This window comes from Triturus cristatus, chromosome 9, assembly GCF_964204655.1.
Source record: "Triturus cristatus chromosome 9, aTriCri1.1, whole genome shotgun sequence".
Classification (NCBI taxonomy): Eukaryota; Metazoa; Chordata; class Amphibia; order Caudata; family Salamandridae; genus Triturus; species Triturus cristatus.
Window position 1 is genome coordinate 752,487,113 of NC_140592.1, and position 72,089 is coordinate 752,559,201.

Below are 72,089 nucleotides of genomic sequence, written 5' to 3' on the forward strand. Positions count from 1 at the left end.
TAGTTCCTTAAATATACAGCAATGTGACAATTATTCACAATCACTAAATCTCCAAAATGTCGAAGTCACACATTCACCAACGTAACACTATGTTACACTCTCTCTCCGCACCCACTGAGACACCCAACGATCACAAATAACAACCGCTGTAAATCCATGTTAAATGAAGGAAATCTGAGACAGGTCGAGGAAAACCTTGTTACTCTACAAGACGTAAGGCTCACCACACTTCATGTGAAACCAGTGGCGGCTACCATGTACGGAGAGTTGGGGGGGAAGGTGACAAACAATAAAGGAATAAAACAAACTTACCTTACTCCGCGACTCGACGCAAGGTCCTCCTTCGGTCTTCCGGTAGGCTCCAACGTAGGACCAAGCAGCAAACTCCCCTAACCAATCCTGGCGCTGCTCTCACCAGCATGAGAGCTGCACCAGGATTGGAGGTAGCAGCCTCACTCAGCGCTCCTAAGAGCACTGGAGGCCTGCACTTTCTCTAACCCAGTTGTCTAAGACAGCTAGGTTACAGAAGTTTAAAATGCGCATGTCTGGTGGCCGTCACAAGACGGACGGCCAAACAGACATGCGCTTTTTAAAGTGCACAGCTCCCTGCACTGTCACTCGGCATGGCAGCACTGACCCCGCCACGTTCTGTCACTCAGTTCAGGCAGGGTCGGTTGCTGAAAAATAAATTAGTGATAAATAAACCTTATTATGGTTTCATTTTTGAGCTCTGGCCTGGTGCTTTTCTTAGTGGGTAACACTCCTCCGCTCAAACAGAGTAACCACCCCTGTAAAAATGACAAGACAACTAGTTTGCGAAAAACCTTTGAGCTATCTTCACCATGAGGCCCTACCACCACATGTATACACACTCACAATCATGCCATACAACATTTGTACAAGCAGAACATAGATTCACGGGCTTCCAGTCGCACGACAGCCACATTACATGCCCCTCAGCCCCTACAACAATGGATTTCCCGTTCCTCTGCAGTCAGCACATTTAGAGCACAAAACAATGACAACGTAGACAGCAATCTTACTTCAACTCAACCCATATGTCTATACGTCTAGACCACTATCAAACCTACCCACACACACATGCTACTAATCACCAAACAACCTCATCATAAGTACCCACATGCCACATAATGACACAAACTCGCCTCACAGTCGTTTGTAATCTCCATACATACACAAATCTAGAAACTGTACGCAATCTCATGCATACACAAAATATAAATTGACGCATACTCCATATGTCCCAATGCACCACTCATGGAACATATATGCAACTACCTTGTATGCACATAAACAATGATGCCATCTCCATATGCCAATAGAAACAAACCTGCTAACTCAACACCATGATGCTCTACACGTGTTTCTGTACTTAATGTTTGAAATGCAGCAAAACATCTTATAGCGCCTTAACCACAGTGAAAAATATACTCTGCAACAAACATGCACAAACCTCACATGCACCAGAACACGCTCACGTACAGCAGATGAACGACACATTCTACAGGAGGCTGCAAATCTAACACCTGGAATATGCATTGCAGTCAGAAACAAGCACATTCATGCTTGAACTCAGAAAATATTTCTCACGTCACCAGAACTCAAGTAGCCCTTTTTCAGCATTCTACAATTCCTCAAAGTTAACATTTCTACATTAAATGAAGAACCTCAGTGACCACAAACCTAAAACAATATTGTACATTCACAGAGGATATACCAGCCTCTTTCATGTGAAACAATATAATTTCACAAAACATAAAATTCAAGTAAAATAGTTTTTCAAAATTCCAGACAAAAGTATTTCCCAATGTTTTCTTCCAAGACCGTTTGCATGTGTCATTTGCATTTCCAAAAGAGTACATTATCCACTTAAGAAACTCCGAACAGTATATCTACGTGTTTTCCTAAATGCTTCAGGCTCATTTTTTATATGCATTGTACAGTTGCACGCCAAGGTTTAAATTATACTGTAACCCAGCCAACATCACCAGACGTTAGTTCAGCTCATTTTCTCATAAAGACTCCCTTGCTCACAATGAAACTGTCAGCATTCAGTATTAGTGAAAGTACATCTGGTCCGTCATCTATTTCAGTGGCCTTCTGATTTGATTTGATTAGTGCATTTGTAAAACGCACGAATGCCCGGAGACGTCTTGGCGCTAGGAACGATGGATAGGAAGGATGCTGGACTGCTGTACTAAGCGAGTTAGTTGGAAAAGAGCCAGGTTTTCAGCGCCTTTCTGAAAGAGAGAAGGGACTCGCTGCTCTTTATGGCAATCTGGAGTATGTTTCAAGTCTTGACTGTTACTAGCAGGAAGCTTCTTCCGCCCCAGCGAGCCTTCTTGAACCTGGGTGTTTGCAAAAGTTTAGTGTGTGCGGATCTTAGACTTCTAGAGGGCACATACCATTTCAAAGGAGTCCTCAGAAATTGAGGCCCTACGCCATGAAGTGCTTTAAAGGCCAGGCTTTGGGATTTAAACTTAATCCTCTTGTCCACCAGGAGCCAGTGGAGGGCTCCTAAACCTTGGGAGACTGGCTCAAACCTAGGGATATCCAGTACTAATCTGGCTGCCGCATTTTGAAGGCGCTGCAGTCTTCGCAGATACTGAGATTGGACCCCCATGAGCATTACCATAATCCAATCTGGACAGTGCTAATGCTGTAACCAATGTTTTTAGGGCATCGGGGGGGAATGAAGAAATTAATTTTCCTAATCATTTTTAAGATGAACCAAAATAAATGAGGAGAGGGTGTTAATCTGACTATTACATGTCAATTTATCATCAAAGATGAATCCTAGGATTTTGACCTTAGGCAATCGTTAAGCAGTAGCATGCATTTCCAAAGATGCACCGTAGCACAGTGCTCTAAACCTCCATGAAGCCCTACCTCTATTACTTTATGTGGAAGCATTGTAGCTTATAGATCTCTGGATACTCCCAAAGGCTAAATGCCTTGCTTTTCAGCAAAGCAGACAGTTGATAGCTTCAATGAAAAATCTAGCAATACCACTAGGCCTACCGTTAGATGCCAGACTTTTGGCTTTGCCACTGCTTGTTTTGTTTTGTTTTGTTATGGTTTGTGCAAAACTTTGTTGTTGAAAAAGCTACGTAGACCTCAGCAATCTAAAACAAAAAGCATTGCCTGCAAGCAAAAATATGTTTTGTCCTCAAAAAGTACACATTGTCAGCGAAGTCTCTGGTACTCAAGGGAACTACTTTATGTGTTAATGTGCTCCTTGAGAAAGAGGCGAATGCTGTCACTCATAGTGAATTTAGCCAATGGTTGCCGTATATTGACCATTGCTGTATGGTGCAGTGGGTGGGAATACATTGTGAATGACACAATAACAAACCAAAGGATAACGAGGCTGGCAGAAAGCCCTTATATGTAAGTCTTATATACATTTTAATAAAATCAAAAGGTCTTAACTAACACCAGACCTAAAAAGATGAGCAATAGATTCTTTGCCACCAGCAAAGCCACCAAAGTGATCATAGTTCTTCAGACACAAAGGGGCATATTTATGTAGCTTTCGCGCAGCGCAGTAAGCCACCTTGCTGCACTGTGCTGCGTGAAATGGAAAGAGCAGGAATGCGCTGTATTTAACATAATACAACATATTCCTGTCCTTTCCTTGCGCTGGCGTCATTTTGGCTGCCTAGCACCAACGCAGGCACCATTTCACTATAGTGCAAGGGTGCCTGCTTTGTTAGAAGGATTGGAAACAATCCTCAAAGACTTCTTCCCCTTTCTATGTGTGCTGCACAATGTGGCACATATAGAAGGAGGAAAGAACGGGGAGAAGTAAACATATTTCTCCTTGTTGCGCATCCCCTGGGGAGGCATAGCATTTTGACGCATTCCCAGCTTTACCATTAGTAGTAAATCTGGGAATGGGTCAAAATCCATGGGTGGATGCATGGGAGCACTTGCGCTCCACCCCGAACACCTCCTTCGGCAGTGTACTGCAATGCAGTGATTTGCACTGCGTTGCATTACTCTGGATTTATTAAGCTATGCAGGGCAACGCAAGGTTTTGCATCACCCTTGCACCTCCTTGGTTGGCACAAGGGCGATGCGAAACCTTCATAAATATGTCTCAATGTCCATATTACAATCTTTGAGTCTTCAAAAGCAGTCCACCAGCCAAAGCACAAGCGCTCACCACTATGCACCCGTAGCTATCTCAACCATTTTTTTGTACAGTGGCGCTTAACCATACATTTGTGGGTGTTGCACTTTTTGTCAGGCACTGACAGCTCAGCGCACTACAAAAGGTCGCACACCGCTTTTGCAAACATATAAATAAAGTTTCTTAACCGTTAACATGCACTATTTCCACATCTCTCTTGATTCCTGGTGCTGCGCCGCTCCAATTTTGTGCGTCAATTGGCTGCACACAAATACGCCATCACCGTGCGTTGGCTCACAGGTGTTAGCTCACCACAGCACATTGAAAACTACCTGAAGACAAATGACTGCCGCTCACGCTGCATAGCGTCCAAACTCTGGAAAGCCCAGTTGGGCCGTTACAACTGTTCAGGCCTTTAAAATGTGCCCAAATGCGAAGATATAAAACAACACTAATGATTGTTCGCAAACCAGTAATGACAGAAATCACAAAACCTTGTATTTTGCCAAGAACCACACCATGTAGCCGTACACAACTTTTATGGCTCCAAAACGTAACTAAATAAATCTCTTCAAGGCTGTACTGTATTGATTCCACTTCCAGCGCCTTCTCTCCTTCGGGGACTGAAGGCCTAACTTTCCAGCTCCTCTTACTGAGTCTTTGTCCTCCTTACTACTCTGATTTTTTACAGCAACTGTTCTCTCAGGTGTCCAGCAAACATCTGCCTTTGCCCACCGACTGCCACTTCTCTTTGTAGCTCCTCTAGATAGCTTGGCAGACAGGGCTGGGATGAAAGGGGACCTGTGCAATTCACGAAGCTGCATTGAGGTCATAACCACTTCAAAGGCACATTTGGGTATAAGTACTGGAGCTCTGACCCTACCAAGTCAGCACAATACTGTAAAGAACTCTGCCAGGAGTAAGGACTGCTGTGCTGCAAGGATTGTCCCTCTGCTTGACTGACTGTTATAAGGAACTGTTTCACTGATGTACTGAGCTGCCCTGTTGCCTGCTGATCTCTGCCCTGCTGAGGACAAGGACTGGACCCATCTCAATTGAACCCAGAGTGACTTAAAGGGCTTACCTCCTGTTTCTGAAGTCTCAGGGCCATCAAGGACTTCTTGCAACTCTGCTGCTGGACTCTGCCATCTGTGGGTCTTCCCTTGCCTGGGATGCCTCTCCAGTCCTGTGCCTCAGAAGCGGGTTCTTCAGCTACTTTGCTACAAAGTCGATGCATCATCTCCACTGCACCGATCGGAACCGGCACAGTGCTCTTCAACGCCGACGCAGTACCAATCCGAAGACATCCCTGCATTGTTTGATGACAATGTGGGACTCGACTGTGAGGTTCGATGACAACGCAGTGCTGATCCGAGGTCCCGACTGCGAGGCTCGACTTCGACGCATTAACCCAACTGGATGAATCGGAACTGACGCATCATACTCTCGACAATGACCCTTTGCTCCATCCAAGGTACTTTGTCAGCGGAACCAGTTTGAGTCCTGTAGATGGCCTGCCCTCCATCACGGTCTGCCTGAACTTTGGATTTACCTGAGCTAGCACTACCTCAAGTAACCTTTTAGCAGTATTGACTTCTAAGCACTATCTTTTATTTATTCTTTAAAAATGAATAACATAAATTCTACTAATTGTATCTGTCATTTTGGTCTTGTTTTATTCATAAAAATATTCTCTTTATATAGTCTTTTTGTGGTGTTTCCATTGTGTGTGTGTGTGTGCTGCAAAATACTTTACACATTTCTTCTTTAGATAAGCCTGCCTGCTCTGTGCCAACCTACCAGAGGGTGAGCATAGGTTACCTTTTAGTTTGTATCTAGCTTACACTGACCAGAGTGATGGTTCCTGCTAGGACCAGGTGCATACTGTGGTGATCTCATGCTTACTGTACTCCAGTGATGCAATGCTGGAATGTAGAATGTCGTATGTGTATTCTGTGTTCAGAGATTCCTGGCCAGTCAGTTACTTGGGGACGGATGCTACTTTTACTTTGTTACTTGGTGAACAATTTTATTGTAAAGAAGGGAGATATTGTGGTGATCTCATGCTTACTATACTCCAGTGATGCAATGCTGGAATGTAGAATGTCCTATGTGTATTCTGTGTTCAGAGATTCCTGGACAGTCAGTTACTTGGGGACGGCTGAAGCTGTGGCTAATAAATAGATGACATGAAGTATCCCTGTTTCCTGATCTTCATTATATGATACTTCACCACACATACCTCTGCCAACCAGAAACCCCAGTTCTAACAATTGCCAAGTGAAGATCTTAAGGATATCCTCTGCCTGCTCATGTCCCGCTGCATGGGCAAAAGTACTGATGGGCCGGAGGTTGGGTTGGGTTGGTTTGCCTTGGTCTATTGTACTGCTGGCATAAGCCCCCAAACTTCTTAGACTGTTGGTGGACTCTTTTCCAGTGCCCGGGCAGTACCACTGCTCTATTGATAGGTTTCCAAATAATTCTCAACTTTTAAATTTAATAATCTATTATTTTTTTTAAACATAATTTTATTGTTTTCCAAACATACATCTTATCATTATGCCAGGACACTGATTCCGGTCGTATTTCAACCACATTTGGCATAGACCTATGCATATCAAGTTGTGATATCCCAGACATATTTCAAATACTAGTTGAGTTGTAGGGAATAAGACAGTTATATAAATGCACTTTTGTAATTGCTAGCATAGACAGTAAACTAAACCTTTCATCAACACTCCCCACCCTCCAGTCCATTGCATGGTCAGGTATACAGTAAAATCATCATATCTAACATTTGAGGCTCTTGAGAAAGCTATACACTTTTGAATAAAAACAAAAACACATATCCCGGGACGTGTTGTTTGGGAGATGATCCTCTCATTGTGCGTTCTATTTATTTAGGTTTCTTATAGAGCGCTAACAATCATCCCAAAGGGATATCACGGCGCTGTGATTGCTAAAGTTTGGGTGCAGTGGGCATAGTTGGGTGGTTTAGTCGGAGTGGGGAAAAAGGAAGGTTTTTAGTTGTTTCCTAAATGCCAGGTGGCATTCTGTGAGTCGGAGGGCCACGGGAAGTTCGTTCCACTTCCTTGCAGCGACGTGGGAAAAGGCTCGTTCACACATCCGGCTCTCTTTACCCGGGGGATGCTGGCTTGCGTCGAGATTTGTGAGCGGAGGTTTCTGGTGGGAGTGTAGAACTGAATCCTGTTTCTAAGGATGAGAGGGCCTGTCTTGTGCAGTGCTCTATGAGTGATGCACAACATTTTAAAAGTTGCTCTTTGCTTCATTGGCAACCAGTGTAGATCACGCAGACAATTTGTGGCCGAGTCGAATTTTCTTTTCATGCAGATAGCCTTGGCTGCTGCGTTCTGCACCATTTGAAGTTTGGTGAATAGGTACTCTGCCATGCCTACGAACAGGGAGTTTCCATAGTCCAGCCTACTCATCAGGAGAGACTGAACTAGGATCCTTCTGCACTCTATTGGAATCCATGGAAAGACTCTTTTAAGCATCTTCAGAGTTGCAAAGCCTTTACCGCATATAGCGGCTACATGAGTTTTCATGGAGAGGGAGGTGTCAATAGTTATTCCAAGATTCCTTGCTGTTGATGTCGGGGCAGGAGGGATACCCAGGGCTTCGGGCCACCAGGTGTCGTTCCACAGTTGAGTGTGGCCTCCGAACAGCAGTATCTCTGATTTGTCTGCATTTAGCTTAAGGTAGTGCTTGTGCATCCATTCAGCCAACTCAGAGAGACAGTTTAGAAGCCTGTCCTTGGGGTTGTTCTTCTCGTCCAAGATTACAGTGAGTTGGGTGTCATCCGCATAGGAACAGATTTCAACACCCCATTTTCTGCCGATTCCAGCCAGGGAAGACACGAAAACGTTGAACAGAGTAGGGCTTAGCGAGGCCCCCTGCGCGACCCCGTATTTGATGATCCGGCGAGGGGATGAGAACTATTGTGTGCAGTTAGGGGAGTTATACTGAGTTATGTTCACTGCTTTGAGAGCCTCTAACATAACATCCCACACCAATGCTATTGGAACTTTACGTAAGCCTCTAAGCTCTTCTCGGCGCAAGACGGCGCTCTCTGCACTTTCCTATTGGAGGAGTTCGCTATGCCAAGCGTGTTCTGTGGGTGGCGTTCTCGACTTCCAGCACATAGTGATAGCACGTACCACTAAAATGAGTGCCAAGTCAACAAAACGGTATTGTACTTTATGCTTGGACACGTGTGTGTGCAGGCCCAATATACATTCTTCCACGGTATTTTGTACCTTGCGATGTGGTGTCCTACTAACGATGTGCCTAACAGTGTCCCAAAACCCTCGCAGTTTTGGACATGCCCATATCATGTGTAGGAGGCCAGCCCCCTCCAATAGGCATCTCGGACAGCAGTGTTGCGTTTGTGGGTACATTTTGTCTAAGTTATGGGGGGTAAGATAAGCCCTATGAAGAATCATGATTTGAATGAATTTAAATTTTGCATTCCTTGATACCTTTTTGGGGCGTTTCACAATGACCACCCATTCCTTATCCATCAAAGCTCTCCCTGCGTCCCCTGCCCATGCCGCCCACAGTGGATGTAGACCAACCTCAGTATGGGAGCGTATCCCTGCGTATAGCCACTTAATAAGGTGTCTGCCTCTGCCCATATAATAAAGCATTTTGACCAGTTCATGCGTGGGGGGTTCTTGCCTCTGCGGAGCCCAGTGAATTTTTATATATTGGAACAGTGCGGCATGCAATAAATATGATTGCGTCGGCGCTCCCATTTCGTTAACAAAAGTATCGTGGTCCAGCAGCGTCCCATCTCCGAACAGATCAGCCACCGTACTGATCCCTACGTCCAGCCACAGTGTTATTCTACGCTTAGTGATTTGGCCGTCCGTCAACGGAATTCCCAATAATGGGTTATTACCTGCATAAGCAGGGGGGTGCCTGTAAAGTGCAGGGCTGCTCTCCAGCACTGAAGCGCAGGGTGCAGTAAAGGGGGGAGACATTTTGGGAGCTTGCTATTGGGCAACAACAGGGCCTGTAAGGCGCCGCAATCTATATCTCTTTCCGTAAACCCTATCGCTTGTAGATTACGCCCAGCAGTCCAAAAGGACATCCATTGTAACTGGCATGCGTAATAGTATGCTCGTAGGTCAAGAACACCCAATTCCCCCCCTACTTGTGCCCAGTTGCAGTTTCTTGAGACTGAGGCGCCGTCTACCAGATCCCCATGTGAGGTCAGTAAGCAAGGTATTCATCATCTTGAACGTATTATGTGGCATCAGAAGAGGTAAATTCGTGAAATAATAAATCAGACGTGGGAGTACCACCATTTTCGCTAAAGCCTCTCTACCCATAACTGACAGCGGTAAAGTAGTCCAGAAAGCCACACTGGAGCGCAAGGCTCTAAGCGCTCTATGCAAGTTACCATCCAGCATGTCCGTATGTGTCCGGTAGATCTGGTTACCCAAATATTTAAATGTATGCTGTGCAACCTGGAGGCTGGTATCTCCAAACTCAATGGCAGTGGGGCCTGCGTGTTCCGTAAACAAAAATACATGTGACTTTGCTGCGTTAATGGCAAGGCCTGAGATTGATTCAAAGTGATGAAACACCTCATATAGTGGGTCCAGGGGTAAGCGGAGATCACTAAGGTACAGAATAATATCATCTGCATACGCAGAAACAAGGTGTGTTGTGTTCCCTAATTCTATGACCATATCATGGAGGTCCTTATGCACTTTGAGTGCCAGGGGTTCCAGGGCCAATATAAATATAAGGGGCGATAGGGGGCATCCCTGCCTCGTCCCCCTGTATATCAGGTACTCCGTTGAGATATTACCATTGGTACGAGTACAGGCAGTAGGGGCATCATATAAAAGACGTAACCAGACAATGTAGCCTACCGGGATCCCAAATTTCTCCAGTGCACGGAACATATAGTCCCAATTAATAGAGTCAAACGCCTGGTGCAGGTCAAAGGATATGCAGCCTGCATGTTCATATCGACTCGGGCTTCCATCAAGAGATAGTGGAGCTTCCTAGTATTCAGTGATGTGCTGCGGGAAGGGAGAAAACCAGTCTGGTCTATATGAATCAATTTAGTCAAGAAGGGCAATAATCTATTGGCTAACACCTTACTTAATATTTTGTACTCTGTAGTCAGTAATGATAACGGGCGATAGCTGGCTATATCTGTGGGGTCTCTTCCTGCTTTCAGGAGTGATACCACTAATGCTTGTGCCGTAGTGAGGGGTAAAGAACCCTTTTCCAGCACTGTGTTGTATAATACTTCCAATTGGGGCACCAGGGAATCAGCATATGTAGTGTAAAATTCAACTGGTAGGCCATCCAGTCCAGGGGTTTTATTACGTGGGAGGCCCTTCATGGCAACCCTAATTTCAGACTGCGTTACAGGCCCTACCATAGCCTTCTGGGCCTCTGCCGTCAGCTGTGGGTATGTGAGGGTGGAAAAAAAGGCCTCCATATGGGACGCCGTGCTGCTACTAGGTTTACTATACAATGAGGCATAATATTGACGGAATGCAACTTTAATATCCACTTGGGTAGCGGCCCTGTCTCCTCCCAGGGTAGTGACCTCGTTTATGATAATCGTGGGGGGAGTGTCTCGAATTAATCTGGCAAGCAATGTCCCTGATTTATCTGCCTCGGTGTAGCGCAACTGTGTGTACTTTTGGTACTCTATTACCCGGAGAGTTTCGAGCAATTCCGTATGCCTGATTCTAGCCTCCTGTAATGCAGCATACTTATCAGTGTCAGTTATGGCGTCCTGTTCTAACCTACCCATTTTGTGTTCTATGTCTAAAAGGGACTTATGGAGTTCTTGTCGGGCGCCAACTGTCGTACTAATTGCCTGCCCCCTTATCACTGTCTTAAAGGCATCCCATTCGATCAGCCTATTCGAGGCAGTGTTAGTGTGTGACATATCCACTCTGAACACTGAATCCTCCAATAATTGCAGCCACAGATGCCAGGTGGGTACTGGGGTAGGTATTCTGCCCCAGTTAAGGACAATCTCCAGTGGGTTATGGTCGGAAAAGGTCTTTGTCAAGTATGTAGCCTGGGACACCTGCATTGCAATCCTGTTGGAACAATATATTCTGTCTATTCTCGTGTGCAGCACGTGAACAGAGGAATAGAAGGAATATTCCCTATGTGTAGGGTGTTGCATTCTCCAGACATCACACATCTCCCACCCCTCAGCCCATCTGCCTAATGCTTCTGATTGTTTAATCACTCCTGCTCCACGTATAGATGGGTGAGACCTGTCCAGGGTAACATCCATCACTGTATTACAATCGCCTCCTATAATCCATGGGTGGTGGAGCTCCCATCCCGTCAGTGCAATGTTTAACACACCCCAGTACTTATCTTGCTCGAAGTTAGGTGCATATATGTTACCCAGAACCACATGCTGGCCATCCAATGTCCCCCGCACAAATATATATCTCCCTTGCATATCTATCCGCTGCTCCATTGCTAGGAATGGCACTCTAGCGCGAATATGTAGTGGAGAAGATCTGACCTCTCCATTTCTTACGGAGCTTTGCCACTTCACTGCCCACCATATGGGACTCCTGCAGGTACACTATCTGCGCTTTATGGCGCTGCAGCTGCGTGTGTATTCTGTGGTGCTTCTGCACAGAGCCAAATCCCCGAACGTTCCACATCAATGTGGTGTACGCACGACATCAGACTTGAATTCTCCATACTCGAAAGTACCCGCTACAATTGCGCAGGCCGCTGAATAGGCATGCTTCGATTCCGTTGCCGGTTGCGCCGAACCATCAGTATAAATGACACAATGGTAATCTTCGAGCCGGCGCAAAGACAGAGGAGCCGGATGAACGAATTCATATTGCAAGTACTCCTGCGTCTGCAATGAGGCGTCAAAGATATAGGTGACATCTGGCGATGTCATAGAAGTGTCCCATTGTATCCAACGTGGATGCAAAGCTTTTGAATTGGGTACACTGGCTGTCGTCACTGCCTCTAGGGCAGCATACGGTGTGACCACCAACATGCGTTTTCCTTGCGATAGCGCTCATTCTTTAAGAATCGCCATCTGCACCGCAGTCAAAACTTTTTCGACTGAGGAAAAGCACAGTTCAGCCAAAGTAACAAGTGTGATTTGTAGGCAATGGGGACCGGGTCACCCTCATTGAACGTTAAGTACGTGAAACCCACTGCGTCTGGCACAATTCTTATCACTAGGTTAGTGTGGTTATCACGTGTCAGTAAGTATTTTGAAGCAAGAAGATCAGCCTGCAAAGATTGCAAAATAGCTGAATGCTCTGGCAGGCAGCTTGATTTGGAAAAATTAGGTTGTACCAAGGCATATAGTGGCTTGATACGCTGGGCATAATCGGGAATGTACGTACGACCGAAGTTCAGAAAGCCCAGCAAAGACTGTAATTTTTTCAATGTTGTAGGAGCACGCAGACATGCACACTTATCCAGAAAGTGGGGAGCTAATCCTCGACCCTCATTGTTGAGCTCGTAGCCGAAAAACAACACTGTATACTTTGCAATGTGAGACTTCGCAAAATTGAATTTGTAACCAAAGTCTGCAAACATAACAATAATGCGATCAACGCAACACAGATGCGGCCACAACTCGTCGTCCGTGAGATAGATATCATCAACATACGAATACGCATCTGGGTCAATGCTCTCTAACAGAGACTACACGTGCGGCAAAGACGCCAGGGCTGTTTTTATAGCCCATGGCCAATCTTTTAAATTGTTTTTGCTTGCCGCCAGAAGTAAACGCTGTCCACTGACTACTAATAGAGGACAGGATATGGCTGTAAAAGCCATTGGATATGTCAAGTGTGGTTTTAAACCTTTTACGCACAAGACTATCAACGAGGGCAGAACTGTGGGTATTCTGTACCGCGCACGTCCGGCAATGAGAGTTTAAATGCCGGTAATCCAAAACTAGGCAGTACGACCCATCAGGCTTCGTTACAGTGAATAAAGGATTATTCATTGGTGACACACGTTTCAATAACTCCCTGATATTCCAATTGCTCAAGGATGTCCGCGACGTGAGATCTAGCTTTGCGGCGCATGGGATATTGGGGTTGTGGTTGAGGCATAGACCGCAAGGGAATCTCATGGCTGGGAGACAATTTATCCCAGCCCACCTGAGTACGATACAAAGGCAGTGCAAGCACCTGAGCCCACTCTTAGGCAAACCTTTCAGCGTGCTCCCTTGGCACTGTGTGCGCAAAGGACGGGAGGATTACCTCGTCCTCTCTAGGAGCATCTAAAATGAAAGCCGGGGAGGAGGAGCCCAGCGCGCAACCAAGATGGCCGCGTAGGTGCGAGGCTCCCGAGGACCTCCGCGACCTCCTGCATAAATCCTGACAGAATCCTGTCCCAGATGAGGGGACTGTATTTGTGAGCCCGAGCAGAGGTGACGCCCGTTTTCCATTTTTAAATCGGACCTCGGACACCGGCAGGAGCATCGATTGAGGTTTGCGGCCTTCTCCACGCCGGCCCCCCGTATTGGAGTTGTGGGGCGATCCGGACAGAAAGTGAACAACAGCGGCGGGCGAGGCTGGGTGGCTCGCGTGCCCCGCACTTTCACTTTCGCTTTTGCGCCCTCCTCGCTGCCAGGCGAGGTTGGGTTGCGGGGCGGTGTGCGGTGCTGTGGCCTCGTTGGGCTGCCCTGCCGGCCCGCCGGCTGCGAACCGTCCTGAGGAGCGGTGGTCGCCCCCCCCCCGGCGCCCTTGAACGGGATTGTCTGCCCCCTTTTTGAGGAGATTGGCTCGATTCGGGGATTGCGACCATGGCCACAAAACAAGATGGCGACCGGGCCAAGGTGAAGTCGACCCGTCGTGGCACGGCCCAACAATCCAATAACATGGACCGCTACACCCTCCAGAAGGGATCTCCAGAGGTGCTGCGTAGGTCCCCCACGGGCCCGACTGACGCTCCTGTTCCGCCCACGGACCTGACCCTCCGGGACGTCATGGGCGCCATCGCCGAGATGAAGGCCTCGGTGGACCAGCGCTTTGACACTCTGGCGCAGAAGATCGACTCGGTCCTCGTGGACGTGGGCCTCGTGAGAGCCGATCTGTCTAAAACGAATGACCGGGTCGATTCTTTGGCCCACTCTACCTCGGGCCTCACAACTGACGTGGCGGCCCTCCAACAGGAGGTGCGCAGGCTTGGCCAGGCGAGCGCCCTGATGAATCGTCGACTGGAGGATTCCGAGGGTCGGGCCCGGAGAAACAACGTCCGCATTATCGGGGTGCCAGAGGGACGAGAGGCGGAGGCAGCGGATCTGTTCGTGGAGGACCTGGTCCTCACCCACCTACAGCCTCGGGGGCTGAGCAAATTCTTTGCAGTGGAGCGGGCCCATAGGGTCCCCGGGGGTAGGCCTAAGATCGGCGCCCCTCCGAGGCCTCTCATCGCCCGGATCTTCAATTTTAGGGACAGAGACGCTATCCTGCAGACTTCTAGGCTCCAAGGGCCAGTCAGACTTGACAACATGGATATTAATTTCTATCCTGACTTTACCCCGGCGGTCCAAAAGCAGAGACTAAGCTTTCTGGGTGTCAAACGTCGCCTACGAGACCTGAATCTCAAATATTCGATGCTTTTTCCAGCTAAGCTGAGGGTGGAGGTAGATGGCCGCACGCACTTTTTTGATCGTCCCGAGGCGGCCGGGGACTGGCTGGACACTTTGCCCGGGGATCGGGGCCGGGGGGGCGGGGGGGGTGCGGTTGGTGGGGAGGGCCCGCCGGGTCAGGCCTAAGGGACTAATGGTAGGCCTTGCTCCGGGCTGTGTTATTGTCACCATTGTCACCATTGACTATTAGGGTAAGTTCCCCTCCTGTGGAGGTCGTGCGGGGTCTGTTGGGGGATCTCCCTCCTCCTCTGGGGGACTAGTTAGTTTTCTTTCTATGGGGCGACAGGCACACTGCACTTTGGGGGGGCTGTTTGGGCTCATGCAGGGGTGCAGGGTGGGGGGAGTTCTGTTGGGATGGGTGGGTTGGGGTGGGGTGTGGTTCGTTTCTACCGCAAGGCAAGCCCTTTATTGTACTGGTGTTTTTGAGTTGCTCTCGGGGGGACAAATGATGGCATCTGTATGTGATGGGGGGTAGGGACCTGACTGTGTTGTCCTGGAACGTTAACGGGCTGGGGGATAGGATTAAGCGGGGTGTGGTCCTGCAATATCTGAAACGGATTTCGCCTGATGTGGTCTTTCTGCAGGAGACACACCTTATTGGTAATTCCTTTTGTGCCATGAATCGACGTGGTTATCGTTTGGTGGCCCACTCGGGCTTTACGTCAGGCTCACGAGGGGTGGGCATTATGGTCAAGACCTCGCTCCCGCTAGAAATAGATGAGGTGCGCCATGATGAGAGGGGACGCTACACTGTTTTGGTGGGGAGAATGGAGGGCAAAGTAGTCGTCTTTGTCTCAGTGTACGTCCCACCGGGGTTACAGTCCACCACCTTTGCGGACCTGGGACGCCTCCTTCTTGACCTTCCGGGGGGGCTTCTGGTGGTCGGGGGGGACTTCAACGCGGTGGTTTCTGGGACTATGGATCGTTATCCCCCTAGGGACCTCCCCCGGGCACAGGCGTGGCTGTCGGGCCTTTTGGACACACTGGGATTGGTGGACTGCTGGCGTTTAAAGCATCCCACTCAGCTGCAGTACAACTTCCATTCGGGTGCCCATGGTAGCCTTTCGCGGCTTGATCATATCCTTGTCCCTGCGGCCTATGCCGGGAGGGTGGGGGAGGTGCGCCATTTGGCGAGGGGCATTTCAGATCACTCCCCGCTCCTGTTGCACTTTGATGTCTTCCCGAGGGGGGAGGGCAGGGTAGCTCCAATCAACGCTTGGTACCTGCGCGACCCCACTATTCGCGCTGACTTGATTAAATCCTTGCAACGGTATTTCGAGGAGAATGTGGGGTCAGTCCTATCGGCTATCTCCCTGTGGGAGGCTTTCAAGACAGTGCTGAGAGGGGAGGCCCTCTCCTTCATTTCCCATGCCCGGAGGCGCGCACAGGAGGAGGTGACCCGGATGGAGGCCGAAATTACTGAATTGGAGGGTGATTTGGGGAGTGGGGTGACTGACGCTGCGCTCCACGTTCTGCACCTTAAGCAGGCGGCCTATAGGGCCCTCGTCACGGAGGCGGCCAGGGGCCTCAGCAGAGAGCAACAGGGGCGATTGTATGATGTGGGTGATAAGGCGGGCAAGTTGATTGCGTGGCTGGATAAGAAGGAGAGAGCGAGTCGTGTGGTCCCGCTGATTGAGAAGACGGATGGTGTGCGTGTCATTGAGCCGGAAGGCATTGTTTCTTGCTTCGCGGATTATTTTCGCGAGGTATATTCCCCGGTTTCTCCCTGCTCGGAGGAGGATTCCCATGCCCTGCTGCGTGACATCGCGCTCCCCTCCCTTTCTGTGGAGGACAGGGTGTTGCTGGATGCCGCCCCCACCTCGGACGAAATCGCCCTCGCCATCCGCTCGGTCGCTTCTGGCAAGGCCATGGGCCCGAACGGCATTCCCATCGAGTTATACAAGCTGCGACCGGATGTACTGGCACCCCACCTCCGCGCAATGTTCCTTGCGGCCCACTCGCGGGGCTCCCTCCCACCGGACCAGCGTCTGGCTACCATCGTGGTCATCCACAAGGAGGGGAGACCTCGAGATCGGGTCACATCCTATCGGCCTATCTCGCTCTTGAATGCGGAACCTAAAATCCTCGCCAAGGTGCTCGCCAACCGGCTGGTCGGCGTGGTGGGCGACCTGGTCCACCAAGACCAGTCCGGCTTTATCCCCCACCGCAATACGGCTCTTAATCTGCGACGCCTGCACGGCGTGCTAGCGCGTATTCCGTTCGTGCGGGAGCCGGCCATCTTGGCGTCTTTGGACGCCACTATGGCGTTCGACACACTCGAGTGGCCGTACATCTGGGCGATGCTGGCGAAATTTGGCTTTGGGCCGGGTTTCATCAGCTGGGTCAAATTGTTGTACTCGGACCCACTTGCACAGGTGGTGGTAAATGGTCGAGTCTCGGCCCCATTCGGGCTGGGACGGGGCACGCGACAGGGTTGCCCCCTGTCGCCGCTCCTGTTCGCACTAGCCTTGGAGCCCCTGGCGGAGTGGCTGCGGTGGCACCCTTCTATCCGAGGTCTCCGTTGGACCCCTGAGTATGAGGACCGAGTGTCTCTCTATGCAGACGACATCCTTTTGTACTTGGCCTCCCCGCGCAAATCACTGATTGTCCTGGTTGATGTTCTGCACTCTTTTGGCCGCAATTCAGGCCTTGTCATCAACTGGGCCAAATCCTGTGTCTATGTGCTTTCCGGGGAGGCTCCTGTCCTCCCGCGGGGCTGTCCGATCCAGATTGCCTCGGAGGGATTTCGATACTTGGGTGTCTACATTACGCTGGACCCGGTGGCCCGCTACGAGCGAAATTTGCTTCCCCCCCTCCGGCGCTTGAAGGAGGATGTCGCGCGCTGGAGGCGCTTGCCACTCTCGCCGCTCGGCCGGGCGGCGTTGTTCAAGATGATGTCACTGCCGCGCTTCCTGTACGCTCTCCAGAACACTATGGACTTGGTCCCAGCGCGCTACTTCCGTGAAGTGGAAGGTTTACAGCGCCGCCTGTTCTGGGATGGGAGGCCGCGTATAGCCTTGGCAAAGTTGACGCTCCCGTGGTACGACGGAGGGATTGCCCTCCCGGATATTAAACGGTATTACTGGGCCTCCCAGTTGGCTGCAATTAATCAGGGCCTCTATGGGCCCGCCCTAAACCCGGCATTTGAAATGGACAAGATGCTCCTACCCGGTGGCGACTACAATCGAGCGCTCTACGCTAGTGTGCCCGATTCCCGCTTGACGGGACCCACGCGGGTCATGGTGCGAGTATGGCACGCGGCTAATGCAGCTATGGGTTGGAAGGACCGTTTGACCCGGGCGTCACCGCTGTATGCGTCTGAGAGGTTGAGCTCTCTGTGGACCTCGAAGGGCTTTGAGCAGTGGGACACTATAGGCATCAGTACAGTGGGGGATCTCTGGACGAGGGGAGGATTTAAAACATTCGAGACGTTGCAGGCGGAGTTTCGGCTGCGGGGCAGTGAATACTTTCGGTACCTGCAGGTCCGTCACGCGCTGGGCTCCGTCTTCCCAGACGTGGCCTCCATCCCGGAGTCCTCCCCCCTGGAGGATCGAGTGCTGGATGGCCATGTTCCGGACAGCACGATCTCCCTCATTTACAAGAAATTGATAAATGATCGTTTGGGCTTACTGACTGGCCTCCGCGAGGCCTGGGTTGCCGATGGGCTGGAGTTGGACGACGAGGACTGGATTTCCGCGGTGGCCTCTCCGAAGGAGGTGGCCATCCCGGCTCGCCTTCGTTTCGTCCAGCTTAAGATACTCCACCGGGTGTACATGACGGGGCCAAGGCTTCTGCGTATGGGCTATGCCGAGGACGGATTGTGTAAGCGTGGGTGTGGTGCTTCAGCGACCTTTTTGCACATTTTGTGGGAATGCCCGAGGGTGGAGCGATTCTGGCGTGGTGTGCATGAGGTCCTGCGAGCGGTTACGCATGTCGCGCTGTTGCCTGAAGCGAGGAGATGTTTGCTGAATGTGTGGGAACCGACCGATTACTCGGTTCCGCAGACGCGATGGGTGACTCTGGGCTATATGGTGGCTAAACGGGACGTTGCACAGCTGTGGGGATCCCAGAGGTCCCCGGCGGTGTCGGCCTGGAAAGAACACATGGATTGGTGCATGTTCCGAGAAAAGGTGGTGTATGTGGCGCGGGGTAAGCCTGGGGCATGGGTGAAGATATGGGGCCCCTGGAACGCCTACCGCGGGGATATCTGCGAGCCGCCGTTGTTGCCTCCCGCTTCACCAGCTCCATCCCCCTAGTTTGCTCCCTCCCTCAGTTCCGAGCACAGTATTCTCCCGGTCCCAGACCTGTTTCCCTTCCCCTCTCGGGGGTTTTCAGTGGTTGGTTTGGGGTCCCCCATTTGAGGAGCACGTGCTGCCACTTTTGATCGTGGGTTGCCTTGCGGGTGTGTGTTTATTTATGTTGTTGTGTTGTATAAAATGAAACCGTATTGTGGGCTCAGAGCCACATGGCCCGCGTTGTGGATACCTCCTGCCTTAGTGTCTATGTAAAGCTAAGTGCCTCACTGTATGTATGTCATTTGTTATCGTCACTTTAGCGGCCGGCCAGAAGGTTGTAGGCCCCTACCTGTATATATTTGAGATTGCAATAAACGGTTTCAAAAAAAAAAAAAAAAAAAAATGAAAGCCGGGGGCCAGTCTGCCTCTGCCAAAAGAATGTCATAGGAAGAGGTCAGATTATCCCCAAAAATCCCTTGTATTGTGCATTCAATAAAGAGTACTATGTCATATAGTCTGTCAGGGGGAGCCACTCTAGTGTCAGCAGTTTCTACAGCAATGAACGTGTCAGTTGATGTCACCTTCAGAAATGGATGCAGTGCTTGCCGCACTACTGTAACCTCCGCTGCGCTGTCGAGCAGCGATAGTGCCCATGTCAGGTTCCGAAGCTGCGTCCGCACTATCTGTGGCATACCTCACTGTTAGCGCAGCAACCTTCTTCTTCTGAAACGTGGGACGTTGACGTGCAAACTCGTCTTACTTGCCTTTACCGTCAGCCTGACGGGGTTGCTCACGTCCTTGTTGGGCACCCCGACCCTTGCCACGTTCTCCGCCACCGGACTGTGAGGCCGATGTTTCCTGTGAAGAACGAGGAGAGCGTTGTTCAGTAAGCTGAAATCTATCGGGTGACCTAATTCTAGTGCGATCAAGCAAATCGTATGTGCGTTCACTAGTCGGCTGTACGGGAGATTCAGGACGAGACCCCTGTTTCTGTTGCTGCTTTCTCTTTTTCTTTGTTCACCAATTTTGCTTTGGAAAAGTTGGACGATCGTCTTTAACAGACGAACTCACCTTAGTGTGTTGTATTAAGTCAGGAATTACTATAGTTGGTTTAACCCCTAAACTACTGCGGCCAATAGTTCTATATGCTTCCGCAACAATTTTAGGTAACTCTTTGGGCTTATCAAGCTCATCGACGCGGGCTAAGCCATTAGCCACTTCGAACTGTACCGCATCTCCCTTGAGGTTACCAAGGACGAGAGAGGCAACTACGTCGAACACCCCGACAAGCCGCATTCCCAACTCAACAGCCGCCTCTGGACCGTGGTTATCTTGAACACGTTTCATGACGGAGGGAAGCACAGCCATAGACGCAGTGCCAAAGCACTTCGAGTACACCGCGGCAAACACCTTACCCCAGTTGTCACAATCGGACACTTCTGGGACCAAATCTTTCGGCAAACTAATGGTGAGGATCCTGTGTTTCTCAACAGGAGTAGAGTGCGGAAATACTGCTTCCAGTTGGGCAAATTTCTCGGCAAGACAATAAGGCAAATCGTCCTTATTCTGGGGGTGCTTGCCCATCACCGAATTAACTATGACAGGGCTAATAACAACCACAGGGTGACCAGCCGGACGTCCCGCAACAGCAGGTGCCCCCACCTGCACGTTGCATGAAACGTATTGCACTAAATCCCTATATACTGCAATAAGGGCCGTAAGGAGTGTACGCAATTCATCCACCGCAATAGTCAAATAGCGGGGGTGAGGCGTAAATCCGGCCAGCACCGGCCATGTGGCCCCTGGAATCGACAAAGGGCCAATTCTAACCAGTGCAACCGCATGGGGAAGGGCGCCATTTAACCAAATGCTATGCTGCCAGGCTGAAAGGGGAATCTCTTGCGTCCTATATGGTGTATAATTTGCTGGACCAGCGTGTGAGTATACGAGTGAAACGTTTTATCATCCGCATTCACAGCCGGCAGCGTCAACCAAGAGTAAAACAACTCATAGGGGTGTGACGCATCGGCACTCACCACAAAAATAACGGCCATCCCATCGTCCGGTACCCCATACTGCGTCAAATGACGCCGCAAAGACGAACGGCTATGCGCTGCAATTTCGATCGCCATAAGGACACAGAGAAGAACAACAATGGATTTTACAGTAGCACAAGGGTTCAGAAATAAAAAACCTTTTTAATTACCAAGCTTGAGGGAACCTATCGTACTAACAGGTAGGTTAAAACCGTCACTCCCGCTATCCGGAAACAAGAGTGAGGGTGTCGTGGACTAATATAAGCACTACTAAGGCGTTTCAAACAAAAGACCAAACGTTAAGTGCGCCATGTTGCAGGGATTCTGCTCATGCACAGAACTATGCACAAGAAACCAGGACCTCAGTGAATTGTGGTGTACCAAAAACTCACCTCAGTACCCAGAATCCCTATCCGACCAGCATCAGTGTCCCATTCGTTATCCGTATTTTCTCGGAGGTCCCAATGTATAGACAACCTAAAACAAGCGACTTAGAGTACTCTCAGGAATGGTGGGAATCAGACATACCTGTTCGCTATTATTCTCATATCAGTCCACAACATGAGTAATCAGAGACACGGTAAAGTTTAAAAGGTTTATTTTATAAACTACGTGTCCTAAGATGCAGTACTTTGGCTAACATAAGCAGACAAATGATTATAATTAAAACCATCAGCATTGTTACGATACCATAGAAAATGAAGGGAGAAATCATATTACAAATGACAGTGGAATACAGCCACCTTCCCTTCGCTAGTAGGCTAGTATTATTATACTAAGAGAAGGTCTCTAGGCTTGAATGGGGAACCCCATACCGTAAAGATCAGCTTAGGTGAATCACATCACAGGATCAGCTTTGCTCTGCGCCTGGAAATGTTCTTCTCCAGAATGTGTTTCTAACGCATGCAAACTGCAATATTAAAGGCTCTCGACATTCAGGTATTTGCAGCTGTGTGCATATTATGACTAGAGAGAGGGCCGATCAACCTGAACTCAAAAACATACATTGTCTGGCGGCTCAGAGTGTTTTGCACACAATGTTCAGACCAAGGTCGCAGTGCACGTCTAGGGATGTGAACAGCAGACAGTTCTGATGTGAAGAAAGGCAAGCAAGCAGTTCTCAAATAATAACATGTCTCTGCAGTGTTGTGTGCAAAAGCAGCAAAAGTGGCAAGATGGCTTTTCTAACATCTAACGCGCTTATGCTAACATAGCAATGTATGTATCTATATCGCTGCCTTCACTACAGGGTATGGGGGAAAGGTAGCATCTAGGAACCTAGCGACCATGCTATCGCTCCTTTCCATAATCTTTAACTTCCTCCTTGCAAGAAACAGTGTGTTTCTGCAGCTAGGGTTGATAGTGTGTTTCTGCAGCTAGGGTTGAGCTCTTCATGTAAGTCAGTTGTTCTTGGGTAAGTTGTGTGATTTGGGTGGTTCAATTTGTTGAGGTTGTAGCTTAAGTGGCACCCTGTGGTACCAATGAGAAGGCTTCAGGTCCTGGTGAGGTGGTCATTAACAGATCCAGAGGCAAGTATTCATATCCTGTTAAGCTGGAAGTGGGTTGATCCCGGTGTTGCAGGCGCATGAATAGTGAGATGTCTGGGGGTGACTACCTTGTCCCTGTGGATTTTAAAATGTGTTTTACCAGGAAGACAGCTATCTGCCTCGTTGATCTAAAGATGGTTTGTACCCAGCGCTGATGACCCGCGAGAGCCCAAGAAATGGGCTGAGCCTAGGAGTGCTACTCCTCTAAAGACCTCTAGGTGGAAAAAACAGATTCATCAACACCAGTAAAACATTGTAAATATGACGCATCATTGGTGTCGCATGGAGGGTGCACTGAGAAGTGGCGCATCGCTGCTTTCCCGCAGCGATGCGCCACTTCTCGTAAATGAGGCCCTTTGTCTTTTCGCAAACACCTTTTTCTTCTTTTTCTTGAAAAAAAGGCACAGACACTGCAATGAAGACTGAGTGTTCTTGCTCTGTATTACCAGTTGACCTACGTGGCTCCTTTCTAGTCTGGAACTGTACTTAGAAATTAGGTAGGGTGTTTCAAGATGGTTGTTTCTTTCTGCCTGTCTTCCATCATCCCTGCCAGTTACAGTGGCCTGCCCAGCAGTCTCACATATATGCCACATGGTTGGCAGCCTCCCTGTTTGTCCATCAGCCCTTCAGGCTGGAACCTCTTGGTAGTTTAGGGTCTAAGCTGCTGCACCATCACCCACAACCACTGTGCCGCCCTCCATCTACCCTGTGTGCTTCCATTGAGATCTTGGACGGGCCATACAGCCCTCCTTCTATCCATCTCAGCCTCCCAGGACATACCTTTATTCTCTCAGGGCTTCACATGCGCATAACAAGGTCAAATTATTGGGTAAGAGCGCACTCCAGAGTAATGAGGCATGTAGTAATACTATAATGCAACTTTTTTTAACCTATATTTTCCTCTTAAGGATAGTGAATGAAATGCGTATTTGATTGCAACAGATGGTTTACAGTGTCTACCAACTGTTAAATAAGTACAAATGAGGATATTGTGTATCCAGCCTGTCAAGCTGCTGAGTATGGATAGCAGGCTGAGCTAGCTTCTTACAGCAATTCAAAGATCAGTCTTCTCAGTTGTCCTACCTCTTTCTGGAGGTATTTTGCACACTACAGATTCAGCTAAATTTGTAGGAGTAAAGGTGCCAGTTTCCAACATGGTGCTTGCATTGATGGAACCGCAAGTGCCGAGTTTTTTCATAGCAAACATTTCATGGGGAAAACACAACTACTACCCTCAACCACCTTCAAGATATTGTCTTTGTCTGTCTTCCGTTCCTGCTTCCGTTCTCATCCAATGTTCCTTCTGTCTTAATGTTTGTTCCCAGTATCTTCCCTCAAGGTAGCACACCTACTTACGTCTTCCTGATCCATCACAATATCCCCTTTTTTCTAATCCTCATCTTTCATTTCAAGGTATGCACGTGGTTTATGCCTCCTTCTTCCCCTCTTTACATATCCGCCACTGTTCCCTCCCTCCTTCTCAGGTATCACCCCTGGTTCTCACTACCCTGCTCCCTCACTGTGCTGTTACAGCTCCTGCATTCCCTCTTCTGGGCGTATCTCCTCTGGGTCCTGCCGCTCTCCTTCCTCCTGGTATGACAGTGCCTGCCTCCTAGTTTTACCCTCCGTACACCTCCCATTATTATCCGCCATATCCTGCCACCCTTCGCCTTACGGTATAACGTTGGCTCACACCTTAATCCTATTCCTAGTATTCTTCACTAGTTCCTTCCTCCATCACCTCCTGGAATCGCCCTTTGCCAAGTCCCAAGGGGTTCCACTGACACACCGAGCACCTGGGGGCATATTTACGAGGAGCTTGTGCCGCCGCTGCATCATTTGTTTTGATGCAGCGGTGGCGTATTTAATGCTCCGCATTGCCTCATATTTACAAACTGACACATTGGGCCCGATACGTCAGTTTGTGTAGGTCTGCGCCACATTATACCTACGCTGTGTATAATGTATACAGGCTTGTAAAAAGCCACTTAGAACTGGCACAGTGAAATTTACAAGTTTTCTCTGCATCATTATAAGCCTTGAATGCGTCAAAATTCCTATGCCTCTTCAAATCAGGCGTAGGGATTGACGCAGCAGCTTTACAATGGGAATTGTCTATGTTTTTTGACGCACTGCTATTGTTGCATTAGTCTTATGACCAACTACAGCAGTGCGCCACTTTTGGGCATATTTCTGACACATCCATGGATATTTGAGCCATGGAGTCCTGTATTGTAAATACAACACATCCATGGAGTCATAAGGGTATCTGACACAGGCGCAAAAAATGTGATCCATCTCTGCTGATGCGTCAGTTCTTGTAAATATGCCCTCTGGCCTTTCTACGTTTAGAACAGAGTGCCACAGGCAGTCACCCTGCCCATAGGTGGCTTCTGTGTCAGGGTCTAGGATGGAGACCCCACTTGTCATTTTTTTCAGCACCTGTCAAATGTTTTCCAAATCTTCTATCATGCGTCCTTTGCAAACTTAAAGACAGTTCTGCAGAGAAGATGGCCTCGAAGGGCTGTTTTTCCACTCACTTGGCCAACCCTCCCTCCCGCTGCCATCTGTGACTCGAGAAGTCTGGGTGCCAAAAGGGTAGAGTAACCACCCGTGCAGTTTTAATTGAAGTGATCGTATTAACACTAATGATTCCGGTTGACCGGATTTGAGCTATTTTGTCTCGCTTTTCTTTCGCGGATCTCAGACTGCTTTTTACTACAAAACAGAGCAGTGATTAGTGAAACAAAAGAAAAAGCTGGCAGCAAATTCTGCAGTTCAGTTTGTGACTGGCAATCCGCAACGCCTTTGCCTGTTGCCAAAAGATGTGTCCTTGAATTGGTGTCAGAAGTTAGCTCCCTGAGCTCAGCCTGACATGCTGCCACACAGTATTGTCTTAACGCATGCGTATGCTGGGCAGTCACCCAAGGGCCCCTCGGGCATAGGGGCCCCATGCAGACCAGAATTGAACACAAATTTTCCGTTAAACAAAGGAGGCAAGGCCCGGTGCATTGCTTTGCCCCGGGGCCTATAATGCTGTTAAAACGGCCTTGCTGCCACACCTTGCCTCCAGGAGAAACAAAGAAGCACTTTCACCACGAGTTGCCCTGGAGATGAACCCAAGTTCTCATGGACCTCTAGAAATAGAAAGGATTACTAAAGCAAATTCTTGTGATGCCCCAGAGAACAAAGGCAGATAATTGCTTTCTGTGAGTCTTTTTCTAGGTGGAGCCTACGAGACTATGCAAGCTGTCTAGTTGCAAAAGACCTATTGCCAGCTTACCAAGACGTAACAGTGGGCCTAAAGCCCACCCATTGCTTGCCATTGGTTGGCTTTATTGTCACATTCATTTGCTTGATTTTTATTTGATAGCTTATCTTGTCCATCTTGTTTTTGTCCCTCCCCTGGAGCGCATCCTCTTTACTTGTGTCCTTCCACTTTTAGAATACTGCCCTTTTCTTTTTCCTCAAGCACGCTACAACAGTGCATTCGTTTTACAGCTGTGTTTTCTTCTTGCTTAAGCGCTCCACAAGAGCGCATGGCCTTTCCAGTTGTCTCCCTCTTGTGCTTCTCTTCACACTACTGTTCCATGCTGTTCTCTCTCTCTTGTCCATGTGCATCGCTCGTGCTGCTCTTTCTTGTTTCTTCTTGCTTATTCACCTCACAAGTGCATGTGTTTTCGAGTTTTCTTCCATGTGTGCTTCTCTCCCCCCACTCCATGCTGCTCTCTCTTGTCTATGTGCTTCTTTACCCAACACCACGCTCCGTGTTGCTCTCTTTCGCTTGTGTGTTTTGTGGTGTTCTCTATCTCTTCCTTCTCCCCTCTCCCCTTCCCATTCTGCTATCCCCTTTCAGCACCTCACCGCCTCCTCGATTACTCCCCAACCCCCAACATCCGCCAACATCCCCAAAATTTGTTTTAAATTTGAGCTTTTGCACTACTTAAGATCTTAATTTTTTTAATATGCCACGCCAAGTGGCATCTGCCTTCTTGGATCGGTGAATAAAAATATTGAGCAAATGGTATCCGCGTCATTCCACTGGTAATTTCAGGCGTTCTGGAGCATGTGTGCAAGTGGAATGATGCAAACATCATTATGCCTTTATCTATTATTATTTTTGACAAGGCGATAAAGCATCCCGACAAGGTACAGCACCACCGAAAACAATTGGCAAAGCCAAAATAGATCACAAAGGCAAGATCTACTGGCTTTTCCAGTGCTTGTTGTCTCCGTCTTCAATACAGATACAGAAATGAACAGGTCTATCCAACACAATGTAGCTTACAGCATGCCTGCACAACTCAATATAATGAATTATTCACATGCATGTGTTTGTGAATATTTACAGCAATATTCATAATTTTTACAGCATAGAAAGCAACCTGGAATATTTTTTGCACTTTACGCTTACTAGGTGTAAATTACTATCAAACTCAATTGCACGTATTTTATTGATCTCATAAGAATAAATAATTGAATTAGGCCATCAAATGTTCAAACTAGAGCTGTGCTAGTTACATGTCATTGTTTGCAGCAGGCACATAATACACTGAACAGCTTACTAGAATAGGAACTTCTGGCCTCCCATTTAAAAATGGATCTCTGCAAAAAGATTCTAGAACCCACTGTGCGATGTTCTTAGAATTAGAACATGTGACCTGCTGGTTACATACAGTGCTTTAACACCGCACACATTATCTGACTTAGATATTTTGTGACCATTCAAACCTCTAGCCACCTATTTAAACATAGATCTGTGTAGCAAGTGCATTAGCCTCCTCAGCTTTTTTTTGCCACTTTTATACCGCGAATGAAGCTGCATAAAATAGACTCTGCAGCAGTACTTTTACCCCCTGAGCCATGGGTACTCATAAAAAAAATTCCAATGTCTAAAAAATATGCTCTGTGGTGTGACAATGGGCTGCATTAATGCCAGGAGGGTGGAGTTGGGGAAAGGGTAAAATGTGCTTAGGAAGAGCACAGCTTTGTACATGGTGTGGACTGCGAGTCATTGAGCTATTTTGAGGGTTTCATTCCATACTACCCTCCTCTAAATCAAGCCCATAGTTTCTAGAAGAGAGACAGGTTTCACAGTTATGTGTTATGATGTCTCTGAGTTGCTATCCCTCTAGCACAGCCTGGGGTAAGATTATCTGCTTGCTATCGCTACCTCTGGCGAATCCGACGGACAAAGGAAGTAACATGGTAATTGAATTGGATAGAATAGAATCTTAGGCCTCACTGTTACCTTATCAATTTAGCTTATCTGTAAACATTTAAAGTATTTACAACAGGCTCAGTGCAAATGCTATAAAAAGAACCTTCACAAGGTCCATCAACCAGGTGTGCAACTCACTGAGGTGAGCAAACACCACCCCCCAACTTCCAACGATAGACGTGGTACAGTGGGAAAGTGTTAGCTATGGCACTAGAAGATTAGAGCTTTAATCCTGGCCTTACCACTTTGCCAACATAGGTTGATTGTGAACTCTGCATTAAAAATCTTAATAGGTTCCCAATCACAGTTGGAATATCTCTGGTGAGAGTAGTCCCCGAGCCTCTCCTTTGTAATCACCCCCACCTCAGTTGTTGGGCAATTCAAGATGGAAACTATGGAACTAGTGGGCATGGCTTTCATTAAACTTAGCTACCCTTTGTCCAATTTGTGTGCTCTTCGGCAATCACTTTTTTAACAAATTCGTCTGCGCCTGTTTTTTAACAGGAATAGGAAGAACTTAAATCAAAGTAAATACTGCTAGTATGTGATAAGAAAACAGGATTTTAACCGAACAATCATTGGATTTTACCCGTGGAGAAAACACCCAGTGTCATAGTCCACTCACTAAAATGAGATGTACTGAGAAAGTTATGGACCTTTGAACAAGTAGTCCTAGCAATGTATTGTTGGTACTCTTGTGTCACTAGAATGTTTGACCATGGTCAATTCATACCCTTCCTATGCATCTGCCCAATTGTCATCATGTGAGGACTTTAAACATGCACCATGCAGAATGCAGAAAAGTTGCATCCAGGACATAAACAATATAAACATATTCCTTGAAAATGTCAATGATAGTTTTTGGTGCTGTCTCAGATTTACACTTCCTTGGAAATCTGGGGCAGCATCAAAAGCAATGGGTGTTGATGTGGAACGCCCACAGCAACGCCCATTGTACGTCCCTTTCAAGCTAAGTGATGTGTGTAAAGGGGCCTTATTTACAAGGCAGCGTTAAGCCACAAAAAGGGGCTTGATGCCGCTTTGTAACTATGGAGAAAGGCATATCGCCGACAGAACATTGCTAAAAGTGATGTTCTGGTGGCGATATCCCGTTGTAAATTATGCCCCTTACTTTTAAATTCACGCTTCCATTCTGAAGATTACGAAGCTGAGTGAAAACAGCAAACTTCTGACATCACTTACTTCTGGGATATATTCCAGCACTCACAACGTGGTCTTTTCCTTTTTACAGACAATGCAGTTGCTCAAACTTTTTGTGCTACAAGTCCACGGTGTCTCCATTAGCTCAATTTGCTTTAAGTTGGGGTTTTATGGCAGCTCCCTGTTCGTTTTGGGCTGCTGCCCTGCTGGATCTTTGTGTCTTTAAACATGAAGGTGTTCCTAAAGATAAGTAGTGCAGGATGCCTTCTGTGTTTCCTTTCCTGTACTGAAGTAACATGTAAAAAAAATGCTTGGCCATTCGTTTGACATCTTTCTGACTGTAAGTGTCTAGTCAAGTAAACAGCGGCCCCATGCTGCTGTCTGCCAAAGGACCACAAGGAAAGGTCCAGTGGGCCACGCAATGAGAATCCCAGCCCTAAGCCATTTTAACAGCAGATACATTTGGCAGAAGTGTAGCTCATAATAGGTGCTACTTACCACAATTATACAATTTACAGTGGAGTTTCCGATCCGCAGAACTCCACTTGAGACCTTTAACGGCTCTGAGAAAGTCATGTAGAACTCAGCGAGTAGTCAACTAGGTCAGCAGAGGCCTAAAATTCTACTTTTCCGTGGAGGCACATCCACTGTATTGCAATATCCCCAACTATATGCAGGGCAGGCTTTAGGGCAGTGCGACCGGTGCGGTTGCACTGGGTGCTGACCTGTGGAGGGGGCGTTTTCTTTTTACAGAGTTTTATATAGCACAAACTTGACCCGGTATCGGGTATGAGAGCACTTTACATAGCACCAGTTGCTTTACATAAGGACACATTCATTTTTGTTAAGCACGGGGAGATTACGTGATTTGCCCAGAATCACAGGATGTTCAGCGTCGTTGCTGAGACTCGAACCCGGTTCCCCAGATTCGAGGTCGACCGCCCTAGCCGTTAGGCCAACTCCTCTCCCATTGCGTTGATCTCAGGTGGGGGCACTGTTTTTAGCAATAACTTATGATTGGAGAGATGAGAGACACTTTTGCCTGGTGGTAGTTAGAGAATCCGAGGAGGGGCTCATTGGGTGTGGGGACGCCAAAAAAGGTTGTCGCACCGGGTTCCTCCAGTGCTAAAGCGTGCCCTGACTATGTGGTAAGTATTGTTTTGATGAAAGTCACTCCATTGGTGCGACGGAAGCACTTTCATCAGAACTATGGGCAAAATCTGGTCACCATATTGTTGCAGTGAGTTTGGCATTTTTTTCCTAACTGAGAAACAAACCCCCCAAGTAGGTGTTTGTTTCTGAAATAGAAAAATATTAATGAAGTTGACATGCAGGGAGAGTGCACTCTGCGAGAGTGGGCCATTACTGATTTTCAATGCATTCATCTAATTTTTCATCAGTAGGACGGCCCTACATATGGCGGACTTCCCGCTGCACTAAATATGGTGGCCTGTGATGAAAGGGCTACCGCCAATAAACGTGCATCAGCAAAGCTAGCGGAGGCCCCATAGTCACATAATCAGCAGTTCCTCATCTCAAAATTGTGGGACATTGGTCTGCAACATTTTAATTGATACTCCTTATCAACTCAACTCTAAATGAGCCCCTGAGAACCATTGCTCATGCGCACTGCACACCCTAGCTATTCTTGGGAGTATGAATAAGCTGTCCCGCTCCACTGTGTCTGTATTCTTGCCCATGCCTCTTAGTCTGACCCATAGAGCTCTTGCAGGCCAGAAAACCATCCAATCCTTTTCTTTGCACACCTGTGGTCATTACAAAGCAGGCACTACAGGCCAAAGACTGACCAGAGCCAGCTGCTTCCCTCTTTCCTCTACTGTGACACTAGTATGACAGGCAGCAGTGAATGACACCCTCCAGTAGAAGTCACCAAAGACAAAGATCTATATTGCCTAGGATGCTCTACCAAAGAACTCAGCACATGGTGCAACCTAAAGGCTCAACGATTCAGATGTTGCAAAATAATTGCATGCTGCTGTGAAACTCGGGTATGAGAGCTAACCACCTGACTATGCCACAGAATCAAAACCAAACCTCTAGTTGTGACTAGTAGTTGGTGAAATTGCAAAATGCTTTCCTCACATTAGTACGCGTAATTTGTTTTTTTTGGGGGGGAGGGGGGCTGCAGTTTTTATATACCACAAACTCGACCCGAAGGTATTGGAGCGCTTTATATGAGCACTGGTTACATTACACAAGGATACATTCATTTTCGGTAGGTACAGAGAGATTAAGCAATTTGCCCAGAATCACAGGATGTTGAGCCCATGCCAAGACTCGAACCTGGTTCCCCAGTTCCAAAGTTGGCGGCCCTGACCATTAGGTCACTGGTGGTCTACATGAAAATTGTTTACGGGAGCTTACTTTATGTTAAAAAATGACATAAGCAGTGGGAGACTTGTTTGAGCTGAAAATCTCTTATGGCTCGACACACATGGGCTCCACAGTTCCCAACTGGCATTTTCAGCTCTAACCAATTCTCCCGAATCCCTGCAAAAAAACATACCAAAAGCATAACCAGGAAGAAAAAAAAAATTAAGCAAAATACGAGAAAACCCAGCATCCTAAAATTCTGTGAGTTTTCACTTGCTCAAATAAAATGTCACACGGGCCAGTTATGCCTAATTCCCTATTTTATAACTATCCCCGATGCTGCACCACCACTCAAGTGTTGATCCCATTCTTTCAAATAAAACCTCCGGATCAAGATGCTCTTGATCACTACACCTGATTCAAAAAACATTGTAGAGTTCATGGATGGCGTATTCATAAGAGAAGGGCTACCTAAACAAATTGTCAGCGACAATGGGCCACAATTCACATCAGATGCTTTCAGAGCGTACACAGAAAGAAATCGAATTGTACACAAGACTACCTCCGTCTACCACCCGGCTGGGAATGGGGCTGTAGAGAGGTTTAACAGAGTCTTAAAGGGAATCATCCAATTAGCCAATGCCAACAGGCTACGTTGGAAGCAAGAAATACTAAAAACCGTGTGGGCATACCCCATCACCCCATATGAAACCACAGGACACAGCCCATTCGTACTCATGCGGGGTAGAACGCCTCTAACAAAAGACAATGTGGGTTGGTGCAGGGCCGCTAGAAGAGTAAACTGGTCTGCCGAACAAGTAAGGAAAAAAGTAGAGTTGGCACAGAGGAAATACAAATTACATTTTGATCAAAAGCATGGATGCAAACCTGTACAACTCAAGATAGGGGACACTGTTAAGGTAAAGCGGAGTGGATACGTAAGCAAAGGGTAGTACAGATTTTCCACACCCTTGATTGTACGCAAGTTGTACTGCAACTCAGCCCTGTTAAGCGACGGAAGAGTTTGGCACCTTTCTGCCCTCTCAGCATGCAGACACATATCTGAGAGAATTGCCACTCCCGCGGAAGGAGCTTTCCGTCAAGAACAAACCTTAGAGAGTAAAAACAGCAGACCTTTGTCTGATTCATCTGACTGTGAATCTGAACCAGAGCCAACCACTAATGAGCCTGCCTCATACAGCCGAGTTCCTCTCCATCCTGCGAGCTGTGAACAGGCTTCCCCCCGGAACTGCATCACGGGAAGTCAGCAGACAACTACCTCACATTCCAAAGTTGGGTGAAGCTCTGCCGGTCTTCACCAGCAGAGTGGGAAGAAGAGTGTTACCCCCAGTGAAACTTTCTGACTACGTCCGTGATTAACTACTTGTATTTTTGGAATTTCAGCATCGTACCACTCTTCCCTCTCCTGCCCCATACCTCTTTCTCTCTCTTCTCTTTCTCTCTTTTCTTTTTCTCTCTCTCTCCCCCCTTTTCCTTCTCCCACTGTCTTCTCTGTTCCTTCGGGGGAAGATGTGTTGTGTCTACTAGTTGTGTCCCTGCGAGGACACCTTATTTGTTGTCAGTGTGTCCCTGCGAGGACACCGTACCGCCCGCTCCCTCATCAGCTGTCAACGTCACCTGCTGGCTGACAGTTGACAGCTGATGACCTGAAGCGTGGCACATTCCTGAGCTCCGTTCCCGTAGCCTGTGTTGGTGCATTGTAGAAATAAAGAACTCGTTCTTCATTGCTTCGTTTGAGTTCTTAACACAGCTCAACATGCCTCAGGATTTAGATCTTCAAAGGTGGTCCCGTTGATCATCATGCTAATCGGTGAGGCCAGGAAGTAGCCTCTGGAGCCTTGTAAGGGAAACACAAGCTCAGGGTAGCACACACAACTGTGCTGCAGTGCCAGAGAGGTAGTGTGCCTACCCTAACTTGGCACAATTTCCCGACCTGGTGTTGCCATCTTTACTTCAGGCCAGAGTCTAAAGGTGTTGTATGAAGTTAGTTTAACGTTCCTTTTGATATAAGCGCACCATGGGGCCCAACAGGAAAGGTATATTGCAGGGCCTTAGCAATGAATTGCTAAAACGAGAACACCACTTGCATAGGACTTTACGCGGCAAGTGGTGCCTTTATCCTGAACGGGTTAGGCCCATATGCTCGAGCCAAACGGCCACAGGTGGAAACCTACATCTGGTAACTAGCGTCGGAGCTTCTCTGACAAGCTGCACAATTTAGCACCTTACGTACACCATGCTTGCCACCGAATTTTTCAGTTCTATTTCCTTTCCTGGGTCCCAGTTATACCCGAGGGTCATTGCAACCTTAAGTTTCCTCGTGCAGGATCTGAGGCCCAGATAAGAGCGAGTCTCAAGGAAGGTGGCTCTGCGTGTGTGCTCTAACTCTCCAGAGGGGCAGCTCTCCTCGGGTTGTAGGAGGGAATCTCTTCGCCCCGGCGGCTCCGGGCCCAACGTAGCATTTTTGGGGGGGATTGTGGGTTAGTAAACCAGGACAAAGCTCTGTTATTTCTAGTCCACCAACATAGGCCAACTGCGGTGAGGTGGAATGGGTGAGGACAGGCCCGAGCTCCTCGCGCGCACTGCACAACTGGCAAGTGGCAACGGCGACGATCAACGGACGGGAGGCGCAGATATGACGTCACCACGCCTTCGCATCATCGCATGGTGGGGGTTGTACAGTAGGGGAGGGTACACCAAAGCTCGAGGAAGCACATGGCAAACTGCCAGCCATAGAACGCGGTGGGGAATTCCGAGTACTAGTGGCCGACCTGTCTTCAGACTGCAGAGCCCCCCAGAGAGATCTGATGGGCTTCATCGCGTGGCGCAGGCGGTCTGTCCCTGACAGGACTGAGCGGAGGCATTGTCAGATGAGGTTTAGACGGGATCTTTCACTAAGGCCCAATTTATCAATATGTCATGCAGTGCAATGAAGCAAGACAACTTGCAGCGGTGCATCAAATGGAAAGGGCAGGAATGTGCCATATTTACTATGGTATGGTGCATTTCGGCTCTCTTCCTGTGCTGGCGCACTGTGTGCTGCCTAACGCCATCGTAGGCACCCTGGGGTGCCTGTATTTAAAGGCAGGATTGGCTTTGTGCAGGAAGGAACACCTTCCTGCACAAAAACAATATGTGGAGGCTTTTTCCTCTGTCTGCTGCAAATAAAGATGTTTCTCCTCATTGCTCCTCTATCTGGAAGGCGTACAATTTTGATTAATTCCCAGGTTTTCTACTCTTAGTAAAGGTGGGAATGTGCCAGAATGCATGCATGGCTGCGTAGGACCACCCCCTTTCCATTCATGTAACATCTACCCACGCAGACTAACGCAAGACAGCGACTAACCAGGGCCCGGTTTACCAAGCAATGGAGGGCCACGCAAGGTGCCTTTGCGTGGCTTGGTAAATCTGACTTAAGGATTGCGTTGCCCTTCTGACATGCTGCGTGAGGCAAGGGCAGCACAACCCTTTGCTAAATCTGGCCCTCCGTGTCACTAGAGTGTGCAGCGGAAGTGGAGAGAGGAGGGATGTAGGAGGGAGCAGAGAGGTAGGAGGAGGAGAGAGACTAATGTAGGGAGGGTGTGAGTGAGAAGGAAGAATGTCAGAGCCAAGGGGAAGGAAGGAAGAAAAAATATAAGAGGGGAGTGCATGAGAAAGGACGAAGGTGTAGAGGTGTAAGAAGAGAAATAAGGGATTGGGATGAGGGGAAAGAGAGAAAGGGAAGTTGAGAATAGAGCAGAACAGAAGCTCAGAAAAGAAAGGACGGTAGAAGTAGAGAGGAATAGGCTAATACCCTAAAGGTTGCAAAAATGGGGTGAAAGGAGAAAAGAGGGCAAGGCGGAGGGAAGATGAGAGAACGAATGGGGAGATGCGTTCTATCGACGTTTTATACTCAGTTATTCGTGAATATTCGAGCTTGCATACCTGCTGCAGCAGCTGGCAGATGAGGCCCCTCCCTCAACTCCCAAGACAGCCACAGGCAATGTTCAATCGTGCACTCATGCCCTGTTTGGTATAAACCTCAGAGAACAACGAGTTGTCAGTTATCGTAGACTCTCCATGGAGGCGGTAGTAGGAACAGCTCTGTACAGATAATTGTCTTTGACATTTATTAAAGGATCTCACCCTTACCACTGTACACTTGTGCCTCTGTCCGTGGGGTTATAAGAGTCTGTGCGCTCACACATCAGTACATTTTCTGTCCGAAGAGAGCTGCAGAAATACACACTGCCACTAGCATAGCAAGGGTGCCATGCAGTGCTTAATCTATAAAAAATTAAGTACCAGGGCCTAAGGTATTACTCACTGCTCCGCTTCAGCTGGCACAATCCACATCTCTTTTTAACTGCAGGTTTAAGTTCAAGTTTTATCATTTTTTAAAGCTATATTTAAATAGTTTAATGTGCTACTATTAAAAATGGTTAAAAATACACACACAGTGCCACCAGGTGGTGGTTTCTCATAAATATGTGCCGGTGCTTACAAATAAGTGTCTGTGCTGAGCACCGGCAAACACTGACACAAAATAAGCCCTGGTGCCATGGGTCCTAAAGCAAGTAAATGCAAGCACCTCTCTACCCCTTAGTTGGGTAGTACATAACAATTATTATTGGAGTGGAATGACCCCCTCACTCCTCTGGACCTCAGTGCCACTGCACCCGCTGAACCAATGATAGCTGCCCTATAGGAAATCCTTGGTGTAAGAAATGGGGACAGTGGATAGTTCAACAGTATACAGGTGAGCTCCTCTCTGGTACCCTCACACAGGACATGTCCATGCCTTACCCTGTGGGGTGATTTCGGACCTGAGGAATGTATGCACGAAACCTTACAGAAAGTGTGTTTGGCAAGTGGTACCCATACACTGACTGTGCAGACGCACTGTGCTGCAGCAGGGACTCCCTGTATCCCAGAGAGCTTTAAGACCCTTGCTGCTTCCCTGCAAGCACTGCACATGCTTCTGACCTCAGTGCTGCCTGGCCCATTTCTGCTTGTGTTTGTGCAATAGCTGGTAGACCACTCTCGGGCGTGGCAGGAATTACCACATCAAAGAATACTTCCTGGATCTGCATGGTTTGGTGGAGGCAGGAGAGATATTCCTGTCACACCACAAGAACAAAATCAGCTATTGAAACACATGCACATCACACCTTTTCCGAGGCATCCCGAAGTACAAAACAAATGCCTCACTATACAAAAAACATCACCTACATGTTCTCCCACCACCACCCCTAAATGTCCCCCTCACATATACTAACCCTGAAGCTATCTACATCCTACCATAACTGAACTCCTGCAAGTATGACCTTTAACTTCTCCTACAGCTTATCACTGCATATATTAAAATATAACTAAAATAATGTCCTGTAGTGTAACCTTTCACTTCCTGCCTTGTCCAGGTGTGAGTTTGTTCACACCCTCCCTATCAGCCTGGTTCACTGATGGCAACAACAATAAAATTAGCTAAACCCATGCAAACTTCTCGGCCAAACGCCACTCAGGAAAAGGCCTTACTCAAAGACTTTTTCTCTGCACCCCGCCCCCCACAAAGGGGGTCTCTTAGTACATATGTCTGCTAAAGATCTTTGCCAACTCTCCAGTTGTAGCAGATACAAATCCATGCTGTACCGTAACTGATGCACTCCATCCCCAGGAAAAACCTCAACACACTAGAACCTTAAATCAGCATGCTCTATCCTGCCAACACCTTCCTCTCTACAGAAAGTCCTCATTTCTCTATTGACACTCCATCTAGCTTTATCAATGGCTGCTGGCCTGTGTGTGCCACGCCAAATCCTCCTGGGAATATACTCCATCCAAATAGCAAAACGACTTTCCCACTGCTGTTTAATCTCTCGCAGATCCTTCTTCATGGAAAGCAACAATGCCAAACATTTTTCAACTACCAAATCAGTTCCCCCAGAATGAATCACCAGCACATCAGGACACCGTTTACTCCTCGAAATCGTGGCAAGAAATCCTTTGATCGCATACTACCTTTTACCTGCCAACTAACAAAGAACATCCTAGGGTAGAAACCTAATTTGACTCTGTAGCTTCTATTTGCTGCTTGTCTCTCCACCTACATAACAAAAGAGTGGCCCACGATCCAAAGGGATATGCCCTCGAATTCCGGACTGGAACCGAACCTATAACAAAAACTTAACAGCAAGCAAAGTTAAGAAGCATTGGCATAGCCAATAGGTCTCGCCTTTGGGACCTCATAAGTGTTTAGCCATGCAACAGTTGCATAACTAAATACTTATAAGGTCCCAAAAGCGAGACCTATTGGCTATGCAAAGCGGCAATCGCGATCACGATCAAACATCAAAGCGGCCGTGCGGCCGAAAAACCGAAAGTAATGGCGGTAAAGCGCGGCGCACGCGCCCGCGCACATGCACTGTGGCTCTAGGCTGGCCCGGTAGCACTTTTTGGAGCCCTCACAATAAGTCTCACCAGACCAGCGCATGCGCTGGGTCAGACGAGACCTAAAAATGTACGATGATCTTAACATACCTCCCCTTCATTTCTCACGTACCTCCTATAACAGTCAGAGGACCACTGCCCCAGCTGCATAATGTCCGCTTGAATCCAACCTCACATACCTGTCTATATAGCTACCCCAATTCTAAAAGTTTGTCCTGAACTCCCCCGCGGCCACTCCATTGTTACCCAGCACCTTTTGCAAAACCCCTAGCGGCTGAAATGTTGTCACACCGAGGCCGTTCCTGTGAAAAAATATCCATCCACTATTCGTCTCCCTATTGGTCTGCAGCTTGTCCCCCCAGTTTGCCAGGCAGGAGATTTTTAAAGGATAGGCCCACAAAATAACCCTTGTACCTGCTGCCCTCCGATCTAGCTTAGACTTGTGAAACAATATTTCCAACTGGCTCTTGCCCCTCACAACATCGTTCCAGTGTACCACATTACATCATCTCCCCTCCAACAATTCAGATACCCTAAAAGCTCCCAAACAAATCCATGTCATCAGTTTTGTAAATAACTCTGTTTCCTCAGTGTCCCTGCCTGCAAACTACTGGCAGAATCCAAATAACCTTGCAAAATAATTGCCAAACCAACAACAGTATTCTAGGTCCCGCATTACCTACTTCCCTAGCCCAATCTTTTAAGATTCTCTTGGCCAGCTCTCTGGCGGAAGACGCATAACCCCACGGCAACTTTCCCATTAATGCTATGCCAGCCAACTTTCGCGCAATGGTAACCCTTGATAGCCCCCTCTCCGTCAGTTACAAAGTGAACTGTACAACATCTTCTGTTCTCTGCCACCAAACCGCCCTACTCTGTGCACCTGATTCCAAGAATTATGACCATGCTTGAGTATATGCCCTCCTGGTGGACTCAGCCAACGACCCTTCCACCAGCTGTAACATTCTCTGTTTCCTATGGTCTAAAGATAGATCTTCTGGCATTGGCGACTTGTCTCTGTCTGCCTCCGTGGCCAGACCATGGAATCTCTCCCACTGTGAACGAGACAAAGCATCCGCCAAATCATTGTGCACACCCGGAACATGATGTGCCTTAAACAAAATATCATGTTTCAAACAGCCAAGCACAAAAACTCGTAACAGCTTCAATACCTGAGCATCTCTGGCGGACAGCTTCTTCACAATTTGCACCACTGTTATATTATCTATCCAGAAAAGCACTTATGTGTGAGCCAATTCAGCACCCCACAGGGAAAGAACCACCACCAGTGGAACCTCCCAAAAAACAATACTTCTACCCCCATACTTCCAATCTGCTGGACGCTCCTCAGCCACCAATGTCTCTGTCAGTAAAAAAACAAAACCTATGCCTCCCACTGCATCAGAGAAAATCTGCACGTCCCACCTTGTCTAATCCATACTGACCAAGGGAATGCCATTGAATGATTCCAGAAAGAATTGCCTCATCCGTAAATCCTCCTTCACCCCGGCTGACATTCGCAAATGATGTTGGGTAATGATGACAGACCTGACAACGACAAACCTATCCTTCTACAAAAAGTCCTGCCTACCTGCACCACTCTACATGTAAAGTTCAAGTGATCCAGTAACACTTGGACATCTTTCACCCTTACTTTGTTCTTCGTCAACATTGTGTCCAACAACAACTGCAGTGTCAACTTCTTGTCTTCTGGTAGATGTGCTTGCATGGCCAAAGAATCAATTTCGATCACAAGAAATGTCAGCACTGAACTGGGACCAACTGTCTTGTCAGGGGCCTGTGAGACACCAATGTTCCCCATGAGCTCTTGAAAACTTACCAGCAGCTGCTGGCAGTACTTCAAACAATGTGTTACATAAGAATGACTGGTGTACCAAGTAAATAGTCACTGCAAGAGTGAACTGAAACACTCAAATAGAGCACAAGATATTGAGCACACCATAGGTAATGCCTTGTCTACATACCACTGTCCATTGAATTGAATCCCTAGCAGTTGGAAATCATCCAGATGTACTGGTAGCAGCTGAAAGGCCGACTTAATGTGGCTCTTAGCCATTTCTGCTCCTCTGTCCACCTTTTCAACAATTGTCATTGATTGCCACATCCACCAAAGAGTAAGGTACTGAGGCCAGCTCCTCTATGATAAAGTCATTCTCAGATCCCTCTTCGGGCCAGAATAGATATTGGATTAACCAAAATTGTCCACACTCTTTCTTAGGAACCCCTATTGGCTATACAATCAAATCGTCCATTGGCCAAGTGTCAAATGGACCTGCCTTTTGCCCTCCTGTACTTCTTTCAGTAGTTTTTCATGCACCACCTGTTTATGTTCCTGCATTTATTTCAGGTTTTCTCCCACCTTCTCACCTGGCTTCCTTCGTATACCAGTCTGAACCCCCAACGAAACCCTTCCCACAATAACCTGCCATCGTCTTCCCGCTCATAGTACTGCACTCTAGCCTATCTAAAAGAATCACGTCCATGTATTTGAATAGTGCTCCGCTCCGCTCGGGAAACATTTCACAATAAACGCTAGCATTTCTATGTACTTCCCCTTTCCATATCTTCTCCTTCATGAACAGCATTAAATGCGTCCCCAAAGGCTTCGTCATGCTCATATTAGGCAACTTTTTATCTTCAACTTGCTACTCTCCATACTCTCTGTCTTATCCCCTTGCTCTCCCTCCAACTTGTCATCTTTAGCCCCTGAGCCTGTACTTTTCCTGGAGGAACCCTGCTGTGCCCCTGCCACCATCTCATCCTTCCCTGTACCCATGCCAGACTCCACCATCCCTTTCCAACCCTCGTCCCTTCTTACGCTTAACTTCGAATTACCACCCTGAGTTTGTTCTTCCATGCCTACTCCAAATTCCTTTCCCTTTGCAACCTTGTGCCTGCACTCTCCTACTTAACCAATGCATTCACATCTTTTGAAACCATAGTAGGGGCTTTCACCACTGCCCCTCCAGTCTTACTTGGCGTTAAGGTCGGTACCCTCTCTGAAGCCTGCTGCCTAGCCAGCTGACCACCTCTCCTTTGTGATTCTTTGGTGCTAGAAACAACCTGCTTGCTGACCACACCCTGTAACACACTAGGCACAAATAGGTTATCTGACCTCCCCCAACTCCCTTGACTGTTGCTGCCACCACCTCTGCTTCACCTCACTGTCCAATATCTCTCCTTCTTCTAACTCTTCCTCATCGTAATCTAAAACTGTTTTTTCAGTGACATCTTCCTCCACAGCCCAGTTGAGGTCTGGTTGCTCGTTCCACTGCTGCCTCACCATATTTGTTGATTTAGGTATGTGCTCTACACTTTCCCATGTGGCTGCTGCGGACCATCATGGGTGTTCCACTGAAGCAGGACTCCCGACCCGTACCATTGGTCACAAGAGGCTGCTCTTAACCTTCCTGCATCGATGAGGCCTCTACAGACCTTCTTCTGCCAGTGAACACCATGTCCCACAATGCTGGTGTCCCACAATGCTGGCTAGCTGGCCGCTCCGGGATCTTGCCTTCACTTCCTCTCGGGGTTTTTGAACCGCATCATACCATCCCAAGTCTGCCATTCTACTGTTCCCCACAACCCAAAAAGTAACTGATAGGTCTGGTGTGTTAGCCCCCTTGTTACCTAGCCCAAAATTTGACCTCACCTCTGTTATGCAACACCACCAACCGCGCATCTGCGCCCTCGTCCAACAGAACCCCAAATTACGTATCTTGCGCCCCACCCTTCATGTTACCCTCAAAGTATTTAATGACTGTCCTTCAGCTGACATCTCTCTCCCTGTATGCCCCCCCCACTCTTGTTACTGACGGATCTCTCCTCCTGCGCCCTTTCCAGGAGTAAACCCTCGCGGGTCATCTCACCTCCTCATCCCTTCTTTTAGCAGGCACAAAATCTGTGTAACTTTATCCTCTTCCATGCCCTAGTCCTTAAAAACGAAAAAAAAATTCTCACTACTGCAAATCGCTACTAGCCACTAGGTCACCTACCAACAAAATGGTGGCACATAGCCTAAGTAGATAAGGACTATACCCTGACGCTCAATGCTCCTGCCAAAAGGAGCCCAAAAACCTATGGGACAGTCGCCCGGACTGTACCACCTCCTCCAATTATCCCGGGGGCATACCTACCCCTGGTCGACTGCTCCGCCAAAACCACTATTGCCGAAATGTGCAGGAAGCACACATCAGACCTTGTGAGATTTGTTCTCCCCTTGGACGGTACTGAGGCTTGCGACAACGCATGCTGCACTATAAGGAAACTTTAACGTTTCTTCCAGTCAAAGTCCGATCCCAAATCCGGTTACTATTTTTCTCAACTGGCTGAGGTGTGTCTTTTAAAAGCCATCCATCTGCTCACTTTCTGGGCGCTCAGCCAGACTCAATGCCTGCCACCTTCAAATGAGTGCTGAGCATGCAATGACAAATGAACTACAATTTAAATGGTCTTGTAGCTTAGAGAGTTGAGAACCGCTACAAAAAACTTGTTTTTGGTAAACAAATGGTTACAGGATCAAGAATATGCGCGGGAAGCAGAGGTGCTGAGGTGCTGCAGTACCCCCACAATAACCATGCTGGAGTTCAGAAGGTAATGAACAATAAAGGTGCCTTTATATTTTGTTTTTATCTTGTCACATTTGCAGAGCAAAGACAGAGGTCAAATGTCAGGCTCTGTCTTTCGACGAATTGCTGTTTATTCTTTTAATATGGGGATTGGTGTTTACTTTTGTTTTTCTGACTGCACAGTTAGAGGATTTTGTAAAGTGAACTATCTGACAATCTTGCTGCAGTACAGGGAGTGTGAAAGTTAAGACTGTAGGATGTCAGTTGTTTTTTAATACAGAAGAGAACTTAAATACCTGTAAATGGACTTATTGGACTTGGCCCATTTATCAGGGTTATGCCCAAACTTTTTGTCTTCCTCCTGTTTTCTTAATGTGAGAAGGTGGCCTGATATATGCTGTCCACTAGTTCTAGTTGGCACCTTGTATCAGTCCAAGCAACCCCTTAAGGTGAATGGTTAAAGACAACCTTAAATGAAAGCTATCCTAGTGGTAGCTATGGAGAGCAGCCTTCAGGCTAAGTCTTGAAGGAATGTAAAGCAGCTTGTTTTACCAGTCTATAATCTCTTGAATGATCGAATGAAAGGACAACCACACCAGGTATATATTTAAAATATATGTATTTAGGTTAACACACACCCCTCTAGTCTCTTTATGAGACTGGAGTTCGAAGTACTAAAGTTACAAGTGATCAAGCATCAGTAAAAGCACAAATACACGTTTGGGCCCTAGGGGAGTACCAAACCATATACCAAAAAAGTGGTATATGAACCACGACTGGAATAGGCACTAGGCCTATTGCCTCTAGAATCACTGGGACCCCAAGGAACCACCCAAGGTAGTGACACAGGGGACCCACGGGAGCTGTATGCAGTGTGAAAACACAACCGCGGGTTCCTATTATCTTCTATGGGCAATGTCGCGGTTGGAATTTTAAAGATTAGGGACACTTCTAATCGAGTCAGGACCAAACCCTTTTGGACTTAGGAAGTTCTAGGGCTAGCACCTATGAGAGCACCGGAGTACTCGAGTTACCACACCCAGGGAAGCCGGGTGCATAGGTGTCTTTTGGTGTCGGGTCGCGTCTTCGATTCCAATGGAAGCCTTCAAAGAACTGCTGCTGCCGTGAAGAGGAGAAGTGTCCGGAGAGATCCAAGCCTGGATCTAGGATGTAAGGAACCTGAAAGCAGAGGGGACAGAGTCTGGGTCACTTGCCAGTGACCTAGAGCAGGATGGACCAATGCCCGCAGATGTCGGGTGCTTCAGGTGAGTTGATGGGTGTCTTGACTCTTCAGCCACGAGGTCCAGGAGGCATCGACGAAGTCCACGAGCCGGATTCGAGCTGTCCCACGAAGTCTGTCGAGTGCTGCGGTGTCGGCAACCAGAATGGACACAACAAGCCTTGGCAACGGCAAGTCACAGGAATTCAGAGAAAGGACTGCGGTGCAGACCAGCAAGATCTGAGGGACTCACCCAGCGAGGGTAAGTCAGGGCATGTCTGGAGTAACCACGAACGCCCAATCAGAAAAGGAGTTGCCTTTGTGGGGACCTGCTAGCCAACGGGCTAGTGATCGCGAAGGAGCCTCAAGCGGTCGCACTTGAAGCTGGCCCACGGGTCACTCGTGGAGTGGAGGCCAACAATCTTCGTGCAGGAGGTGCTCAAGGCTGGGGCTACTCAGAGCCCAAAGCACAACTTCGAGAAGGACCAGGAAGATAGTGTTGCTGCAAAAGTTCATGGTGTCCAGGGGTCACGGTTCCACGTCACTCACGATAGACACAGGCCTCAGCTTTGCTGTGGACTCAGGGTAGCCTCGGGGAAGTCTCGAAATCCACCTCTGGGGATGCAGAGACTTCGGCGTCCGGCGGGAGCTTCAGAATTGCAGACCGGTCAGTTGCTTCTTTGGTGCCTGCCAAGCAGGGGAGTCACTCTTGACCCCAAGGGGGATCTATTTAGTCTTCTAGTCAGGATAGAACGGCGAAGGTCCAGGATGTACGTTGAAGAGTTTCATCCAGGTTAATCTAAAGTCCTAGGGACTGGATTCTTATACTTATACTAAGTTTAGGGGATGGACTAACTCTAAGGCCCCACCTATGGGTGGGCCAGGAAAGAGGGGTGGTTACACCCATTTCCTTTTTCCAGTTTTGTGCCAGAGCAGGGGCAGGTAGCCCCTGCAACCGGTTTGAACTGGAGTATGCACAGGGACACCAAGTGTGCCCCCAGTGCAGGACTTCAAAGCACCAGAGAGTGCTCCCACCCAGCCCCAATACACATCAGCCTGTCTGGGGAGGTGGTTACACCTCCCCTCGACAGGAAACCTATTGTCCAGGCCTCCCCTGCCGGAGTTTCGGTCAGCAGCAAGAATCCAGACCCGTGTCTGTGGCAGAGGCATCCATTTTGTGATGCCAGGGCTCAGGAAAGTCCTACCGGGTTTAGCCAGTGTGAACATGTCTCTCCCTCCAGAAGGGTGGAATGCTACCCCCGCCGCAAGGACTGGCAGGGGGTAGTATTCCAAAGCATTTGACACCAAACACAACATGTTTTGATGCAGCCATTCCAAAGTTAGCATTTACCGCAAGGTTATAATGCACTTAAGAGTATATGGTATGGCTGTATCACAGAACAGCCATAAGGAAGTATTTCCGAAAGCTGCAGAGGGGCTCAGTTTATGCTTGGCACCCTCTCACATAAAACCAAGCACTCTGCCTTCAGGATTGTCAAGGCCTGCCATAAGAGTGGCTTATAGGTTTATATGTGTCTGTATAGGGTAGTGATATAGGTAGCCTATAACACAGTAAGGGGTGCAAGCACACCCTTACCCAGGCTGCAGTAGCAGACCTGTGGTGTCATTTTAGAGTGCTTCCCAGGGGTGGCATAATATATGCTGCAGCCCCTTGTAGGCCTCTGAGGTACCTATGCCCTAGGTACATAGTATACCATATACTAGGGGCTTATAAGGCACTCCAGAATCCAATTAGATATGTACCTTATGTACATGGAAACCATTTTAGAGAGGAAGCAGCTAGGCTGTGGTCCTGATTAGCAGGGCCACAGCCAGACTAAGGTCGAAAAACAGTGAAACACCAGCAAAAAGTGGGGGTATCCATGTGAAGCAGATCCTACTCTCCTACACTTAAGATTTTGTTTTTGCTGGTTTTTAACTCTGGGCACTTTACTACTGCTGATCAGTGCTAAAGTGCAAGTGCTCCCTGTGTAAATTGTGGTTATGATTGGTGATCCATGATTGGCATATTTTATTTACTGGTAAGTCCCTAGTAAAGTGCACTGTGTGTGCCCAGGGCCTGTAAGTCAAATGCTACTAGTGGGCCTGCAGCACTTATTGTGCCTCCCACATGAGTAGCCCTACAATCATATCTCATATGCCACTGTAGTGTCTGTCAGTGCAGTTTTAAACTGCCAAATCCACCGGGCAGGTGTACCCACTTGCCAAGCTCAAACCTTCCCTTTTTCTAGATGTAAGGCACCCATAAGGTAGGCCCACGGTAGTTCCATGGGCAGGGTGCAGTGTATGTGAAAAGTAGGACATGTGCTGGGGTGTTTTACATGTCCTGATAGTGAAATACTGCCAATTTCATTTTTCAATATTACAAGGGCTAACAGATTTTAAGAACACATCTATCTGTGAAATTGTGCATTCACTCTAGACACAGAAAGGGAGCCGAGGTGTGCCCGTCATATCCTGATGGCCCATCACCAGGCTGATGGGCCTCCCTGAGCTAGAGTGGGGAATGGAGTTGTCACTGACACCTGAACAGGGCTGTGCCTGTCCTCACACCAAGCTGTCTCCATGCCCCTGTTGTGTGTCTGGAGCCAGGACAGGGCAAGGTAGGATCTGTGCCTACTTCAAAGGCAGAAAGGTGTATAAGTATTGGACCTGTGACCCCACCTTTTTAGAACACTTCTGGACCAAGAGGAGATTCTACCAAGAAGAAGAGCTGAAGAAGCTGTAGGAGGGGAACTGCCACTCTGTGTGTTGCTGTGTTGTGCTTGCTGTTTCTGTCATGGAAAGAGTAAGGACTGAACTTTTTTTCATCATCCTGCTTGCAAATATTCTCCAAGGGCTTGTGTGTGCTTGCCTCCTGTTTAGAAGTCTCAGGGCCATCAATGACTTCAGCTGCAGCCCCTGAACTCCCCTGCTGGGCGTTTTGACTTGCCAAATGGTGCCAATTCTAGTTCTGGGCCCTTGGAGGTGGCGTCTGCTGCAAGAAAAGAAGAAAATCCCCACAGCAGACTTCAGTGCCTGTTAATCCCACCGCAAGCTTGCCATGTGGTTGAAGAATTAACTCAGCACCTATCGTGCAGCTCCAAGATCGCGGCAGCCCGAGCACTGTGTCTCTGACTTCCGAGACCCCTGCTCCGACTCCGACGCAGGCCCTGCTGTGCGGCTCAATATTTGACACATCACCTGCTCACGGTTGGGAGAATCGACACAGCACCTGTTTCACCACTGCAGCATCGACTCAGAGCGTCCTGATTTTCCAAGCATCGCACCTGTGTACCAAGTCTTCATCGACGTTACCCAGCAGTAAGGAACCGAGACCGCGTGTCCAAAATTCGATGCATCACCTCCCCTGGCAGAAGGGAATTGACACATCACCTCCCTTGACAGCAAGGAACCGAAGCATCACCTCCTCTACACCATAGCAAGGAATTGACGCTTCACCTTCTATGGCAGTAAGGAACTGACTCATCAGCTCTCCTGCGAGTAAGGAATCGACATTTCACTGTGTTTTCAGGGCCACATTTCCCCTTTGCCTGTTTTCGTCTTTTGATTATGACGCATCCCAGGTACTTTGCACTAAAAAGTGACGCATCCATAGTTTTCTATGAACTGAACATTTGGAACCTTTTAAAAGTGATATCTTTACATGTGTATGTTGGATGTTTGGCATTTTGGTCTTTTTTATCCAGATAAAGATTGGTTATTTTTCTAAACTGGTGTGGTGTCCATTTGTATTGTTTTCACTGTGTTACTGTGTGTTTATGTACAAATACTTTGCTCATTGCCTCTGAGATAAGCCTGACTGCTCGTGCCAAGGTACCAAGGGGGTGAGCAGGGGTTATTTTAGCTTTGTAATCCCCTTTCCCTCACTAGAACAAGGCTCCCTACTTGGACAGGGTGCAAGTCACTACCAACTAGAGACCCCCCATTTCTAACAGGACTTTACAAATGTTTCAAAATATATCAGGAGGTAAGAAAGCACAAATGAAGCGCATTTTTTGTAATTCTGAAGTGTGCGGGAAACAAAAAATTTTAAAGTATGAAAACAAATCAAGATACATTACTTGGTGATAGTAATGAGAAGTTATTGTAGAAACCCGATTTGCACATATTATTGTTTGTGCGTTATATAGTTTTACCTTCAAACATGCATGCAGTGCAAATTTTGTGTCCATTTCAATGGAAAATGTGGTATTTATAATTGACAGTACACTCCCAAACCATATTTTAGTAATATATTTGCAACAGTATATCCCAAAATGTGCCACTGGCTACATGCGACAACCTTTCCACGCTCCTGCTGAATCAACGTGGCTCGTTTGCTATATTTGTTCTTTGTGTGGCTCTTGGATTTTTCACATTCCCTTGACTTCAGTGATATAACATTGGTGACAGAACCTTCACTGCCAATGGGATCAATTCTGTGAATCAGAAGGTAGCTCTTCGTACATTTGCAAACAGCAGGGGCCACAAGATGGTGACACTACATTGCACCAGCGAGGCAAGAATTCTTGAAGGAACTGATTTCAAGTGGCCCTTAAATTTGTGATCCCAGTACAAACACTTATTTGCAATTATAAGTGGTGCAATGTTTAGCCAACTGATAACTACCAGGTGTGGTAAAGATCCCATCCTTCCTTAATCCTCTTGTCAAAATATTACAAGAAATGGGAGAGGTGGTATGTGCGGTGTCTTTCTGGTGAGCTCCGGCATGGACCCCTTCCCAGTCCACGTTGGTGAGAAAGCAAGCTCACACTGTGAACATGAGTGTAATGTGTCAGATGGTGGGCTTGAAGAGCTCCTCACGCAATTATTCTAAGGAATCTCTCTGGAGTCAACAGTTTCTTTATTGCTCTTATCCCTATCTACATTACATGGGCTAAACTAGTCTTCTATATGTACATCCTCTGTTTCCTCTCTTCATCTATTCCCTCCCACACTTGCACTTCCTTCCCTGGACCACTACCGGAAGATCGATTATGGATCTACAAGACTCTGCGGTCTATGTAGATGCTGACAACATTCCAATGAGCTGGCGCCGGCAGCCTGATGGTGTGGGGAGCGCTTAATTTGTTGCAACTGCCCTGGTGAATGCGCTCTATGGGATTTCTGTAATCCTTTTTCCCATAGGTGAGCTCAGCGGGCTCAAGCCAGCTCTGGGTAAATGAAGGCAAGCCAAGTCTTGATTTGTAGATCTGGGACAATTTGGATCGTGGATGGTTGAGGAGGCACATGGCAATTTCCCCGGGCGGCTCGCAAGAGAGGAGTCAGTCGAGCAAAGAGTAAAATACCTGCTTCCAGTGCTTGGAGATGCTGGGTAAGCTGGGGACTCCGGTAGTACGTGTTTATCATATTTAAAGAGCTGGAAGCTGACATACTGCCTGATAGCAGCAAGCACAACAGATGTGCTGCTCCTGATTGAAGAGCTTAAGGTGCTTCAGGTGAGCATTTTTCTTGAAGTGACTCTGCACTGAATACTACTCTTCATATTTTAGGCCAGGACGTTGTGAACAGAAGCAGAGTGGGAACCTAGTTGACTAGAAAGCTTCTTAAACTGCGGCCCTGGATGGGGCTCAACGTCTAAAGTATAAACCGAACAAAAAACAGGCCCAAAGCGACCCTAAAGACTGCTGCAAGGGACCGGTGTGTATATTATCGGAAGAAACAGAAGCTACTAGACATACTGCTAGGCGGTCGGAGATGGCAGCAAAAAAGGGAGAGGCTACGCCACCACTCGCAAAGGAAAACATGGAAAGCTGTTTGACAGATTTGGATCAGAAAATCTCAAACAAGGTAATGACGTAAATGCAATCCTTGAAGGATTGAGATGTGCAAGGAGGTCCAAGCTCTGGGGGAGCACATGGCCACCAACATGGATGACATTATCACCAAGAGTCGGGAGTTTGAAAATTTCCAAGAGATCTAAGGAATAAATACATTGACTTAGAAGACAGATGATGCAGGAATAATATACAGATAAGAAAAGTGCAAGAAGCAGAAGAGGGATCAGATGTCATTCAATACTTTGAGAACCTTTCACGGTCATACTAAAAGATACAAAAATTGACATCCCAATTGTTAGGGGCTACAGAGTGGGTGCCTCTTGAGTAGCACGAGGGGCTTATCTAATGGAATTGAATGACAAACTAGGATCACTCAGCTCAAGGACAAAATTATGAAAGATGCCAGGAAGATCGACTACCTCACCTTTCAGGGCAAAGCAGTTGAAGTGTATCAGAACCTCTAGCAGAGCATGCAGAATAAAAGAACACTGATGCTAATAACTACAGAACTTCAAAGGAGATACATTTGATGCAGCTGAACTTTTTCATTTGTCCAGTGGTTACAGCAGGATTCCAAAACCCACGTGATTCGCATGATTAAGGAAGCCCAGGAGATTCTCAAGAATGGTGTTAAGCGCCCTGTGGTAACAACCAATGGAGAGGGGGTCACGAAGGGGGGGAAGCCCAAAGAGAAATGTGAGAAATTACGTTCTTCAAGAAGTAATACAGACCAGTAGAGGGATGGGGTGGTTTCCTGTCAATTTAGTTGCGAGAATTAAATGACCTGTAAATTTGACTGCAAGAATGAAATTACAAGAATTGCAATAATTTAGCTGCAAGAATGAAATTGGAGCGAAATGAACTATGTGACAACATGGTAAAATAGCTGAAAGTTTGCTTCTGGTATTAAGTGGACAATAAGTAGGTGATTGGTTTTTGTTTTGCTTAAGAGGACATAGGAACAGTTCCATTAGCTAGTATGCTATCATTACCCTTCACTGAACTTTTCCCAGTTTATGGTAGAGATATGCGGGGCTCGTTGGTTGGGTATGCTGGGGAACGGTTCATTCGGGGAGCAGCTGACCACGGCACACTTCATCACCGGGGTGAAGATGTATCTATTCCCTTCCCAGGGGGGGGGGGGAAATGGGAGTAGAATCAAGTTGGAATTGGGCGGACATGAAAGAGGGGGCATTTGAGGGAGTTTTACAAGGATTGTCTACATGGGATTCAGCACTTTTGAGGTTCATGGGGTGCACACATCGAATAGGGTGCTGGCAGGCCATAGTTCCTAGGCAGATGCATTTCACAACCCAAACATGGTGAATCTTATTGCTTGGAATGTGTGTGAGTTAAACTCCCCAGTTAAGAGGCATAAGATCAGGAAGGAGGTGAGGGGAACAACTTCCAATATTATATGCCTTCAGGGAACTCATATGATAAATAGTTACCCACCTTCTGCAAAACAAGATGTATCCCCTCCAATATTTAGCTACGGGACACTACTTGAAACAGCTGTGTGGTATACAAACCCAGTTCCTTTATATGGCAGAAACAATAAAAGGAAATGTAATGGTCGGATTTTATAAATATTGTCAGTTTCAGGTGGTCAAGGTGGTGCAAGATTTGAAGGAGCGCCGATATCTATTATTTGGAAGGCTGTGTTCCACGGGGGGATATTAAAATAATCAACGTCTATGCCCCTAAACCAGGACAGGATCTCTTCCTCTCTAAGATATTGGCCAATATACCAACTGGTGTCCAAGGAACCTTATTTGGGTAGCCTCGTACCAGATGCACAATTGGATCGGTACCAACATGATAGGTAAGTACAGGGAGTGATGGCCCAGGCCCTAAGAAGAGAATGGAAAGACCTTTGCCTTTTTGATATTTGGAGAGAAAAGTATCCTCGTAGTTAGGAGTTCACTTATTTCTCACATGTACATAGGTCCTATTTTAGGATAGATCTAGTTTGGGGTACCCAAGGAATATTAGATGTGACTCAACGTATCTCCCAGGAAACATTTGGGATTTCAGATCACGCTGCTCTTACCTGGAAAGGGGGGTGGGCTTGTAAGGTCCAGAAGAAAGATGATAGGAAATCAGATAAATCTCTCCTGAAAAATAGACTGATAAAGTATTCTGCGATACTTTTAACAAAATGATACTGGGGGTTTCCCTGAGCACCCTCTGGGATGCCTTTAAGGCTGTCATTAGGGGACAATGAATTGCTGAGAGGACAGAACACAAGCAGATTCGCAACTTAACTAGCGATAAATTGAAATCAGAACTTCACATACGGAAGAGAAGCACAGGTATCCTGGATCTCTGAGAGCCCTTTGGGAAGCAATCAGCCTGAAAGGGTAGATTTCTCATGTGCTATGTAGAGGTCTGAATAAGCTCTATTATGTTTGAAACAAAGATTTTATGAAAAGGCTAATAGGACTGATTCGCTCCTGGTAAGGAGACTGAAAAAGTTAACAGCAATGAAGAGAATCCCCAGTTTGCGGGGAACATTGAGCAGTCAGATTAGGGAAGAAGACACAAAGAGAACACCATTGAGGGACTACTGTGTTAAGCCTTACTCTGAGGCAGTCTCAGACCCAGAGGAAGCAAATGCATATATGGAGTCAGTTAGTCTCTCTAAGCTGTTGACATTTAATTGCCAGGCATTAGATGCCCAGATTTTGGCCAAGGAGATCTCAAAGGCAATCAAGGACTTACATGCTAATAAAACCCGTGGGCCAGTCAGTATGACCAACTTATTCTATAAGCAATTTCAGCTCGTAATGATTCCACGATTGGTGGAGACATTTGATTCCTTTCTTCACTCACACATAGTAACTCCTCCAATGACTGAAGCACATTTCACACTTATTCACAAAGCTGAATGGTACATAGGATCGTGTGCTTCATATAAACCTGTAGCTCTGTTAAACTCAGACTGGAAGATTGTTACTAAAATCTTATTCCATCTTACCCCATCTACTGTATCTGATACAACTGGATCAATCAGGTTTTATACCTAGCAGACAGACAGACGATAACAGGTGGGTTCTACGCCTTATAGAAAAGTCTGAATGCCAGAACATTCCCAGTACTATCGTAGGATGCTGAAAAAACATGTGATAGGGTCAAATGGACATTTCTTCATCGAGTGCTTAAAGTAAAAGTTCTTGGCCCACCTATGATAATATGGATGGAAGAAAGCTGTAAAACTCCAGCTGCCAAAATAATAGTTAATGGGGTAACATTAGGTAGAGTTCCTATACATAGAGGAACATGCCAGGGGGTGTCCTCTTTACCCACCTTTGTTTTGTGCTGGTAATTGAGCCTCTAGATGTTAGGCCTAATCAGCATCCTGATAGTAAGGGAATGCCTTTTGGAGGAGGAACATCACATGAGCCATGTATTTGAAGACAACATCCTCTTGACAAGAACAGAACCGGATATATCTATTGAGGGGGGAAATGGTGATTATCTAGGAATATAGCAGAGTCAATGTTTTCAAGGTTAACCTAGATAAGTCAGAGCTGCTAAGTGAGGGACTGACACAGGATGTGATGGCTCGGCTTTCTGCGGCTATGCAGTTCAGATAGGCAAAAGATACAATTAAATATCTAGGTATCTATATTATAACCAGCCTTCAAAATCTTTATAGTTTAGACTACTGCAGGTTGATCAGTTCTAGCACCAGCAACTGACACAGAGAGCAGTATCTTTTTATATCCTGGTTGGAGAGGGTTGTGGCTATGAAATTTAATATACTACCCAGATTACTGTATATGTTCCAGGCTCTTGCAGTGAAGATACAAGACAAAAGATATGAAGGCCCTCCAAGTAGCTTTAGATGTCTTTATATGGGCAGGAACGCAAGCGAGTATCGGGTAAGGTAGATGATCGGGAGGTATAGGTCTAATGCATATTAAATGATTTTACTAAGTGGCTCAACTCTATATCCTTTTTTGAATGGTCCTTATATGAGCAGAAAGACACTGGATACACATGGAAGGGTATGCCCAGACGTGGGTCCCTTGCTCACTGTGCCAATGGATTCAAGCTAGCCTGGCTGAAGAAGGGTGACATACCCTGAAACCAGTCCCAGGATGCTTGTTTCCGGTCCAGGGAGGACCTGGCCTGGCAGTTCGGTCTGGACTGTTCCCATGGGGCACAGGGACAAGACTGATTTGCTTTTGGCTGTGTCCAAACAGGGGTGGCGTAGTGGGCAAAAGAACAATGGATTTAACCCAGATCTTTTGACTGGGGGAGAATGTTTGTATTGTCGGCATTCCGTCCATCATTTGTTTGTTGTATCACTTTTTGGCCTAAGTGGGAAGGGTATGCCCAGATGTGGGTCCCTTGCTCACTGTGCCACTGGAATCAAACAAGCCTGGCTGAAGAAGGGTGACATGCCCTGAAACCGGTCCCAGGATGCTTGTGTCCGGTCCAGGGAGACCTGGCCTGGCAGTTCGGTCTGGACTGTTCCCATGGGGCACAGGGTCAAGACTGATTTGCATATGGCTGGGTCCAAACTGGGGTGGCGTAGTTGGCAAAAGAATGATGGATTTACCCCAAATCTTTTGACTGGGGGATAATGTTTGCATTGTCGGCATTCCATCCATCATTTGTTTGCTGTATCACTTTTCGCCCTAAGTGGGAAGGGTATGCCCAGACGTGGGTCCCTTGCTCACTGTGCCACTGGATTCAAGCTAGCCTGGCTGAAGAAGGGTGACATACCCTGAAACCGGTCCCAGGATGCTTGTTTCCAGTCCAGGGAGGACCTGGCCTGGCAGTTCGGTCTGGACTGTTCCCATGGGGCACAGGGTCAAGACTGATTTGCATGTGTCTGGCTCCAAACTGGGGTGGCGTAGTGGGCAAAAGAACGATGGATTCAACCCAGATCTTTTGCTGGGGGAGAATGTTTGCATTGTCAGCATTCCGTCCATCGTTTATTTGTTTGCTGTACACATGGAGGCAGCCATAATGGTCCTGGCCCCATGGGACGTACCATTGCCTCCTAGGGCTCCTAGGTCCCAGGTCTGTTACTACTCAGAGATTTTAGACTCTACAATGGAGGTGCAGGACTCAGTAACTAAAAGTCAGGGGCTTACTTCTTTCCACTCTTCCTATGCGCTACTGCTGCTAAATCCAGATTTCATACGAGGAGCAGTGGAGACAAGTTTGCTAGGTGGCTAAGGGTTGGCTGTAGAATGCTCTGGGATATGTTCCAAGGAAGTAAAATAAAAATATTTTTTACATTTGTAATTAAATTCCAGGAGAAAGATTCAGAGTACTTGCAATAGTTTCAGCTGTGGCAGTGGATCCTGCAGAACAAAATATCAGCTCTTAGATCTCTTACCCCATGGGAAAAACATGTTGCTACTTACACTACACCGAAGGGCCCTATCTCTAATACCTACACGTCGCTCATAGCAATAGGAACTAACATTCAGTGAGCTCCGACGAAAGGATGGCAGTGTATTCTGGGCATGTACATTTCTCGTCATTGATGGCCGAGACTGTGAACAGGTATCTCCATGTAAAGTCTTAAAAATAGGGAATCGCTGTATAAAGATACGGTGTTGTGGTATATCACCCCAATGAAACAGAAGCATAAGCATGGTAATACAGAGAGGAAATATTGAAGAGAATGCAAACAGGACATAGCTGATCTGCATTTATGGTGCTGATGTCTATGTCTGCAAACCTACAGGAGGGAACATTAAGCCACACTCCTCAGCATATTGGGATATCGACTGAGCCCGACCGATCAATTATATTGTTGGGCCTAAGATCATTTCAAATAATAGGGTTTTCTGTGGGGGACTGGAGACTGGTTATCAACATGCTGTCGGCAGTTAAACAATTAATAGCTCAAAAGTGGAAAATTAAAGTGATACCGGCCGCTCAGGAATGATCAGGTAACTTATGAATGGCTATTACCCCAGAAAAAGCTGGTATTGGAGTTAAAAGATATGAGGTGTAAATTTGAAAGAATGTGGCATCCTCAGATCACTCATTCGGCGGGGGTGGCATAAGTATGTCCATGATATAATGGAAAATAAATTCCTAGGCAACTGACCAGATAAATTACACCCAATCGTATTAGGCTCAGTGAAACAGAACCAAAATATGTGCAATCTTATCTCAAATCATTAAATCTTCACATATACAAATTCATCATGATCCTTTTTTATTGTTATAAACTATAACAGTGTTGAATAAATTCAAAATATCATATAATTTCATAAAAATACATAAAAAGTATACATAAAATATCATGTGCATTGCAGTTGTTTAGTCTGTTCATGGTCATTGAGGTCGTTTAAACTGGATGCGAGTTAATGTTATTGATTTGGGGTTCATGAAAGACTTTTTAAAAGCATGAGATGACACCTTGGCAAAAATGAATGCATGATAAATGTGAACTGTGTGGACCTCAAAGTAGCTGATTGATTTGGGTGGGAGGGGAACCCTTGTGAAGCTGAGAAACTGTAGTGGTTCTTTGGGAATTGTAACACAAGGTTCATAAAATACTGAAACAATAAAATACAGTTGAATAAAAAAAATCTTATAATAGCAGATGAATGAATTGTGAGGGCATGCTGCAATATGGTGACTGTGAGGGCCATAGTAAGGATGTTATGGAGAATTGCATAGTAGACCAAGGCGTGGACAATTATCCCCTGAAACCAAGTCTGTGTCAAGAATCTTTATATAGAATTATTTAATATGTATCACTAAACCGAATGGGTTTTACACGAATTCATAAATGCAAGGAATGATGTTTCAAATGGACATTTAAGATTCAAATCAATCAGAAACCATATGCAACCTTTGGAAATATGGTGATAAACCCTTAATAAAACGGTTTTATCTCAAAACAGATTGGCTGGAACTGAGTTTTCTTACTGGTTAATTTTTGACAAGAGACTCTATAAGAAGTGATTTTATGAACTTTAATAATATATAGATGAACTTTAATAATATATAGCAAATTAATTTGGATTGGCTGTGGAGTGATGGTCACAGGAGTCGATACGACGTTTAAAACATGTATATGTAATAAACATGAAGATGTGGCTTACAAATCTTTACTCACCTCCCATGTGATTAATAGATTAAAGTTTAACTAACACACCTGAAAACGATGATGTGTGAAAGAAAAGCCCAAGGCTGGACTACTTCAACCTTTGTGGAGTCATCAGGTGACCTTGAGCAGGGGCAGAGGTCGTAAGTGTCCCAGGTTATTGCAGAATTAGCTCATCCATCCAGGTTTTTGCTTTAGAGTGTGGGACTTGTAGTTTTGTTTATTCGTTTATAAAATCAGAACTACAAGTCCCATATTGCAATGCAAAAACTGGGCCGGGTGAGCTACTCATGCATTAACCTGCGAGAATGGAATGGGTTAGAAGTATTTGCCAGATTTCCACGTCCATGCATGATTTACTGCTCCAATCTAGGTTTTTCCTTTGACTGCTGTGACTTGTCCTATTTTATAATGGAATATGCAAGACTACAATTCCCACAATTCAAAGCAAAAGTCTGGACTGGAACAGCACATCACGCATGGTCCTAGGAAACTTGGCAGTGCAGGTTGGAGAACAGCAAATCCTGCCTGCGACTGTGCGACACCCCCTTCCCTCTCAAATAAATGCGAATTCCTGTTGGAGCCAGGTCTGGGGTCTCTGAGTCGGGTGGCAGTGTCTATGTTGCTTTCACCTGGATCATTTGCACTCGAGCAGAGCTGTACTGGCCGATAGGGCAATCTGGCAGTGTCAGTCTGACTTCACAGTGTGTGGGCATTTCTTTTAGCTATTTGTGGGCCTATTTTATGTTCAGGTGGGGCTGTTTTATTGTTGAGTTCCCTGATATTACCATAAACGTTGCCTGAAGCAAGCACACGTGCATGCTGTTTCCCATAACTTGCAGAATACTACAGCCTGTCTTTACTAGTTCAAAACTGTCCGATCTGGCACACGTATGCCACTTTTTTTTTTAACTATCTGCTTCGCCAGTGGGGGGCATTTGTCTTTTGATGCCCAGGCCTGTTTTCTCTCCCAGTCCGACCCCTGCACTCGAGACAGAGACGCACATTCTCATCAACTTTGGAAGTGTTACTTAAGCCAACCCATTGTACTCTCCCAACAAAAACTGACACGCGCCTGTTTTTGACCTTATGTCAACGATCTCGCTGGAACCATTTTGTTTTGTAAAGCGCTAGCTTGTAACAGGAAGGCACTTCGCAGCGCTAATGTTTCTTGGTGGTTGTTGTGTTGCCTGGGCGCCTGCTGCTTCCATGGAAACCGTCTTCTCAGCTCAGGTGTTGGGTAACGGCAGCTCCTGTATAGTAATAAAGAAAGGTGTGTCCCTGGCAGGCTTGCAACGTAGGAGGTTTGCCTGTTGCACTTCGAAGTCTTGCAGCCGTGTGCCCTCGCGCTGGAATGCACGCTTCCGCGTGGGTGCTTCCCTCACTCTGTTGGATAACTAGCTACCGCAGAACCTCATTGTGGTGAACTTTTCACCCGTGTGCCATGTTGCAGTTTTTCTCGTGTGAACTTCTTGCAATTTTGGCAAATTCTACAATTATCACCGGTAGTTCTCAAAGTATTTAGCATGTGGGGTTTCACGTTAAAATTGGGAATTTTGGAAGGTAAGCCATTTTAAAGTTAGCTGCTATAACGGCACGTCAATTTTCAGCACTAACTAGCAACCATGTGAAAATATTGCCAGTTTGCTGGCAAAGACGGTGCCAGGTAGGAAATGTTGGAAAAGCTGGAAATTTGACCAGAAGTGGTAAATCAACAGTCAGAATCTATTGGCTCAAAAACTTCTCTCCCACAATTAAAACCTTTTACACACTTCATGTCAGAGTTGAGAGAATGCCGAACACTCCTTTCATTGACCACATAATGGTAAAGATAAAACAGGTAGGGAAATGGGAGCAGAAATGAAAACAATAGTCTGTCTGACAATCCAAAACTGAACGAACATTGGCAAAGTCAATAGGCTTCTCCTATGTGAGAGCAGTTGACTTTGCCAATGGGTTTTAGACATGTTGTACAGCAGCATGGCTGCTGTTCATCATGGCTAAAACTTAGTGGCGTGGCATAAAGTAGAGTGGGCTAGAGAAGAGTGGTGCAGTAGAGAGTAGTGTAAAGGAGAGAAGCATAGAGTAGGGATGTATATAGTGGCATACAGTAGCATAGAATGGAGAGGAGTGGCCAAGAGTCAATTGGTTTAGAGTACAGTGTCATACAGTAGTGTAGAGAGGTGTGGTGTAGAGAAGAGTAGCGTAGAGTGGCATAGAGTACAGTATTGTACAGTAAAATAGAGTGGAGTGGAGTGGCACAGAGTAGAGTGGCATGGAGTGGTGTAGAGTAGAGTAGCGTTAAGTGGAGTTGTATGAAGTGGATAGGAGTGGAATAAAGTGGTGTGGAGTGGCATAGAGAAGAGTAACATAGAAAAGAGTAGTGTGGCCTAGAGTGCAGTGGGGTAGAGTAGAGTGGCATAGAGTGTAATAGCGTAGAGTGCATTGGCATGGTGTGGCGTAGAGTTGTGTAAAGTGGCATACTGGCATGGAGTGGCATAGAGTTGTGTAGAGTGTCGTGGAGTAGAGTGGTGTGGCGTAGAGTGGAGTGGCATACAGCGGATCAGCGTAGAGTGCATAGAGTAGAGTGGCGTAGAGTGGAAATGAGTAGGGTGGTATAGTGTGGCGTAGAGTCAAATTGAGTAGAGTAGAGTGGTATAGAGTCAGTTGGCTTAGAGTGGAGTGGTGAAGAGTAGAGTGGAGTGCCATGGAGTGGTGTGGTGCAGAGTAGAGTGGAGTGGTGTAGAGTAGAGTAGAGAAGCATAGCGTACAGTGGCATATAGTTGAGTGGTATAGAGTGATATGAACTGGTGTAGAGTGGAATCTCATACAGTGGCATAGAGTGGAGAGGAGTGAAGTGGAGTGACGTAGAGCAAAGGGTAAAGGTGATGTGGGTCCCAGGACCAAGCCACGACAGTCAGTTCAATTTAACCTGACTCAAGACCCCGGGTGCAGAGTTGTCCTTGCTGTCCTCGGTGCTGAAGTGGGAGCCGCAGGGGAGCTGTTGTTACTGCTTAGGAGGTGCTGCGAGGGGAACAGGGTGCAAAATATCAACAACGGGCCGCTACTAACTTTGGTGAAAATTTTGTTTGAGTTCCCTATAGATGTAGTATCGAGTGGAGGGGTCAGTTGCCGGACTGGCGACCAACAACCATTAGCAGCGGTAAGCACAGCAAATGGGTACTTCGACGTCCGGAGGTCCTGGAGAACACGGTAGCTGTATGAAACCTCATGAAGGGCAGGACTACAGTTTTCACAATGCACTAGACCATCTGGATTTGGGCAATCCCTTCGAGAGCCCGATGATCAGCGATTCTTCAGATCTGGTGCACTGTTTTACCTGCAGTTTGCAGGGGACTAGTGCCACTAGTCCAGGGGAGTCTGAGGTTGCTTCTGGCTCCCACAGGGGTCCCTCTCTCTGGGGGACCGAGCTTTAGCCTATGACGAGTCTCAGTCGTGCAGCTCCAGGAGTGTTGCCATAGATGCAGAGTATCCCTCTTTTGGTTTGTGCAAGTCCTGTTACTGCAGACCCAGGTCTCCTCTTTGTCCTCCTTGATGGAAGCTGATTCAGAATTGAGGTTGTGGTGTCAGGGGGAGCCCTTAAATCCTAGATTTAGGGGAGTTAGGGGTGTGGGTGCAAGAGAACAATGGGCTACTAGCCCCAGCAGCTAATCCACCTCTGAGGTGACCACACTCGGGGTTGTAGGTCACCTTTTCTACCCAGAATCCACTATTCTACCACTTTTAAAAATGACAGAAGTCTTCCTTAGCTGTACAGACAAGGTATCCCACCCTAGAGGTGTGGCTAGCCTTCTGGGGGTGCACACCTCCTGAATACCTACTTTGCCTGTCTGCCCAGGTGCAAATATGGCTGGGGGTAGGGGGAGGGCTGCTTCCTCCTTTGGGCGGCAGCTTAGTTGCGTATCACAGTTGGTGCAGCCTTTGAAGCTCACCGCCTTGATGTGCCAAGTCACTAGCCAGCTTGTCAGGGAGAGAGGTGCGAACTCCTTCCCGTGCAGGCCATTGTTTCTGACTCCTGGGAGAGTTGACACCTCCTGGCAGGGGGTCAGATTTCTGTCTTGGCGGCAGCAAGCACAGGCCAGCAGCCAAAGCACAGGAAAAGCTTAGGCAACCAGGTGGGCAATCTCTAAGGTAGCCCCCTGGGTGCATGCCACTTCATCCTCCACACAAGGTTTATTTCAGGGGTGAGGTATCATAATGGAGCTGTTGACCTCAGGTTTGCCAGGGTGCCAGCTCATGTTATTCTATGGACCTTTTATCACTTATAGTGTCCTTTAAGGGTAAAGGCCACTATAGGGACATATAAGCTTGCACTTACATGTCCACATCTTTAATATAATACACTCTGCCTCCTGGACTCAGGAGGCCTTCCTTAGGGGTGACTGACATATATTAAAATAGTGTATTGACTTTGCCACACATGGTGAGGGCAGAGTCGAGTTCAAGCAGTTTGCACTGCCCTACCCCATTTTTAACTAGATTCTTATCATTTTGTGTTTCATTTATTTTTTATTCAGACTCTAGTTGCAGCCAACTGTAAGTACCAATACCTTCTTCCACATTATAAAGCTAACTTTTGCCTTTTTGCCAATATTAAGAGTAGCTGTGGGTCTGTTCTCATGTAGTACATTTTGTACCACTTTTGCATTGGCGGATTTCTCTCCTAACAACCTAAGGTGTTTCAACTTAACACCTTCTTTTCTGGTTTCATTTTTAATGGACCTTTCGACATTTGATTCACTCTTAATTAAAAAAAAAAATGTTGGTACACTCCCAGATGATACACATCACCATTGTTTTAAATGACATGCATCTCGTTCTATAGGGTAGCACTCAGGAGTTACAAAAGTTAGTCCCACTATCCATTATTCATTTGTGAGTCCTAATTCAAACTGACTTTACAGTGATAATTTATTTATCGTATTTCCTCAAAAGATTGGGTGATTCCGGTCCCACATTGTCCTGAGGAGGCCGCATTTGGAGGCCGAAACGCGGCGACTTTCACTATATAGGACCAACACCATTCATCTTAAAAAAAAAAGAACCCTTTGGAGTTTAGATGTTGGACCAATCTTGGACTCAATTAATTTGAGAGGTGTAAAAGCTGGTCTAATGTGAATATGTTCTTTTCGAAAAAATAAATGAATTTTTTTAAAATCTATCCTGCTCGAGCCATTTTCCATTTTGACTGCAGTCTGAAATGGCAGGCCTGCTATCAGTAGTTTACTTGGGTCACTCAGAGTGGCACAAACAATTCTTCAGACCTTGGTGACCCCATTAACACCCAGGTCCTGGGTGCCACTTGTACCATACACTAGGGACATAGAGAGGGGTTAAAGCCTTTTGCCAATAGATGTTAGTTACCAATTCACACATATGAGTTGTGAGGAAAGAGCAGTGGCACTAGGGCCTGGTTAGCAGGCTTCAGGGCACTGTCAGAGTCAAAAATCATCATCTAGTTGTCCAAAAGTGGTGGGACCTCTGCAAAAAGGCCTGGTTTCATACATGATTTGAGTAGAGTGGCGTGGAGTAACCTAGAGTGGAGTGACATGGAGTGAAATGGTGTAGAGTGGAGTGGGGTAAAGTGGAGTGGCGTAGAGAGAGGAGAAGTGTAGAGTAGCGTGGCATAGGGTAGTACAGTTGTGGGTGCATGTAGAGTGGATTTGCATAGAGTAGAATGAAGTGGAGTGGTGTGGTGTAGAGTAGAGTGGAGTGGCATTGAGTAAAGTGGAGTGGCATAGAGAAGAGCAGCAGAAAGTTCAGTGGCATTTAGTGGAGTTGCATAGAGTGGTGTGGACTGGTGTAGATTGGAGTGCCATGGATTTGAGTGGCGTAGAGTAGAGTGGAGTGCAGAGCAGAGGAGAGGAGTGGCATGGTGCAGAGTAGAGTGGCATAGAGTGGCGTGGAGTTGTGTAGTGTGGAGTGGTGTGGAGTTGAGCAGCATGGTGTAGAGTGAAGTGGCATGTATTACAGGGGAGTGGCGTGGAGTGCCATAGAGTAGAGTGGTATAGAGTGGAGTGGCATAGAGAGGAGAAGTGTAGAGCAGAGTGACGTAGAGCAGTACAGTTGTGGGTGTAGGTAGAGTGGAGGGGCATAGAATGGCATAGAGTGAATTGGCATAGAGTGGAGTGGCATATAATAGAGTGGAGAGACATTGAGTGGTGTGGCATAGAGTGAAGTGGCATAGGGTGGAGTAGCATAGACTAGTACGGAGTGGTACAGTTGTTGGTGTTAGTAACTTAAACAAGGAACCAAACAAATGCATGGCAAAGGTATGAGGCATAAAGGGGATGAATGACTGAAAGGCCACGAAAAACGGCATCTGGACGCAAACATCATGAAGTTATAAATGTGTGAACATTTATACATTATAGCAGCTTAATCCAACCCACGTAAAATGTAATTTTGTTGTAGTTGTACGTGTTAGCCAAAAGTTGCAGGCGTAGATAAACAATGTCCAAAAATGCATTTGAAAACAGAACAAATGGAGAAAGCAGCACTGGAACTGGAAACGGAGGAAGTGTTCTGAAATCATACCTCAATCACAGCGTGATCAGTAGAAAGAAACTAATTCAGTTCAATAAATCTGTGCTTGCTCCACGCTCCACAGAGAGAAAAGGAAGTGACGCCCGGAATGCGCTGGCCAATTAGGAGACAGCAAAGAGGAGTGACAATGAAGCCAACGAATGGCAAGCAATGGGTGGGCTCCAAACCCTTTATTGTAAAGAATGCCCAATCCCCCTTGGATGCAAGACAGCATGTGCTGTTTCAGATTAGACCTAAAAGTAAAACTGGCAATACTGCGCAGCATGTATTGTGCACAACACAGCACCAAAACTATATAGGTGGCAAACCCGAACTTAACTCAGTACGAGTGGCCTGATCATTGGTGTGGTATTTATCATACCTGATAAAATACAACTCTGCCAAGTTGTAATGATTTGGGTACAAGAAATAACAGCCAATTGCGTATTATGGGGGAACAACATGCACATTTTTTTGCTTAACACACCAAAAGCCACATGTAGCATAAATACTGGCCGTTATCCCCCCAATAAATAGCAGGTTTGACCTGTTGATATTTATCACAAAACTCATAATTGCGATATGTGCGGCAACAGGAGTTAACATTCATATTGTGATTCACCAGGTTGCTCATAATGAGGGCCATAGTTGGCAAAACACACCTGTCATACACACCATCACTAACAACTGCACCCGCACACCTTAGATGATCTCTTATGCACACAACATGGCACCAAACCCATATAGTTGGCAGCTGATGCCTCCCATTGATAGATCCAGCTATACACACAACCATCCCTCAAAGAGCAACAAAACACGTAAATCAAACAGTCTGGTATCTGCACATGCCCAGCACATCATCAAAGACATATAACCCTCTAGGTAGCAGAATGTGTTTTTAATAAGGGAACAAGTTAAATGGCAAAGCCTTGCAATCACTTAAACTGAAAAACACACACTGCAAAGACGTCATGCAAGCTGAAACACAATAAAACCACATACTGGTCTTCATTAAAGGGGTCATCCGGTGAAGTTTGGCAACAATACCCCATCTGATATCATCAAACAAAGCAACATTTTAGAATGCCTCTTGTGGTGACTATTAGCGTGCAGGATTGGGTAAAGACAACTGTTATTTTTCTCCAAACTGGATGGTCCCTTTACACTATTAGGTTCCATCACTGAATAGAATAGCCAACATTTTTTAATGAAGAACACACAGAAACATACAGAAAGGCACCCTCAAGACTGCCAATAGCACTAAGAGATACATATGCTGTACTAATATTGAGGAGATGTGGCCTGACACCCACAGCTGCTGACTTTGGAACTAGGGGAAGAGGTTTGTGGCCTCTGCTTTGCCTCTTGTGATTCTGGACAAATCATTTGTTCTCTTCTGGAAAATCTCCCATAGTTTATGGGGTACCACAGGGTTCTAGTATCAATCCTATTCTTTTTAATATATACTTACAGCCACTTTTTTCGATCATTAAAGCGTTCGGGGTTGAGTTAGTCAACTACGCGGACGACATGCAATTGGCATTTTCGCTGGAGGGGAAACACGAGGTCCCTTTGGAACAATTCCAAAATTGCATGCGTCTGACCACAGATTGGCTGCGGAGAAACTCCTTGCAGTTTAATGGAGGAAAGACGGAGGTACTGTATTACTCACCGGCAAGGTTGGCCCTGCACCTGCCGGTGGAGCTCAGGCTTGCCCCTGAGGAGGCTTCGTTGGCCCCGGCCAACACAATACGTAATCTCGGGGTCCTGATAGATAAAAACCTCCAACTGGACTCACAGGCAAGTAAGACAGCCAGCATGTGTTTCGGGTTATTGCGGCTGCTACGTCGGATTCTTCCGATCTTGCCATAGGACATGCGACCCTTGATTGTAAGGAGCACGGTACTGAGTAGAATGGACTATTGTAACTCTCTGTACTTAGAGGCCCCTCACTACATCTTGCAGGGGCTGCAAAGAGTCCAGTCGGCTGCGGCGAAGCTTGTGCTAAACCGTAGGCGCGACTCTTCGTCTACTCAGGCTTTGAGAGAGCTCCACTGGCTGCCAGTCAGGGAAAGGGTCCTCTTTAAATCTCTCTATTTGATCTATAGAGCAACACATGGGATGGCCCGGTCCCTCTTCAAGAAAGGTTTACCTGGTATCTCCCCCAGAGACAGCTGCGCTCTTCTAGCGCAAATTTGCTGGTAAGGCCTAGATTCAAAAGAGCCAGAATGGGCGGGAGGGCTTTTAGTGTGGTGGGCACTCGGATGTGGAACGAGCTTCCACAGAGAATCAGACAGATTGACTCCTTAATTGAATTCAGAAAGAGCCTCAAAACATGGCTTTTTCCTAGTGCCTGACTGTTCTGGCCTGTCTAATCCCTCAGCACCAGTGATATTTGTTTTTATCAGAGCGCCAGGATACCCGTGGGGTGACAGAGCGCTATATAAGTACCAATACAATACAATACAATTATCCATGGACCAAAAAAAAGTGTAATGTAAGCTGGGCCAAATGTAAAGCGCTCTATTGCCCTGGGGAATGTTTGCGCTATGTAAAGTTGCAAAAAAGGCAACCTCTTGTGATTCTGGGCAATTCATTTATTCTCCATGTGACCAAAAAATGTGTATTGTAAACTGGTCCAAATGTAAAGCGCTCTGATGCCCCAGGGCCAAATTTGTGCTATGTAAAGCTGCAAAAAAAATTCAGAGCATAAAATGTGGCAGCATAAGGCACGCAGGCCAGCATTTTGAGTTGGCTGGAATCTAGCAAGGTGCTACAGGGAGCAGGGGGCAGCTGGAATCTACATTACTGGCTGGTGTTCCTGCACCAAATTCTGGCAATACCGAGTTTATTTTTCAACCCGGAATAAGTGCTTGGACCCGGAGATACTGGATGATTTTCTGGGCAGTTTTTCAAAATTGCCGTAAAAAACAGCTGACATTTTCCTCCTACTCTGAGTCAGTGGGAGGGCCGGGAGGGAGCGTGGAGGAGCTGTGGTGCACAGCACGCTTCTGCCAGTCCGGGGAGAGCATTGCCTATTCCTCCTGTCAGTGCTGGATTGGGAACTTAAAACAGCTATGGTAAAAATGATAGATTCAGCCCCCATGTCCTGAGGAGCTAATGCTGCTAAAACCAGAGCAACGCTTTCAAGTTGCCAACTGGATCGCTTAACGTGCCTCACCACTTCTGGAGGCCGAAACCGGCTTCAAAGTGTCAAAACCAGCCTCCTGGGGCTCCAGCCTCCCGGGAGATTGCCCACTTGCCTGGCTGGCCTGTCCAGCCATACATCCCGGTCTGCTGTAGGGAGTGGGTGGGGCCAGACAATGCTGCTGTCGGCAGCCCTTGACCCTGCAGCAGCCATGACAGTCTGGAGTCTCCAGGCCCAAATGTATAGGTTCTGGAGTTTGCAGACATGATCAGTCCAGGCCCAGAGACACTTGGAATAGCTCTTTGGAGGACTGGGGATTTCGGGTTTTGCACAGGAAGTTTTTGCTCCAGATAAGATATCCCACCTTGTAATGAGGGCCCTGGAGGTAAAGTTGCAAAATACCAGTCATCTTGTGATAATACCAGACACCAAAATCTCATTGAGAGATTGCCAGAATACTAAGCAACTTGAAAATATTAGGCCACCCACAGCCACAAATATAGTGGCAGAATATCTCATGGATCAAGCTGCAGAGTAGATGGCAGCATGCGCCAGCATGAGTTTGCAAAGACCCTGCGGTTAAATGGCAGAATGCCTGGCAGCAGATGACTGTACCAGAAACCCAGATCCAGAGGTAAAGCTGCATATCTGGCAGTGAACAAAAGTAGACAATCACAGCCACCCAGAGCTAAAGCTAAAGAACGCCTGACAGCAGTTAACAGTATAAAGACTCATATTTTATTTATTTTATTTTGATGAGTTTTATATAGCGCTAGCTAGACCCAGAGGTATCAGAGCGCTTTACATGAGGTTCCACAATGTTATCTAGAGGTACAGCTGCACAATACCTGGTAAGAGAAGACCATATAAGAACCCAGTGCACCAAGACCAAGCAACTGCGTACCTGGCAGCAAGCAGCATAAAAAGAGTACCTACCAAGACCCAGAGATAAACCCCCTGGCAGCGGTGGCAGAGTAAGGCATCCAGAGCTCAGAGACTAAGCCAAAGAACACTTGGAAGCAGGTGGCAGCCTAACTAGCTACCAGAAACCACAGACATGTACAAAAGATGATGGTCTGATTCTAGCCCACCATAAAGATTTTTTTCAGTATTTTCTGGACTGTAAGTGGTATGAAAAAACTGTGGGGGTCTCTCAAGAGGGCGTGGCCTATGTAATTAAGGGCGTGGCTTAAAAAACCCTAAGCTAAAAACCTGTGCTTAGCATAATGTGCCGTCCAACTGGTGTTTTGCTGTTTCTGTCATTGGATCCAGATATATAATACAGCAAGTAACATTACACCTACAACAAGCCAGGACTATTTGCACCCAATTCTGAGTTTCACACCTCAAATTAGAGATAATATACAGTGTATGATTTGCCCCATTCCATAGTGAACAAACTCATTTTTGTGGTATTTGCATGATTGCTGCTAGTTTTTATCTAGCAAAAATCGTTAAGGCAAAATCTCCAGAGTGCACCATTTGCACGTGAATGTTTGAGCACAAGCTCATATTTGCACCCAAAAATGGGATAAGGGCTAAAACTAAATGGGATATTGCAAGATGCGAACGAAGAAGGAATCATGATACTTAACAGGTGAAGTAGTAAAATAAGTGCTAAGGTGTTAAGAACGATTAAAAACAATACCATGAGATGCTTAACAGCATAGATCATAACAAAAGAAAAAAGAAAACTTCAGGTTTTAATGAAATACAAATACCATGGTCAGCAGTGGCAGTGCAGCAGAAGGCACAAAGGAGCACTAGAAAGTTTACAAAGTAAATGTGTTTTGAAGTATTTTTTAGGTCTGGCTTTGGCCAAGACCTTTTTTATTTTAATAAAATTACATCTTATCTATTTACTTAGAGTGGCTTTCAGCCAGCTTTATTCCTCCATCTGTTGTTCGCATTTGTGTTCCCCCCTCAGCCATTGGCTTACCCCTCTGTGAGTGATAGTGTTCAACTCTTGCACAATGTGCACCTACACACAAAAAGACGTCCCCTTGTACATTTTTACAAAAAACATTTACAAACATTGGCAAAACCAAATGTTTACACTAGGCAATTTGGCTTTGCCAATGCTTATTTTAAAATGAAGTTGTGCAGAAAATGTATTATGGGATGGGGGTCCACATTTTAGGGGTGTTTCCAGAGAAAGAAAGTTTGAGAGTGTTTTTCTTTTTAGAAACTAAGAAAGTTTTGTATATAGAAACGATTTACCATATAGGACCTCTTTTGCTGGAGAGTTTTAAGTTTTGAGCCACATTATTTATTTGTATATAGAGTGTGCATGTTTTGCTTTGTAAGTACTATTTGAAAAAAGGGGTAGCAATTTGAGGCAGGGTTAGCTTTAGCATTGATGTCGCCCGGGATGACAATCTTTCATGATGGCACTCCACAAACTTTGTTGTATGGTTTCTCTGCCACATATCAAAGATATACAGAATACATTACATCCAAACATCCAAACATGATGCCTGGCACACTGTGCATGGATGTTTGAAAACATTCCTTTATCTATTGCAGCTTGTGCTGCAGCACTTTTCTGGACCGCAGTACAAGCCATAATAGAAAAAGTCATGTTTATGACCATCTGCACGGCGGTCGTATAGTAATTGGGCTGTCGGGGCCGCTGACTCCTTCCAACCGCCGTTGTAATGAAGCCCTAAATTCAGTGAATGATAACCACATGGAAGAATAAAATCTCTGGAATTCATTCTTAGCATTTTTGCTTCGACACCTTAATCGTAGCCTTGGTTCTCGTAGATCTTTTAAATTCAGGCTATGCTATTTCAGCACTCCTAACAAACATTGTTAGTCCATCAGATGTGGATTCATTCACCTATTCGAAACCAACACAATGCTTCTTTACAGATTCCTAATTTGTGTGATCTGTAAATCATATGGTAAGTGATAACTTTTCCAAATGACTTATGTCGTGTGCAGCCTAATATAATCGAATAATTTCATGTTGCCTTTGCTCTACTTATAATATTATTAACCACTTGGGTGGCTAAAAGACTGATCATTTCATCCAGTATGTTTTGTTTCTGTTGAAATGATCAGTATTATCCTTGGCACAAAGATGTCTCAAAAATTCTCCAGTAACATCATCAAACTTGCCAAGTACTTGTACTAATACCTAATAATGTCCATTCCTTGGTGTAAACAGCTGATCAGCTGACGCCCTAAAGGCCAGATTGTGTTCCAATAAAAATAAAATTACTGGCATAAGTTTTTTAGATCACCTCTTCAGTGAATAATGTATTGGTTTATTATTGCTGATGTGACACGTCCACACCTTTATTTAACCTAAGCCTTACCAATGTTTACATCAAACACAATAAGATGTTGTATGAGCCGGTAATTTTTTTGTGGTCCTAAAAAATGAACACATATGTGACTCCAATCACGAAATCTTGTAGTTCCTTCTGAAGTTTGTGATTTTACAGTTAGAAAACATTTGTAGCAAAAGCAACAAACATAATCTGAAGTGTGTGTTATATCAGCCGCCTCAGCTTTATTTCTTCACCATTGTCCAATTTCCTCATCTGAAGATTTTTAGAAAAAGTTTGTTTTTAAACTCCAAGTTCCTGGTAGTCCAGAAATTACCATATCTATAAATGTAGGATTTAGTTTGTATGTGCCGGATCAGCTGCATCGTATAGGGAGCATGACGAGTTATTGTGCTCAGCTGACAGTGTACTAGCACTCTGATTATTTAGCTCGCAGCTGAATCATCTTCAATTTCTTGGTCAATTGAAGCCAAAGATGATTCTAATTCAAAATTTGTAGAATCCCGACACTCAAACTATGACAACTCTTCTTCATCATTACATCGTTTTTAGAACTTGAAAACATTTCTCAAGACTTTTGCTGCTTCTATGCTTTTACTTCTATTTCCTCTTTCGATTTGGAGCTCCTCATAATCTTTTTGAGGTCATTCTTCCAAAGTTATAGGTCCAGATATTAGCCTGAAAAATGTACAAGATTTCTGCATCAATTAAAATGTGCTACCAGTGCCCTATACCAGGGCTGGAATCAGTGTCTCTGATCTTACATTTCATTAGGAATGCACAAGCATATCATATTTGTATCATCCAATCACTTTTAGTTTAGTTGCAGAAGGATAACTGGATGAGTTCATGCAAATGGGGGTAAGTTTTCATAATAAAAGGTGTTCAGTGTGCACACTGGGCATAATAATGATTGAAATAATGAACACGTGGTTTCTCCCTCTTCTTATTCACCTTGGCATAATGCTCTCAAAATGCTAACTTGTAATCGAAGCTGCAACTGAGACAATAGGGACAACAGTAAAAGGTTGACGAATGATCAGTAATGCTTTGAAGTTTCTAGAGGCATGCAAAGATTATAAGAGGCACACTTGTATTTACGCACAGTTGAATGCTGCTGTGAACTATGCTAAACACATACAGATTCATGGTTTATACTAATTCTGCTATGGCACCTGGCGCAGTGCTCTCTGTGACCTTCATTGCTCACTGTAGAGACATATGACTGCATGCTAGGAGGTATGGGTACTTTTAAGAACTCTCAACACAACAGATACTTGGGTTCACAAACCCATAGTCCCCTTTGTCTTTTCAATTTTGGTACAAACTAAAGAGTGGTTTTAAGTATAGGACCAGCTTTGGAACTTTTCATTCTGATCTGAACTGGACCATTGTGTTTGTCCTGACATAAGATTTATAAGAACCCCCGGGTCTGCAGACATCGTCGGTTGAGTCCGCTGGGGTGGCATTGTTCCTACCCCAATGTGAGAGGTCGCCGATGATGAAGCACGCCAGGATACATTATGGGTGAGACAACCTCTCAAATATCTTTTTATGACCCGACGTCATTGCTTCCCAACTGTGAAAAGACAGAGGGGACTATGGGTTCGTGAACTCAAGTATCTGTTGTATTAAAAGTATTGATAAAAGGAGGACATACTTGAGTATATACCTCTTTATTCTCCTGCAGGGATTGATGTACTTTTGAGAACACATTTATTCAATTGACATACTGGAGTATCCATAGATGATCTGTTCTGAGGCAATAGGATATGAGAAATGACACCCAGCTACACCCAAAATGGTCTGCTGGTAGACATCGGATCACATAGTTGTTTCTCAATCTACGCACACAGCAGGCTGCAAAAAGATAGGGTACCTCTGGGCACTGCACTTTTATTTTTCCTTCAGCATAATCCCCAGCATGTCCTTGGTTCCTCCTATAAGCATGGTTACAAAATTAGTCACCTGCAATCTGTGGCTACTGCTCGTGCCCCATCTACTGTCCATGCATCCTCATAGGACTGTGTTAGCCTTTGCAGTAATAATGTTGCACCTTAACAGCTGCATGAAAATCTAGCTGGGAGCACTGGTCCTAAATTTAGTAAACAGAGGGCCAAAAGCCACAAAATCTGTTCAGCTTTGGCTTAATATGCTCTGAACCAATCCCCCAGGTGATGAAGAGCCCAAACTGCCTCCCACAGACATTCCACACCATGAGGGCCCTGACTCCCCCACAAACTTAACATGAACAGTAGCCTGGTTGTTGTATTTTATTGCATTGTAATTCCATTTACATAGCACTTACTACCCATGATGAGGCACTGAAGCACTTTACTGCGAGTAGCATGCTACTCTATGATCCAAGGTTAATGCAGTAAAGCAATGTTTAGGTCGAGAGCCAATTTTCGGTGGATTGGAAACGTCCGAGCAAGGTGCTTCAACAACAGAGGTCAAATGTCAGGCTACACCCTTCTGACAAGTTGATGCCTCCTCTTTAAACATGGGATTGGTGTCTGACAAGTTGATGCCTACTCTTTAAACATGGGATTGGTGTTTACTTTTCTTTCTCTGGCTGCAAAGTGAGAGGAGGGTTTTTT